The 63,561-nt window shown below is 44.2% G+C and overlaps 3 long non-coding RNA genes and 1 other non-coding gene across 5 annotated transcripts; 1 reads left to right on the top strand and 3 right to left on the bottom strand.

The window, feature by feature from the left end:
• Positions 1-15,297: 15,297 nt before the first annotated feature.
• On the bottom strand, positions 15,298-21,357 carry LOC120621669 (uncharacterized). 2 transcript variants are annotated; one of them, XR_005658233.1, is made up of 4 exons: positions 21,271-21,357; positions 21,086-21,171; positions 19,682-19,829; positions 15,298-16,857 (listed from the first exon to the last, which is right to left on the bottom strand). It is a non-coding gene; the product is annotated as an uncharacterized LOC120621669 (long non-coding RNA). The 2 variants fall into 2 exon arrangements; XR_005658232.1 differs by having other exon boundaries at positions 19,682-21,171.
• Positions 21,358-30,658: 9,301 nt separating this feature from the next.
• LOC120622420 (5S ribosomal RNA) lies at positions 30,659-30,777 on the bottom strand. Its single transcript, XR_005658480.1, has one exon. It is a non-coding gene; the product is annotated as a 5S ribosomal RNA (ribosomal RNA).
• Positions 30,778-35,993: 5,216 nt separating this feature from the next.
• LOC120621670 (uncharacterized) lies at positions 35,994-55,956 on the top strand. Its single transcript, XR_005658234.1, has 3 exons — positions 35,994-36,521; positions 54,470-54,570; positions 55,699-55,956. It is a non-coding gene; the product is annotated as an uncharacterized LOC120621670 (long non-coding RNA).
• Positions 55,957-55,959: 3 nt separating this feature from the next.
• Positions 55,960-56,928, bottom strand: LOC120621672 (uncharacterized). Its single transcript, XR_005658236.1, has 2 exons — positions 56,561-56,928; positions 55,960-56,313 (listed from the first exon to the last, which is right to left on the bottom strand). It is a non-coding gene; the product is annotated as an uncharacterized LOC120621672 (long non-coding RNA).
• Positions 56,929-63,561: the final 6,633 nt, after the last annotated feature.

Below are 63,561 nucleotides of genomic sequence, written 5' to 3'. Positions count from 1 at the left end.
AGTCTCACCAGACACGATGGGACCCAAGGAATGATGGAATTGCATCTAATGGCCTTCACCCAAACAGTGCCCGGGATTGCCCTGGGGAGCTGCTCTATTGTTTTAGGAGAAAGCTAACTCACTTCTTGTGGCAGAGGGCAGCTTAGTCCCTTATCAAGGATCACCTGCTCTCAGGAGCTTGGAAACGGCACTTAGAAAATGCAGATTCCCAAATGGAGTGGCAGAGGGTCTGAATGTACAAGTGTGAAGATGTGCTTTTTTCCTCGGGATGAGGATCTCTTCTGACTGATTCTCAAAGGAGTCAGAGACCCTATAAATGGTTACTAGTTTGAGACAATAGGTAAAACAAGAAATTGAAATGTTCCTCCTCTCATTTTGCTCCCCAATAAGTTTGAGTTTTATGTAATTCTTCCTGGAGAAGGAAGCCTGAGCCCATGGAAATCAAGGTTGAACATCCTGAATGTGCAGTTCCTTGGAGAGGCACCAAGATCTGAAAAGGAGACGTTCTGTCACCTTTGGAGAAGAGACTCTTCAGTAGTCTGGCATGTAGGAGGCAAGAATGAGGAGGATCCGTCTGTGTCCTTGAACTACCAAGGAGAGGCTAGAGCACCTTTTTTGGGACATAGTCTAGTCTACCTTAAACATGCAGCTCCAAAAGAGATGCTGTGCAGATCCCAAGCTGCCAAATCCTAGAAGCCTAAGGAATAACCCAATCCTGACCAACCCAGATGGTATCTGGCCATCCTTACCTTCCCCAGCAGGATCAGGAGCCCAAAGCACAGAACCTGCTGCAGAGCCAGGTCTAAGACAGCTCGACACCAAGCCCCAGGCTTCTCTGACCTCCCACAGAAGAGGGAAAAGAATGGGGCCTCCACCCACCAGCCTCTGAGTCCCTTTAGCCCTCGGCATGGTAATTAACAGCAGAGAAGTCATGCATCAGCCCCAGCAAGCTAATGTGGCAGGAGCTCCCCCCTGACAACAGAGCTAATAAGAAATTTGCTAATGCAATTTATCACTTTAAAAAGCCATATGTCGGTGGAGATGAGCACATCTCTGCAGCAGCCAGTATAATTGTCAGAGCAGAGCAGCGAGCAGCTCTGCGAAGGGGGTGAGGATGATGTCTTTACTGAATCAGTGGTGCAATGCAGCAGGCGGGGGTGGGAGGAGGGGCACAATTCTGGACCAGAGGCCCCCAGTCCTTTTGGTTCCCAGGAAGTCCTCTCTACAGGCCTGTTCTGAGGACCTATTAAGAACCAGATGGGGCCAGAGCTTCGGCCCCTGCTGGGTCCTACACTGACATGCTGCAGTATTAAAATAAGAAGTGGCTCTGTCTGTAGTGACAGAGGATCTAAGTCTCAACCAGCAAGTGTCACCACACCAGACCCATCTCGGGCTCCTGCCAGGGCAGGGCTGATATCTTGGGCAAATTTGCTTTTTTCTCCCAGACCCTTGCAATGACTCTATCCAGGACAAGTTGGAGGTAAGTAAAAAAAGATTAGATACCTATCTCTGCTCCCAAATTAGACAAAAGGCAGCTTGCTTTGAATGTCCGGTGTTGAGCAAAAACAAAGAATGGATTCTGGAAGGGGGGAAAATTGCTCTTGTGGGATTTTACTTCAAACGCTGACTCCAACTGTTTCCCCCTAAAGAAAATTCATAGAGAAGCAAGTGAAGCAAGTGGCCTCTGTGGGAATGCAGCCCAGGGCTACTAGGAATGCCATGGGAGGGACTAAGAATGTCCACGTGTCTGGATCCCCACTGCTTTCTGAAATAGTCCTCACTCTTAGTTACTTGGTGAGAAGGGGGTGGGGGGGCGGCAAGTATGGCTGGGGAGAAGGATGAAGGAAGACAAGCTACCAGTACCCAGAAAAACATCATGCCCAGTTTCAATCAATTCAACTTTCTTCTAAACCAAATGTAGACCCTAATCATTCTCTGTCTTTTAATTAATGCTTTGAATTTTGGTGGAGACATTCAAGGAAGACAAAGCAAGAGGACCCAGGTAATGCCAGGATAGATAAAAAAGAAAAGCCATGTTAGGGTCCTGGACAGCCCAGTGTGTGTCTACTACACCCCATATTCAAGAAGAGCCTCGTTCAATCTGTCACTGAGAGCCTAGAGCAGCAGGCTTCCTACATGTTTAAGACTTTCCTTGGCCCGATGATTCCTTTAGCCTCAGAGGTGATGGGCAAGGCCATGCGCCAGGAACTGGTGCAAATTTCTTTATGAGTCTCATCCGCAGGAGTGAGATTTTGCAGCAAACCCTCCCCCCCACACACATACACACACACACACACACAAGACACACAATGCATTGAAGCCGCCTGCGTGTTTGTGTACAACCTGGAGGTAGTGGACAATGGGCAACTCCCCTGGCTTCCTGGAGTGGCCTGACCAGCACTCAGACAGAGAAGCCCAAGTGGCCCAGCGGGGAACACAATCTCCTCAGCTTGGCCCAAGGGCTCAGCAGCCAGGGCTATGCAGCAGAGAAGAGCATCTGCTGTACCTACTCAAGCTGAAGAGGGTCCCAGGGGCCCCTTTATGTACTCTTGAAAATGTACTTTCCTATCTAAGTTTCTATCCTCTTGTTTAAAAAATATTTTTTAAATTTTCCTGGTCTCCTCCCATGTTTATTTTTCCAACTCAACCTTAATACTGTTTTTGCCAAGTTCAAAATAAAGATAATCCCGTTGACAATTTGATTGGAATGACACTGAATTAATAGATTTGTTTAGGGAAAATTTTTCACTTTTCTAAAATCGAGTCTTTCTATTTAAGTTAGGGTATATTTTTCCAATTAAATAAAGACTTATTGCTATCTGTGTACTTTTAAAAACTCCACATTGGTTCTGAATTACCTCTCTTAAAAGCTCAGTTGTCAAAGATCCTATAGACTCTTACTTACTAAGGGGGTAACATGTTACTTCTTTCTTGGTTTTGAGGTGAATTACATTCTAAAGGGGGCCTCCTAAGTGCCTTAACTTAAGCCAAAAGGTGCTGGGACAAACAGCCGCCTCAAAGTGTCTTGGCCTTGTGACCTTCAACCTAAACTCTGGTCCTGGTGCCTCCTTCATTCTGGGTCCATACCACACACAGGGAGGTGGTCTCTACTCCAAAGCCCACTAGACAAAAACTCCCCTCACTTTTACCAGGTCAGTGAGTGCCTCCGCGTCCCAGGAAGGAGAACGAAGGAAGATAAACACCTGCCTTTAAGGCACATGGTTCGTGGTTAACTTGAGAGCAGCTGCTCATGCAGATTCTTCTAGTTACAGCCTCACTCGCACCTCACTCTCAAACAATCCCTCTGCAGGGCCAGCTGCATGGGAGGAACCCATGTAGTTTAATGCTCTCCTGTTCCTGTCTTGGAATTCTTAATACTTTTGAACAAGGGACCCCATAGTTTCCTTTTGTGCTGGACCCTATATGTTACAAAGATGGTCCTACTCCTTTGCAACACTTGGAGGCTCAGAGACATCTGAGAGAAAGGAACAGCTCAGATCACACTTGTGGTCAGCTGATATCCAAGCACAGGCATTTCCGGGTGCAAAGCTGGGCCCTTCAGCAAGTTCTGTATCCAGCAGCAGGGAAAGCCTCACTTCTGCCCGCAAGTAAGTCCAGCTGATAGACTTTTAAGGGAACACATCACAGGAGACTCAAGGAGGATCCTCGGATTCTCTTTCCTGCTTGCTTCCCGTGTCCAAGCTGTAATAGCCCACTTAGCAAATCCTCAGCAAACCTTGCTGTCATCTGGACTACCTCAGGCACAGGCCTGCTCAATGTTTCCCGAGTTTAGACCCCAGGAGTGAGCAAGTGGCCTGCGATATCTCTCCAGACCTCTGCCTCTCTCAAGACCTCCTAGGAGTCTGGGCCAGCAGAAGAGAGTACTTCCAGACTATTAACAGGAGCACATCTGGTCTCCTGGGCCAGAGGGAGCCATCGTGGTTGGAGAAGAGAAGGCCCCGAGCTCCTGTACCATAATCTATGAGAGTTACGTAGCCACCAAGCAGGGCAGTTGGGGAGGAGGGAGTGGTAGGGCTCTAGCCAGGAAAGCTCAGGGCCACATGAGCCTAAGAAACCTCAGGATTTCCCTCCTCCTGTCCCCTCAACCAGGAGGATGAAGCCAGCTTGGACGAAAAAGGTTTCAGGACCCTGCTGAGAGGCTAGGGGCTCAAGGAATTCCCTAGGGACATTGACTTCTCTAGAAAGCTTTTTTTCCTGACACTTGCCCTCAAGGATTCTGGCAGCAAGAGGAGTCACTTGTAATTGCCTAACTAGAGGGGTAGAAGGAAAATTTTAACTACTTCTTTAACTCCACCCCTCCATTTATACATTCATCTCTTCATTAATTTAGCACTTATTGAATGTTTATTTAGGGATCAGCTGTGTTAAGTGCTATGAGGACTACTGAGAAATATAAGACTGCTGAAAAATGGTCTGACCTCTAGGAACTTAGAATCTGGATGTGGTCGAAATTTGTACACAGGAAACAATCAGTGGAATATAATACAGTCAAATGGAATATAGAATCAGTGCTTAGATTATGTTCTAAGACAGTCAGTGCCAAAGTGCAGTTTAACAAATGTCTGAGGACGCACTGTGTACCAGGCTGTGCTAAGTTCTAAGAGGTACAAAGATAGATGAGATCTGGTCCCTATACCGGAAACTCTCAGTTGTAGTTGGGAAAACACATGTCACCGGACAATTTGGACATGCATACGGCTCTGTGGAAGCACACAGGAGGGCTACTGAGCCCAATCCAGATGATGCAATATCTGAGCTGAGTCAGGGCAATCACGCAAAGGGAGACTGGAAGGATGTTCTGGGCACAGAGAACAGTATAGAAAGATCCAATAATCTGGTTTGGTCGAAAACTACAAGTAGGGAGTTCTTAGAAGCAGGGAAAGGCAGAAAATGAGGTTAGAGGGGCAAATAGAGATGAGATCATGCAGAGCCTTGTTAAGGAAATCGACCTTGTCTTGGCAGATAGTGGAGACCACTAAAGGGTTTTTAATAGATAACTGTCATGGCTGAAAGGAGAATGGACGTAAGAGAAAAAGACTACAAGCAAGGAGACCAGTTAGGAAGAAACAAAAATGGTCCACGTGAAAAGTGACGGGAGCTTGCATCAGAGCAGTGGTAGTCGGGACCGAGAAGAGAGGATAGATCTTACTGTTCTCACAGCCTGGAATGCATTTTTGCATTTTTTTCCTTAGTCCCATGCATCTTTCAGATCTCAGTTTTTCTGAGCTGCCTTTCCTACCCCCAGACTAGGGCAGGTCCGCCTACTCTACTATAGCATAGCTCTGGATACTTCCATTCATTACTCTTCCTGGTCGTCATTGTAGGCTTATTCCTGGGGTTATTTGATTAAGGTCCAAGTTCCTCGTTAAGGCTGGATGCTATAACAAAAATATCATAGAATAGTTGGCATAAATGACAAATATTTATTTCTTGCAGTCCTGGGAGCCAGAAAGTCTAAGATCAAGGCGCTGGCATATTTCGTGTCTGATGAGGACCTGCTTCCTGATCCATAGATAGCCGTCTTCTTGTTGTGTCCTCACTCGATGGAAAGAAGGCAAGAAAGCCCTTTAGGGTATCTTTTATAAGGGCACCAATCCTATTCTTGAGGGCTCCCCCTCATGGCCTAATTACCTATCAGAGTCCTCACCTCCTAATGCCATCATATTGGGGGGTCAAGCTTTCAACATGTGAATTTTAGGGAGACACAAACATTCAGTCCATGACAGACTATAAGCTCCATAGGGACAGAAACCATATCTGATTGGTTCACTACTGTATTCTCAGCCCTTACACAGAGTTTGGCACATAATAGAAACTCAATAAGTATTTCTGGAATGAATGGATGACAGATTTGACTGCTATTTGGAAGCTCTATAAGAATTCAAAGAACATCTATGTGGGCTAAAAGAGCTGGTGTATACTTTACAGACAAGATATAAACACAGAAAAAGTTAAGTAACAATGCAAGACAACAATACAATAGAGTGACAAAGCAATATGTGATACTTGTCAGGTAATCAGTACAAATACCGTGCTAAAGGAGGAAGAGTATATCAGCTATGATATTTTTGTCAGCAAATAACAAAAATCTCAACTCAAACTGGCATTAACTATAAGGGAATTTATTATCTCTCATAGCAGAGGTTTGGAAGATGGGCAGACGCAGAGTGTTTGATACAGTAAGTAACTCCAGAAGTCCTTTCCCTCTGCCCTGCCATCCCTGAGCAGGCTTCACCCCAGGTGGAGTGGCACGATGCCCAAAGAAATTCCAGACATGGAAATATCCTACTGAATAAGGGGAGACTGTCTTCTCCTGTGTCTCCTTCCCGGGAGCTCCCCGGCAACTTCTCCCATCATCTCACTGGCCAGAACTAGGTCATGTGCCTGTTCCTGGGCTGACCGGTAGGAATGAGAGTAGGATTTCTGTGACTTAGACCAACCACGATCCACTCTGGAGCTTGGATGGAGTCACTGTCTACTGAGTTAAAAAGGAAGGGTAAGTATTCCGTAGAAATCAGGATCTGTTACACATTAATAAATGGAAAAATGAATGTTGGCTAAAACTCAAGTATCCACTGCAGCCCACCTCTTTGTTTACCTAACGTCTGCTCACATCTCTCATCTCATACAAAGAGGCACCGTGCTGAAATTGCCTAGAAAAGTCTTGAGTGAAGAGGTAAGACTTAAGTTAGATCTTTAAAGAAGGGTAGGACTTGTACACTTGGAGAACAGGCAGTGAGAAATGGGATGTTGGAGGTGGGAATTAGCCAGATTTGCACCTAGAAAATGCCCCTCCAAGAGCTACTGTTTAAGCCCAGGCAACTCTGTGTAAGGGGAAGAGTTGGACTCTGATAGCAAAAAGGTTTAGATTCACATCTTGGCTCTGCTACTCAAGTTTCTTAAACTCTTAGAGTCTTATTTTCCTCCTGGGTGTAGTGGGATGGAAGGTCTGCCTCCCTGGAATGTGATCAGGATCATAGCAGACTGTTTGGGACAGAACCTCACACAGAGAAAGTACCCAGCACATGTTTTTCTCCCTTCCTCCCTTGGAAAGGAAGGCTGTTCTAGAGCACACTTTGAGTTGCCAACACAAATTTTAGTCCTACTGTGAAATAGGGGCAGCAGCCTGTGTTTGAATGTCAAGTCTTGAAGCAAGAGTTTTCATTCTCACTTGAGTCTTAGGTGAATGTGGGCCTCTTCTTGCCTCCTTTATTTCTAGCCCTTGATCCTTTTTGACAGAAACTTTGCATAGGGACTTATCTAGAGCCACAGATGCAGAGATGGAAAGAAGCATTTATCCAAGTGCCTCAGTTATCTAAAGGGGCCCCTCTAATGGCCTGACAGCCCAAGAAAGTTAGAGCTGTGCTTCAGGATGGGTGGGGCCACCACAGACCCATGAGAGAATTGGAGAACACCGAGTACACTCTTATCAGAAAAATGCACATATGTACAAAGATTATTGCATACCTAGTATATATTATTGCGTATAATGCCCATGGGTTCTGGGACCCCAGAATGAGAAGCCTTGAATTAAGAGGTTTGTTTGAGGTGGTCCAGGTCTGCTTTCTGTAGAAAAGTGAGAAAAGAACTGGCTTTGCTCCCGTGTAAAACCCCATAGGGACCTGCAGACTCAGGACAGGGATGCCTGCTCCTGGCTCCACACGCTGTCCCAGGCCTGAGGGGACGGACTTGGAGGGTTTCTGTGATGCTGATGCTGATGCTGATGCTGAGGTGAGAGAAACTAGCTCAACATGACAGGTTCTTTGTCCTGAGGGGATTCCCTACCCCACCCAAAAGCTCTTAAGAATCCGGGGACAGAGAGACAAAAAGACAAAGATGCAGCTAGAGAGAGAAAGAATGGGACAGAGATTTAAAAACAAACAAACAAACAAAATGTCAGGAGAGCTGCCCCAAGAACTTCAGTCTTTGGTGTGGTGGGAGAGGAGCTGCTAGTCTGGGCGGGGTCCGAGAAGTGGAGGTTGAGGGAATTTAGGGAAGCATCCTTGAAACCGTGCACAGCACTTACATAAAATTGGAAAGCATCAATTGTCCAGATGAAAGAATGGGGAAGGACTGCTTTCCAGAGTTTATGAGAAGCCCCAAACTGTCCCTAGCCTCCAGTCCATTGACGCCGCCTCTGCGACCCCAGCTCCGCAGCCCAGCGGTCTGCGGAGGCCCAAGGACGCTGGCGGCCCAGCCCGGAGCGTTAGCTGGTGCGAGAACTGCACAGCGGCTTCTTGATGGAGGTCCCCAGGAGCCCAACTCGATCGCCTGCCTGCATTATTAATGCATTATGTCATCTTTCCTTGCACTTGCTCTCAGCTGCTGAAATTTTATAGAGCAGTATTATTAATTGAAGCAATTAGTGCTGGGAGTATCAGCATAGCCACGTCAGAGGCCTGGGGATGTGCAGGGCAAGGATCTCTCCCTCTCTCTCTTTGTGCCCCCTTTCTCTCTCTGGCCTACCCTCTTCCCTACACCTCCCGCCCCCACCTCTCTTGTTTCTACTCCACCCCTACTTTTCTCTTTCTCTTCCAGTACTTTCTCATTATCCCTCAGGAGAGACTCTGAGTCCCCACTACCCTTCGCAAGCTGAAATCATTCGTAGTCTCCCACTGCTCTCCTAGCACAGGCAGACAGGCAGACAGAATGACAGTGTCACTGCGGCTGACTCCAGCCTGGAGTCCCTGCCTGGTTGAATGAGATGGAAGACCATCCTCATGTGCTTATCTTGGTTTGGATCCCCTGATGGACATAGAGGATAGTAGGTAGAAAAAGGAGGGGCTCAGTCTTATCAGATTCGTTCATTCATTCATTCATTTTTCCTCTGTGTGTACCCAGCCTTATGATAGGTGTTGTGGAAACGGGAGATAACAGAGCTCAGCCCCTTAGACTAGCATTGTAGCCAGAGAGACCAGACTGGCCTATGAAACAATTAGAGCAAAACAGGGCACTGCAGAGGGTCCCAAAGCAGTGATCCACAGGGATTGCCCAGCTCCTCAGAGCACCCCTGTGGCCCAGGTAGTAAGAAGAAAGGGCTAGGGAAACAAAGGGGCCTTGAGGGGTGAGAAAAGAGAGGTGTTCACAGGCTACAGGAGGGTGGGAGCGGGGGCAGCGTAGAGTGAGAAAGGAAGGGAGGTGAATGCTGGACAGGTAGAGAAGGTGGAGTGGGGACTAGATGGCTCCCCGTTTTGAGATGGAAACCCCGAACCCAGCCCAGCCGAAGCTGAGACCTAGAAGCAACTGGAAAACCTGGCCAGGGGCCAGGACACCAGGGCCCATGCCTCAGATCCTTTCATCAGGAATCAGAACTGACACCTGAGAGGCCAGAGGCTCAGGTTCCCTGTAAAATAAACGGATACCAGGTTGGAAACATCCAAGATGAACAATCACCTGCTGTCCTTCCTCATACTCCCTGCTCCCCTCCCAGCTCATTGGAACAGGTGCACCTTGTGTTACAGAAAAAGACCTCCCTGGAAGTCTGGGGCAAGTGGTCGGCTTAGATACAGTAACTTCTAGTGTGAGTACACTGTTAGTTTTTAAACATTTTTATTATGAAAATTTTCCAGTACACAAGAGAGAGAATAGAACAATGAACCCTCATAATTCTATAGCCCAGCTTCAAAACTGATCACCCCATAGTCGATCTTCTTTTATCCATTAAAAGATGGGAGCATGCCCTTTAATCATTTGTTAAATTATCCAATGTGCCCAGGAAGGGGTAGGGTGTTAATTGTTGACTTCTCCCCACAAGTGGAGAAGGTGGGATAAACAGATGAGAGAAAGGTCACAGGCAGTAAATGACAGAGGCCCACAAAATCCAAGCCCCCGATCTTCTTACCTTCTGACAGCACCCCTAGAAAGTTAAGACCAAAACGGGGAAAAAAGGTGAAAAGTGTTTTGGGGTGGGGTTACCAACTACCCTTATGGTCTGACCTCAGTTCCCTGAGCTCTGTTTACTCATCTCCCAGGCCTGGTGGTGCCCTACTCCCCTCCTTCTGACCATCCTTGCTGACCACCCTTACTCCATACCCCCATTGAAACCTGGTCTAAGGAAAGAAGCTCAGGTTAGTGAATAAGCTATAGTATCACCTATAACTGCCCAATAAACTTTCTGCAACAATGGAAATGTTTTATTCTGTGCCGTCCAGTATGGCAGCCACAAGCCACATGTGGTGATTAAGCACTAGAAATGTGGCCCTAGTAAAGGCCTTGAGTGCCAGGTTAACAAGGCAGGACTTTGTCCTGTGGGGTGGCAGGGAATTATGGGAGGTGTCTAAGCAAAGGAAAGTTTGATGGGAGCAGGGAGGCTTTATGGTTTTATGTGCTTATTGGATTGATTGTTACCATTGACTGATCATGACCTTCTGGGTGGTGGACACTGGTCTAAGCTCATGTACAGTCTCATTTAATTCTCATGTACAGCTCTATGAGCTTGATGTTTTACAGAGAGAAAAACTGAAGCTCAGTAATAGTAAGAGTCATGTAGTTAGTGAGTGGCAGAGAAATTTAAACCCAAATCCATCTTACTCAAAAGCCTTGAAACACTATGCAGTGCTGACTTTAAGAAAATTCAGCTGCTATCAGGATATTTAAAAAGGATCAGAGTAGGAGGAGGGTGATGAAGTCTCCTACACTGGTCTTCAGAAACAGTTCTGGCACTCAGAGAAGCTAAGTAAATCCTCACTCATTTAAATTAAATGGAGTGAAGGTTCTGGAAAGTCCTTAATCCCAGTTTGTCAGAAACTAAGCCTGGTACAGGACTTTAAGAAACTTCTTTGCATCACACAGGCTGGGGAGCTAAAGCTTTTACAGGCCCGTGCACAGTTTACTGTCCATTAGAGCTGCTAACAAGCTGAGCCACTTGGACTTTTCCCAGAGACTGTGCCCAGGCCTAGGACTGTCACAGGGACAGGTGTGAACCCTTGCTGTGTGAAGGTGGCATTTCTGCTGGCCCTATCCTAGATTCTCTCCAGAGGTATCTGAGCTAACCACCCCTGCTGGGAAGAGGACCCTGGACCCGGACCTGTAGGGCTCAAAGACAAAGTTAAACCCAGAGATACAAAGTTCAAGGAAGCAGGATCAAGAGGCTCTGATCTCTGGAAAATTATGTTAAGTGGCATTTGTCTTCACACCCTGCTGTGCCAGGTTTAGCCTTACAACCTCTCCCAGCCTACCCTCAGTCAGAACTTTAGTTTCTCATTCTCTCCTGGTCCTCTCGTCAAAAAAACTTTTGGAAAAACTCATTTATTCTGAGATGTTAGGACATTAAATCAAATTCATTATAATCTTCTATCCCCCTCCTAGGAACATTGCATTCAGTGGTGGAAATCCAGACCCTCCAAGTATAGGAGAATGGGGGTTGAGTTAAGATCTAACCTGTCTGTGGACAAGGCCAGCCTGGCAGATATCAAAGCAACCTGGAGAGAGTGTACGGGAAAACAACTCCAAGTAGGCATATCAAATCAGATGAGGTAAGTCCTTCAGTCCGCAAGTATTTCCTGAACACCTCCTGTGTGCCCGGTCATACGCCAAGAGCTAAGAGGCAAACAGAGCAGCGAAAGAGTATAGGGAGCAGGCGAAAGAGCTTTGCACTTGGTGACAGAAGACTTACGTGGGTGCGAATTCAAGATCTACCGGTGATGAGCCGTGTGACAAATTAGACAAATTGTTGGCTTCCCTGAGCCGCTTTCCAGCTTTCTTTGATTTGGGAGATGAGCTGAGTGGTTCAAAGCTTAAACTTTGTCAATAGACAGACTTATGTTTAAATTCTAGTTTTGTCACTCATTGGTGGTAAACCTTGGGAAAATTCCTTGATCTCACTATGCCTCAGTTTTCTCATCTGGAAAATGGGAACAGCAGCTCTTCCTTTCATGGTGGTTTAAAAATTAAATATAGCGGGGTGGGGGGAGAGGGAAAATAAAATAATAAAATGTAATAAATCAACGAATAAAAAAGAATGAAATGTAATTAATAATACATGTACAATGCTTAGTACACCACGTCAGAATTTCAATATATTAAGTATTATATTAATCACTTATTTCCCCAGGATTAGGTATCAGACGAAGAGGAAGAGGAAGAGGAAGTGCTGGGAGACCGGGGCATGGCATCAGAAAAGCAGCTAGGTCAGTGGGAGGATGAGGTCAAACAAGCATGGCTGGGACCAGGACCCAGGGGAACCTATTCGGAATCATTATGCAGTTGTGCACAGAGGTGCCTAGCTGAGGGGGAAAGTGGGGGTTGAAATTCCACCTAAACTTTACTCCCTGAACAAGCTTTGCCTGTGCTGGCAGCATCCTGCACAGGGTTGGGCAAGCAATAGGATGAGGCCTGTCCGAAGGGGTCACGGCAGGTCAGCCTCTGAGATAGCTTAGGTAGGAGGAGGAAGTCCTGCATCTTACGGAGACTGGCAGCTGCAGCAGCTGGTTATCCAGGGATGGGACTCAGCCGCAAAGACCTTGCACTGGAGGGTAGCTCAGTTTCTAGACCATTTGTGGCTGGTAGAAACCAAGGCAGCTATTCAGAAAAAACAGAGGGCATAAAGCAAAGAGTCCTAATAATGGAATGGTCTGCAAGGTCAAGCCAGGCCCACATACAAAGTTGACTCTAACCTGCGTCACAAAGGATGAGCAAGTAGAGACTGAACTCAGTGGAGATAATGATGAAATGGGCAGCTGATGATACCGGAGCGGGCATGCTGTGGGGGCAGGGAGCTGGGAAGATCTTTACAAACTTTCTTCCATATCCTTTAGCAGTCTAATGCCCTCTACAGTCTGTGAGGCCGTGTGGTAGGACTCACTTCTTTCTGGAGGAGTGGCCTCTCAAATAGAATGGTCCTAGGAGCAAGGAGATATTCCTCTGTCCAGAAATATTGCCTTCATGGTTCTCTGTACTGCTACTATTACTGGGTAATTTTTTTCAATGAAGCTCAGATGCTACAGGAGCTAGGCAGTGGCATAAATGAGGAAGGAGGCCAGGTCTAAAGATAGGGAGCAATAGGGAGTGGCAGGGACTGTGGCAAACCAGGGAGTGAATGCTTCCTTTAAGGAGGGCAGCAGCTGCTCAGCTTAACCAGTTCTTGGGAACATGCGACCCACACTTCTAGTTCTTCCAATTTTCCAAAATAAGACAGAAATCAAAATTTTTATGTAAAATCTATTTTTAAATACCAGCACTAATTTTTTTTTTTTTTTAACAAAACTCTTGAGGTTGTCATGATGTTGACCAAATCTACAAACATCTGTGTGCCATGCATGGCCTCTAGCTTGGGAATTCCTCTCTCCAAAATCACTGAGATGCAACCCCCTCCTTACTCCCCAGGAGGTAGTGCTGCTCTAATCTACTCTTTCTTTCTTGTCCTAGGGGTTCTTCTTTCTTGTTCCAGAGGCTCTGGGCATCTGAAGAAGATGGGAAAGATGGAAGAGAGCACAGGAAGAAGAGACATAATGCTGAGGACAAACCTCTCCCTGACTTCATTATTTTGTCCCTCGGTACTTGCTGTTTGCCTGGCCGCCACCAGTCACAATCTGTAGACACAGGTTCCAGGATGTGAAGACAGATCTGAGACCAAGAGGCTTTGTTCCATGTGCTGTGGGCTGGTCACAGACTAGAAGGTCCCTGGCTTCCCTCTGTGAACCATCTCTTTCCTTTCTCTTCCTTCCTGAACCAGCTCTTCTGGCCTGCCACTCTGGTGGTTCTTATAAGACCCATCCTGACTGTGTGGGCTTTGTTAGCAAGCTATTGTGTCTGTTGGAATGGAAAAATGATCCTCTACCCTTCAAGGTTCTTTTGGCTCACTAATAATTAAATTAACACTAGATAAATTAGTAGAAAAAACAAATTAAAGTTTAACATGTATACCTCCTATATACATGGGAGACACCCAGGAACATTGAGTAACTCAACAAAATGGTGGAAGCCATCACTTTAAATATCACCTTCAGCTAAAGATGGAAGATGTTGGGGGTGGAGAGTCAGATGTGGGGTTACCAGGAAAAGCACAGAAAACAAGGTTAAGATTGTTAGATTCAAAGATTCGAGCCCCTGCCTTTTCCACTGATAGTGAAGGGAGGTCTAGTACAGGGAGGGAAACATTCTAATAAAAGGATATTTCCCTACAAACGGAAATGTCCTTTACGAAGGGTAATTCTATTTGCTTTTGAGAGCTTCTTCCAGGTCGGCGATTTCTTAAAATTAACTAGCCTAAAATAGTCAGTACCCTAAAGAAGCATGTTGGGGTGGCCAGCTCTGTTCCCCACCACTTCTCATGGCTCAGTTATGACCCTTTCAGTTATGGTTTTCACTCTGGGCCATGCAGACTCTGAAGAAACAATGAACAGATTCGTCCGCTCTCCCACACTGGGGAGAGCACACCTCAGGGCAAGAGGGAGGGGTCTAGGTACTAGGTTTGGCTTCAAAATAATAAATAAATTTTAAGCATTATTACCTAGCTAAGAAACGGAGATCCGGAGAGACTCAGGCCCCTGTCAGAGATCATGTGGCAGTAATAAAGGAGGCAGACTCACCCAGGGCCTCGGCATTTGTTTTATTATACTTTAGTTGGGTTTACAGAATGCCTCCCAGAGGTTCTTACCCCGCACCCTGCCCCCTGGATCTTTCATTTACGAAAAGGGTTTAAAGCAAGACTACAGGCCTTATGCTAGGAGGTCTCTGGAGAATGCGCAAGACGTACAAGAATGAGAATTTTTAGTGTGGCTGGTGAGAGAAGATACACATGGAACATCACAGAAGAGAATAAGAACATGTTTATTGTTCTTCCCTTCATTCCACAAGCATTGATTGGACTCCTATGGTGTGGCCTGCACACAAACTGCCCCCAAGGGGCCTATAACCCACTGGGGAGAAAAGACTTTGACTGCACCATGTTAGAGCTGTTAAGAGTCTCTTTGGATTACTTAATTATAAATAATCTAGAGTTTAGAGTGTCAGCACATCTTGTACTCGCTCTCACAACTCCTCTCTCTCTCCCCTCCCCCTCCCCCCGTCCCCACACCCGTCTCTCTCTCTCTCTCTCTCTCCTCTCTCTCTCTCTCTCTCCTCTATACTCTCTCTCTCTCTCTCTCCTGCTCTACTCTCTCTCTCTCCTACTCTCTCCTGACATGACATTTGGCTTGTTTGACTGTCAGATCCAAAAGTGGGTTCTCTGGTCCCGAGGTGAGGGAGGAAATCCTGAAACCTCCTCCCACTTGGTTCTCCTGTTTTCTCCCTTTCCTCCATCAGAGCAGTCTCTGAGGAACCCTCTAAAGGAAAACAGCTCAAAAAAAAAAAAAAAGCTCAAAATATCCTTAATCTGGTGCAACTCTAAAAAATCTCGGTTTTGGAAACTGAGACCCCCAAGAGGTCAAATTACTTTCCCGAGGTCATACAACCTGCACTTCCTGATGATAGTGTGAACCAAAAGGGGGCTCTGTAATAAACCTGACAAATTACCGGGGCTGGGATGGAGGGGCACATGGCAGACCTGACAAGCTCAATGACTAAAAGTAACCACACAGAACGGTCTTAACATAAATTCCTAACTGGGCAGACCACGTCCCAGGCCTATAGATTCCTTAGCGAAGGTCAATCTTTACATTAAGTGAGCCCTGTCCACTATTTGTATGCATCTAGGCTAATATACCTTTGAAATGTCAGAGTAATTTTCCTTTCTAGAAGGCACAACTACAGGCATCAGAGAACGAGACTACAGAGCCTCTCATTGGTACCTTGTTCCCTGCTTATCATCTCTACGTACTTTAAGTGTTAATTATTAACTATCCTGTATCCACCGATGTATAAAAAGTATGAGTTCCTCCATTTTGCTTTTTATCCAATTTTAGAAATTGCTTTGCTTTGCTTTCTCTAGTCTCCTTAATCTACCACCAGTGGATTCCAAGTAACCCTCCTTAAGTCTTCTCCTTTGATTCCAATGTATAAAATAAGCTGCAAAGCTGCCATTCTTTGGAGCGTTTTCTCAATCCATTGCTCTTGGGCATGTCCCCAAAATTTGGCTCAAATAAAGTCTTACAAAACTTTTCTATAGGCTTCTTGTTCTTTATGGCAGGTCTATCTTTCCTCAGCCACTGTTATACAGTAGTGTAAACACAAAGTCATGAAAAAGGGAAGGTGAGCAGTGGGCGATGGCGGGTGAGGAAGGGGGCTGACAAGTTCAGTACAGGCTGCAAGGGGTCGGGGATGCAAGAAACCTGAGTGGGTCCGATGGGTGAGAGGGGCAGAGTCCATCCTTCAGGAAGGGGGCATGGGTCAAGCAGGTGTTAAATTCAAGAAGCTAGTAGATAAGCAGTATGATGCCAGTGGAAAAGTGGGATGGGGTTCGGATCAGGTTTGACGTGGAGAGAAGGCCTGCGGCACAAGCTTCGGTTGGCAGTAGAGTTGGAGGGTAGATTTTTTTTTCCCCTCCATTTCACCTCATTGAATCTGCTGATACTGTGGTTGGACTTTGGAAGCACAACAGAAGGCTGGTAGCCCGGGCAGGCAGGCAGACAGGCAGGCAGGCAGACACACGGGCAAGTGGAAGTGGTGTATTAAATAAGTCTTAGGACAGAAGCTGGGCTGCATTAAAAATGAATCAAGATGATGTTTGAATGAGAAAAAGAATGAAGTGCTGGGGAAGAGGCACTCTGAGGTCTGCTGGAACAGGACAGGGCCACATCAGCGCCAGATGCAAGCCGGTGGCTTCGTGTCTATTTAAATGAGACAGAAAAGCAGCGCTGACATTGGAAAATGGTCCTTCTTGGGGGTTTCTGTGAACCTTCATTCTCTTACCCATAAAATGAGCCCAACAATCTCAACTCTATCTCCACCTTGGGGATTCTGTAAGGAACAAATGAAACAAGGTTAAGAACCATTGACAGGCTTTACCGAGGCTGGAGTCACAACTAAACATGGCTTTAGAGATGGCAAATTGTGCATATATTGGCCCTGGAATAAAATGAGGGGGAAGGCATTTGGATTAAAGATTCCAAAGCCAAATGCAATGTATGTGCCTGACACCCTTGTCCCTAGCTTGCACTCCCTGAACTAAGGTTTTGGCAGATAACTGCATATGGTGTAAGCCTCCCAGCAATTCACATAGTCTAAAAGAGGCCTCAAAAACTGCCCACTGTGATAGCCACTAGCCACATGTGACAATTTAGATTTAAATTTAAAATTTAGTTCTTTAGTCACATTAGCTAAATTTCAAATGCTTAATAGCCACATGTGGTTAGGGTCTGCCAGAGAACATTTTCATCATCACAGCAAGGTCTGTGGGTCAGCACTGCTCTGGAAGTATAATAGGGTGGAGGGTTTGTTCCCTGAGACTTCTCAATATAATACAACATGGATTGGCTTCTTTCTCTGCCTAAGTTCAAGGTTAATTCTGAATCCCTTCACTGCTTCTGCCACGTCCTTTAATACCAGACTTTGATAACTCACTACCTGGTAAGAGTGAAACCATCAAGCTCATTTTGCATCTGCTTAGGACCAGAGGTCTAACAGGGGAAGACAAAAGGCTCTTCAGAGGTTACTATGTCTTCTGCTATTTTAGTGACTGAGAGCAGGAATTCCTGAACCCTAAGAGAGATGGCAAGTATAATAGAACTGTGGGAGACATTCTGGGACAGCGAGGACCAAATGATATCCCTCAAACAGCATGGTGGAGGGGGCCGCTCGCTTCTATCAGGGAGGCTGTATAGCAAAGTCATTAAGAGGACATGCTTCCTGGGTTGGAATCCCAGTTCCTCCACTGTTAGCTCTGTGACCTCGGCTTTATATAATCTCTCAGTTTCTTCACAGTCTCAGTTTCTTCATAGGCAAAATGGGAATGGTACTTAACTTCAGTGGGCATTGTGAAGATTAACGGATGTAAGACAGAACAGTGTCTGGCGTGGCGTAAGTGTTAGCTAGTAGTTGTAGTAGCAGCTGCAGTAGTATTTGATCATTTGTATCATGGTCTTCCTTGCTGGAGACTGTGAATAAGGCAAGTTCACCACAGGCACCAATCTTGTTTCATACTCGGTATACTTGCTCCTCTCCAACCCTCCCCCACACACCAAGATTTTTCCGTCATGGTGCATGCTGAACACTTAATTATTTGTTTCTTCAGTTTTAGGAGCCACTGTTGAGACCCAACACCTCGTCCTGCCTTTGCTCTGCCATAGAGCTCTCTTGGTGTTTCCAGTGCTGCATCTCTAGCACAGTGCATGCTGCTCAGGCCAAGCCGGGGGCCCAGGCCCCGAGCTCCACTGGAGAAGCAGCACAGGCTTGTCCTTGTGTGAGGCAGACAAAGGTTGGCCCTGAAAGTCCACCTGACCCAAGACCACCTGACATTCAGACTCTGGCACCCCAAAGGGAGAGCACCCAGAGGCAAAAGTGAGTGGAGTCAATGAGATCCTATCTCTCTAGAATCTGAAAAAAGGAAGATCCAAACTCTGGGCAGTTATTTAGCCACAGAGGCTGAAACCGAAAGGTGAAGGGACCAGAGAAGTCCACGATGGGCAAGCGCAGATCTGAAGGGAAGAGGCAACGAAAATTATGTGTGCAGTGAAAGAACTGTACCAGGCCTGGTGTCCCCAGGACTCTGGGCTAGGAGATAAGGATAATGGCTAAGGGAGCAGAGCTTTCACCTTTCACGCCACATCCAATGGCACTTGTCCAGAACTGCTTCTTATTCCGTCTTCACTAGAAGCATGGAAGGGACATGGAGGAAGTACATACAGAAAAGGCTCCATAAGCACCTTTAAGATTTGCTTGAAATGCTAATGAAAAAAAAGCAGCTACCATTAAAATAAACAATTTGTGGTTGAAAATATCCATGCAAACATAGCAGGGCACCCCTCAGCTGCCCAACAGCTACTTTCTGATGGGCATAGGAGTGTCTGGGCCCAGGGACCATCAGCTGATCTGGTCAGGCAGAAGGATGACCCCATTCTCCTGCCTGCTCCACAGCGTCCCTCTGTCAAAGAGAACTGGCTTCCTAGATAAAGAGGCCATGCTTCAATCAATGTAATTTGATGAACCAATAACAGAGCGGCTCTCACCAAAACAAACTCTTTGGCTGAAAACAAGAGAGCCAACCCAGGCAGCAGTGCTAACACCTTGAACAAGTCTATTTACCTTTCCAAGCCTCAGGAACTTGTCTAGAGAAAAGAAAGAATTTGGACTAGATCATTTCTTGGGCTCCTTGTACTTTTCTCATCAAACCCAGAGACCCTCAAGACACATTTCCTTCTTTAGCCTATCAGCCCTTGGCTTTCCTACAAGCAAATCCATTAAACAAACCACAGAAATCCTGCTCTTTCTTGTTTTCCCCCCGCTTTCCTTCCTCTGACATGACAACGGTCTGGGTTGGGATTCCTGGGCCAGGGTATGGGGTAAGAATAGTTACGGGTAGAAGCAGGAACAGGGCCCAGCACTGAGCAGGAAGGGCTGGCGTCAGAGGGCTTGCTGTGCTCTTGGTTGATATTTTCAACACCCTGCTTACATGGAAAGCTGTGTGAGGTGGCCTTGCACATTGAACGGACCTCTGTGAAAACTGAAAATGGAAAATCGAAAAAAACACACACATATAACAACAGCCACTTCCTAGTAATCCAATACCTCCTCTGCTTATGAAAAGGAGCCTGGCCCTGTTTGGGGAGCATGAAGCCCTACCTACCTGGGCCTTGAGGCTCTGGGAACGCAGAGGCCATTTTCATCCAGCCTTCAGAAGTTTCCTTTTGTGGCATCACAGTGTTAAAAATATTTCTCCCCGAAGGTGCAACCGCGGCAGAGCAGATGTCCCTGACTGAGCACTTGGGAAGGAGCTATTAAAAGGCACATAATTAGGTTGTCATCCTGGGGCCTCTGAGCCAGGCTTCTGAATGCCATCTTTGTTGAAAGTTTTCCAGACGTCAAATATTTGCAGAATCTGTTTTACCAAAAGGCTTTTAATACCCAGCAGGACTAGGCTGCGTGCAGCAAAGGCAAAATGACGCTGTAGGCCAAGGTTGGCCGCAGGCCCCAAAACTCCTTCTTCCGTGTCCTTTCCTCATTTTGGGTCCTAGCCTTGCTCCTAATTTCCTCTTCTCCTCCACACACAGCCTCGCATCACAATTTGTTCTTAGAAAAGACTTGGTCAGTCATTTACCCCTTGGCATGAATGTAAGTAAGTCACTGAGCACTCATCCTCTCTCCCGGAATGTGGGATTCATGCCTGAGTTCTGTACACTTTAGGGAACAAAAGGCTTTGTCTCCTTTTGTAAAAGAAAAGATTAGACATTAGAGCAGAGGTGGGGGAGGGCCTTCCTACTGACCCTGAAATTGCACTAAGGGCAGTCATTTATTCATCGATGTATAGAGCCAGCCCTGATTCCCAGCTCCATTCTGCCTTGAAGGCATATCTGTTGTAATCACTCCCCTCCCTCCTACTTATTATATCCTGCAGGCTCATCTGACCAACCATCTCACTGGTGATTCATCTAGCTATGCATCGGACTTTTACTGAGAGTCTCTGTGGCAAGAAACATGCTGAGCACTAGCAGCCATGATCCTTGTCATCATGGATGGAGACAGCATAGCTGGAGAAAGACATTCATCAGATACTTACAAAAATAAATGTATACAAAGGAAAATGAAGTACATGGTGTTGAAACCCTCTGCAGTAGACAAACTTATAGGTAGTGAAGAGATGGCTCTACAAACAAATATCAGGCCAGGTTTTCTTTGGTGGCAAAGAGAGCGGGCCCTGGCCTCCTCCTCCTGGAGGCTTTCCCTGATATTTTGGCCTGCTTTTTACCCTTTAGCAACATATCATGGTTATTTCCCCAGGTCAAGAAATATTATTGTATAGACTTGTTCATGGCTACTTAATATTTCGTAGTAGAAAAAGCCACAGTTTCATTCAATGAATCCCCTGTTGTCAGACAATTAGCTTGTTTCCAATGTTTTGCAATCCTAGATAACAATTTCATAGATGAACAAGCTTGTATGTGGTCTTTGCCCACTCCTCTGACTTTTGCTCAGGATAAAATTTGCTACGTATGAATAAATGTGAGGGCCAGTTTTATTAAAGTTCTCTTACCTGCTGACCCTGTACACCCAATCAGATCCTAGTGTTCTTCTCACTCTGTACAGGGCTCCTGCTGGGTCCTCATCCATCAACTAAGTCTGGAAGAAAGGACAGGAGGAGTGTCAGCAGGAAAGAACCTAAGTAGGCAGTGGCTAGGTGATGGCGGTAGGGGTTAGTGGGGCTCAGTCACCACTTACCTCTTTCTCCACCTGTTCTTCCTCATCATAATGAACTGAGTCTGCTTCTGCTGGTGCATGGCCCTGCCCTGACTCTCAGCACTCTGCTTCACCTGCGAGACAGAGCTTGAGAGTGGAAGGAGCTTGGACCTCCAGCAGTGAGCTCCTGCAGAAACTTTCTCTGGAAAGCTCACAGCCCTCAGAAGATATATGGGGCTGCCTGGAATATATGTCAAAAGAGAGAGCCCCTGGAGGAGACAAGGCTGGGAAATAGGAGACCAGTCTGTGGTTTAGAGTTTGTTACAGATGTGTTGTGTAAATCATCTAATCTCTCTAGGCCTCTGTTTCTCCAACCATCATGTGGAGTTAATCCTCTTTTATCCCTATTTGACCAGGACAATGCAAAGATGAAGTAAATAAATATGTCAACTTAAAATGAGCTAATCGACATGAACGTGTATGGGAATATGCAGGTGGAAAAGAAATCAAGATTGAATAAGCCATAGAGCATAAGTGGGCTTTGTGTTTTGTTCACTGTTGTATCACCAGTGACTCGCACTGAGCCTGGCACATAATAGGCACTCAGTATGTATTTGTAAAACGAACAAACAAACACATAAACTCCTACTCTTTCCCAAACACGATGCTAAGTGCTTCATAGGCATGTCCCACTTAGCTCTCACAAACAGCTCTTTACCACAGGGGTAGAAAATACTCCCATTTTGCAGATATGGAAGCAGAAGCTCAGACCGGTTAAGTAACTTCCAAGCATCATACAGTGTTCAACAGGATTTGAATAGAATGTAAATTCTTCTGATGCCATTCCCCCAGCTCTTCCTACTCTGTTTTATGTTGGAGGAGAAAAGTTGCTGTAATGTGTGCTGTTACTACTCATTAAATAAGATAATCCTTGAAAGCTGCAGCATTTGGCATGCAGTTAGTGCTCTACGAATGTGATCTATTATTATAATACTCTAATTAGTTCGTATATTTTTATAACCACGTTGAACCTCAAGGGCAGGGGTCACTCCTCTCCATAAGGCTTGGCAGAGTAGTTTCATGACCTACCGATTAACTAAATAGCATTATTTTATTACAGTCATAAAGTGGAAGTAGAATTGCTTCCCTTAAGGCAGGGCTTTGTGCTTTGTGCACAAAACTAGTCTGTCCGCGATTTTAATGGGGAGCTAGAGTAAATCATGACTTTCCAGTGGCTTGGAACCCTGGTAGTCGACAAGGGGTAGATCCGACACCAAGGAAAAAGAGCAGCAACCAGTAAACCAAAACTTGGGCTCTGACCCTCCGCTGACATCAGGCGACCGTTCTAGCAGTCTCTGGCCACGCCCTTAAGGCCTGCAATCTGATAGGCTCGGCATACCAAGTGGGCTGGACCTTAGAGAGAATCTGGCCCAATCTTCCGGTTCCACACTTGCTGCCCGGGACTAGCTGTTGCCAAAGGCGAGTTGACTCAGGATCAGAAGTCCGGGTTACTGGAAAATGTCCCTCCCCTGCCGCACCCAGAGGCAATGCAGGAAAAGGGACTTAACCTTTCACTGTGTCGTTTTCCCCTTCACCTACAAAATGGAATAATAGTGCCTTTTACATAGAATTGTAGAAATTAAATAAAATATAACATAGAAAAGTGCTTATCACAGGTATCTAACTCATTGCAAGTGCTCAAAAAAATTAGTTGCCTCTAGATAGCAATGTGTCTAAGGGCAGGACCTATATCTGAATTACAGCTGGCCTGAATGCCCTTGTCTCTTTGAACAGTTCATATGATTGTGGAATGAAGGCCTGAAAAGGTAGAATCACTCTATTAATGTTTCATCTCTTCTGATAAACTTCACCTGTTTTAAGTCTCTCAAAAATCTCTAGAAGGTTTAATTTCCTTTTTCTTTCCTCCCTTCCAGGAGAGCCTGGGGACAATATGAAGCCCTCTAGGGACCCAAGAAGGAAAAGGGCCACCTTCATAATATGAATGAATGCATGAATATGAAGCCCTAGGAACCGAAGGAAAAATATGAATGAATGCATGAATATGAAGCCCTAGGGACCCAAAATATGAATGAATGCATGAATATGAAGCCCTAGGGACCCGAGAAGGAAAAAGGGCCACCTCCTGGCTACGTGCACCCTCATTTTGGACCTTCTTGCTCCAGGATGCTAGGACAGCCAGCTTTGACCTGCTGTGGGCTGTATGAAGGACACTAAAGAGAGCAGCAGGCCACCAGTAAGGATTTGAGATGGGCTGAATTGCCCTTAGGAATGAAGTGATATATTCTCATTAGAATTAGGGAATGAGTGATTTAGAGTAATGGTTAGAATCTGGGCATAAAGATTTGAATTGAGAAGTCGAGTGGAGTTAGGACTAGGTATTTAGTTACCACTGAATTTCTGAATGAGAAATGGAAAGCTGCTAGTGGCTGATATAGTGGAGGCTATCACTTTGCTCTAAAATGTAAAATGTCTGTTTCGGGGACCTGCCTTCTTCCTTATAGGGAGCCAGAGAATTCTCTCCACTGACTGGCTCCTTAACAGACCTGGGTGAGGTGGAGCATCTACTATACACTAGGCATAGAGTCTAATATATAGGGTCCCATAGCTGTTGAGGACAGAGCCCCTTACAATGACGCTGAGGAGACCAGGATGTGAATAACCTGGTCTAGGCCCATCCCAGCCATAGCCCAGTGACTTCGGGGAAACCTTAAATCTCTTGGCCTCAGCTATTCTATCTGGCAAATGGACCTAACCTCAGAGGGCTGTTTGGGAAACCTTGAATGATCATGGGAAGAAAGGACTTTGAAGCTGTTCCAATGTGAAATATAAGGCAGAGTCTGGGCACTTTACCCTCAGGAGAGGCTGAGGGTTTTCCTTCTCTCTATGGAATCCCAAGTTGTCTTGCTCTTGCCACACCCACCCAGTCTTTCCCAAGACCATTCCCAGCAGGGACTTATGCCTCCAAACAGGAACTGACAAAGAAGCAACTCATACCAAAAGCTTTCCAGGTACCCGGTACTCCCCATCACACACGCGCGTGGGCGCGCACACACACACACATGCGTGCGTGCGCACACACCAACCAGCCCTGGGGCTGCTGTATGACCAACCCTATGAGTCACCTGGATAAAGTAGACTCAACAAATATTTATCAAATGAATGAATGAATGAATGAATGAGGGAATAGGTGAGTGAGTGGCTCCATGGATGGTGAGACACTCCCTTAGAGAATGAGACTGCTTCCTAATTCAGGATGCAGAGTACTCCCAAAGAAAATCATCTGGGACTTTCCTAGTGAGTGCTCCATGACAGTCACGTCCTCTACTTTTCCTCAAGCCCCATGTGTCTTTTCTCCCCAATTTCATTGTGGGGGGTTGTGTTCTAGACTCCATTGGGATCATATATGCTAGACTCTACATCTGGTATGCAGTAGATGCTCAATAAATGTGAGATGAACTAAAGCAGGAGAAAGATTAATAAGACTTGGACCCTATCTTCCAAATGTTTACAATTTAATGAGAGAATACATAAGAATTATGTGACAAAGCACCATAGGTGACAAAAACAAAAACAAATAAACAAAAAAAAACTGCCAAAGAGTGTATGTTATAGATCAGAGCTGAAAAAACTTACTATGGACTGAAAAAGTCTGGAAATGCTTCCTGAAGGAAGGGAATGGGATATGAGGCTGGACTTTGAAGGAAGAGAAAGATGTGGTGGCAAGGGAAGTGTTGCTGATAGAGAAAAAGGGGATGGGCAGCTCCTAGAAAGAAGGCCATTTCAAGTTGTGTTCAGAAGATTAAGATGGTAGCTGGAGAGCAGATTCAAGCAAGAGGAGTGTGCCATGTGTGTGAGGTTCCAACAAGACTGTACAGAGCTTTGAATGCTAGGATAGGGATTTGGATCAGGGGGCTAGTGAGGGTTTTTGAGCAGTAGCAGGAAATGAAAGGAATGCTGGGAGGTGTGGGAAGATGGTCTGGGGGAGAGAGACAGCTAAGGAGCAAGGTGAGTGTGGCAAACCCTCCTGGGAAGTAATGTGTCAACACAGGGCTGACCAGAACCTAGTCTTAGGCAAACCGACCATTTCCATTCATTCGTCCATTCATGCATTCATTCATTCATTCAGATATTGATTGGCCCCCACCATGTGCCAGGCCCTGTAGAAGTAAATATTGCATAAGCCTTCCCTCCTTCCCTCGGACCCTAGCATCCAAGCGTCCAGCCCCAAGGCTTGAGGCCACACCGCCAAGGGCAAGAGCCTGGGGGGAAATCAGCTCAATCCTCTCTCTTGCCTGCGGCTTCTTTCTACAAAACCTCTAATTTGCACAGTTCAGGGTCCCAGACCCAAGTTCTTCCGACCCTGCCGCACCCTGACCACCACCCTCCCCCACTAGCCACACCTGGAAGGGAAGGAACTGCGGGAGGAGAGGGTTGGCCTATGGAGGGTGTGGCGCATCCGGGTAGGCCTGGGGGCCGGGGACTATGTTGACCGGAAAGGGCTGAGGCTGCGGCCGGAAAGGGGTCATGATGATGGCTGAGAAGCGGCCTAGGAAAGCGCTTCCTGACCGCACCCACATGCGCCCAGAGGCTAGGCAAGACATTCGGCGGCCGGGCGCGGGGCTGACCAGCCGGGAGGAGGGCACGCCCGGGGCCGAAGCGGGGCTCAGGGCGAACCAAGTGGGCCCTCTGCGCCCTCTGCCGAGCGCCAGCCTCCACGACACGCGGCGCCGCCGCCGCCCCTGCTCCCACGGTCGGACCCCGGCGGCCCGCTCACCCCCGGAACCCCGCCGCCCGCTCGGGCGCCTCTACTTGCCGGTGGTCTCCGCGTGCCTCCTTGGGGGACGGGGGTGGGAATAGAAGCTTTTTTTGTAATGAGAATAGAGGCGCTCCCGGAAGTCCCCTCCCCTAGGGCACGTTAGGGGCGGGCTCCCCTGGTGCCTGAAATTCCACTGTTCCAGATATTCTTTGGAAGGGTAGCGTGGAGGGGTAGGGAGGTGCCGTCTTAAACTTTTATTGGATATTTTAACAGCGAGGATGCTGTTAAAATAGTCAGTGCTCAATAAATTTGTTAAATGGCTGACTGAAACGTGCCTGGGAAGGGACCTGAAAGGAGTAGGCAGTCTTTCATTCCCTCTCTCAGACAGGCTTTTCGTAGTGCTCATTTGCCAGGGCCAACCTGAAGGTGACTCAGAGCCAACAGTCATACAGCCAGGGCGGGAGTTGTGAAAGGCTAGTTTTTCCTGCCATGCTTTGCCTTTTATTAATCACTGGACAGCTGAGCCTCCTTTCTCCAGGATGTCTGCCTTGACTTTTTGGGTGAACTGTTACAGGCAAGGTCAGTAGTATCTCTCTCAGTTTAGCAGGCCAGGGTCTATGTTTATTTCCCATGAGTTTTGTCTGATCTTTCCAGGCTCATTCAGTGCCCAGGGCAGAAAATCCTCATCAGCTGGGTTCCTTCTCTAAGGGAGAAGAAAGAGGAGAACCTAGATTAAAGAGAGCAAACGCCCCCATTTTGTGTTCAATCAAGGACCAGCTCACATTGTCCTCCAAGGCCACTTGCATCTGGCCCCACATTACTGATGCCCTTCGTGAGCGCCTACCATGCACAGTCTGTTTTCCAAAGCGTAGCCAGGAGGTCATGTAAGATCATGAATACTCTAGAATTCAAGTTAGATGGTCTCTCCTCTCCTCAATCCCTGCAATGGCTCCCATCTCACTTGGAGTAAAAGCTAAAGCTTCTACCTTGGCCTAAAAGTTCTAAGTTCCGCAGCACCAGCTGCTTATTACTTGGAGCACCTCTCCTACAGCTCTTCTCATCACTCACCAGTCCGGTCACATCGGCCCCAGCTGCAGTCCTTTGAATGCACCAGACATACTCCCATCTCTGGACTTTTGCACTTGCTCCTGCTGCCTGGAATGCTATTTCCCCAGATACCCACATGACCCACTCCCTCACCTCCTGTGGGTCTCTACTTAAATGCCTCCTTATCAGAAGAGGCTTTCCCTGACCATCCTGTCTCAAATAGCACCGTCCATCGTTCTCTGTGGCTTTAGTCCCCTTGATTTTCTTCTGGCACTTATCACTACCTGACATATATTTATTTATTTGTATGTTGTCTGCCTCCTCAACAAGAATGTAAACTCCAAGAGCACCGAAAACTTTATCAGTTTTATTCACTGTCCAGCACCTAGAAAACAGCCTGGCACATAGTCAGTGCTCAATAAATTTGTTAAATGACTGAATGAAAGTGCCAGGCACTATGCCAAGTACCAGTTCAGGCCATGAATAAACCTGGGCTCTTGTCCTTGAAGAACAGACTGGCAGACAGGCAAATAATTACAAACCAGATTGATAAGCATTGTGTCCAAGTACAGATGTATATAAAGTTCACATGAAGGCTCAAGGGAGGAAATAATTCACTCTACCTGGAAATAAGAGAAAAGTATGAGCATCATGTCACCAGGGAGAACAAAAAGGGAAAAGGCATTTTAAGCAGAGAGAACAGCAAGAGCAAAGGCACAGAGGCCTGGACATATTTGGCAAGTTAGGCTGGCCTGACCAGAACGCAAGATGTGTGGCATGTGTAACAGGAAACAAGTTTGAAAAGATGGATTGAGGACATTATGAAGGGGCTTCTTAGACTGAAGATGATTGACTCTCTAAATTTCAGCTGTGTGTCAGGCCAATGGAGACATTTCAGGGCAAAGAGCCTCCTTCTAACCCCAGACACGTCACCATGGGAGTAGCCATGTCCTGCTGCCTGGGGAAGATCTGGGAACATCGTGTGGTCTTCCCAAGAGATCAAGGTAGGGTCTGAACACCCATGGAAGCAAGCTAGTGGCTCTGCTTGTTTTCCTGTTGCTCATCTCAGCCGGACCCTCAATAAGGACCCTGCCCAACTCCATGGGGCCTGAGAGTCCTTGGCCACATCTCTGCAGCCTGATCTCGAAGAGTCCAACTTTCAAAATGTCCTTATTTTGCAATCTGACTCAAAGGGTGGGGAGTGGAAAAATTATAGACAGCAGCCACCAAGGGATCTTGGCTTAATATAACTGGTGACCTGGGAGATGACAAAGGCAAAAAATAATTTCCCTCTCGGACTGAGGGACTGAGAGGGCCTCCCACAGCTGACTCAAAATAAAGACTTTTCCTTCAAGCAGAGGGAGAGCATTCGTATGTTTGTGAGACAAGAAGATTCTTTCCTTTCACTTTGTGGTTACATTGCTGTTCCCTCTCCTCCCCGACTTCTCCCGCCTGTCTCTGCCTTCGATCCTTCCCTCTTGGCTTTTCCTTTCTTTTCTTTTTCTCTTTTCCCACTTTTTCACCCTGCTCACTTCCCTGCTCTCCAATCCTCCCCTCTGTCTCTCTCTTTCTTCAGCTTAGGCATAAGACAGATATTTAAAACTGTTAAAGGACAAGTTTTTTAAAGGTAAAATTATGATTTTCATGCAAACATAAAATGAACGCATGTCTTTGACTTCATTTAACTCATTTATGAGGGAACAAGTTAAGATGTCACCCCGGTTTGCAGGAGAATTCAAAACACAGACACATATATAGGCAATTGAGAAAGTGGGAGGGAATTTACTAGTAGATGCAGAACTGGCATTTTCATCTGTGTTCCTATGAGCAGGAATCTTGTGTCTCAGTATCAGCTCTCCAGAGGTTAACTTCTGTCTCTACAGAGATGCAACATCATCAATGACAATAAAAGGCCACAGATCCCTGTAGAATCAGACAACTCAGGAAGGGTCCTCTAGTCTAGACAACCCCTGATGTTCCATTGAAAGGGCCCAAGAATCTTGGCCCATTTCAGCTTTTCACAGTTTTGCTTGACAAGACCTCAGAGAGTATGGGAAAGACTGGTGGGAGCAGCTAATTTTTACAAGTCTACAAACAGGTCTCTGTTTTAAGGTGGAAATTGATCGTGGCCCAGAAGCAGTCCTGGGGCCAGAGCAGAGATGAGAAGAAGATCTCCTGGCTCTGATCGAAGCTGTAGGGCAGGTGACTGTTGGCCAATGCTCCATAAAGCCTCATTCTCCTCCCCCTACCGTCATCCTTCGGCCATGAAGACACAGGGAAGGTCAAGGCGAGGCTGAGAGAAACACCCCTGCATATGTCCAGACCAATAGAGGCCCTGGGTGTGAAGGTGCCATGGGCCACCTGTCCTGTCATTTGGCTCTTTCCCTAGATGAGAGCTTTCAAGACCACCTCACCAGGCTTTCAGGCCCATCTTCTGGGTCTGTGGCAGCCACTTACTACCCACTGCTTGGACCCTGTACTGACCCTACTGCCCACTCCCAGGCTCCATCCAACTTCTTGTTGTCTCTCGCCAGCTTTGGCCTTCCTCGACCTCTGCAGTTACCCAGAGAACAACCAAGAGAATTTCCAAGGTGCTCCTTCTGACAAGGTATGTGAGCTTGGGAGCATGAAGCAGCCAGAGACAAGTTCCCTAAAGGCTACTGAGTGATGGGCCCTGGGGGAGATGCTTGTCAGATGCTGGAGTGAGGGTTAGGGAAGAGGTGAGGAAGAGTAGCATTTGCAAAGAAGAATGTGATCCCTGTTCTCAGAGAATTTCTAACCTAGTTTGGGAGACCAAATACCAAATACCCATGAGGCTCCAGCAGCCAGGGGCAATGTGCGAGGTAAGAGGAATGTTGGGGTTGGGGAGGCAGATGGCAAATTCCTACATAATCCTTCATTCCCTTGAGCGAAAAGGCAGCTTACCTTCCTCCCCTGGACTTAGAACGAGTGTCCTGAACTTCATTTCCCTATAGAGAGGGCCTGAGATGGGACCTCAGCCCCAGCCCCTACCCCTACTTCTATATTGCCACCCCCGCAGAACTGTTCACCCTCAAGGTAGAAACCGTAGGTAGGTAAAGGATTAAAATGGTTTCTATATTGCAGAGATAGGGTAGGTAATTGAACAAAACCTGGATGTCCATCCTTGGGTCCTAAGCCCTGCCCAAGGCGCACCAAGAAAAGGGCCTTGGGCAGGACTTAGGACCCAAGGATGGACATCCAGGTTTTGTTTTTTTGACTACTCCAGTAGCTGTGCAATTCTGAGCAAATACTTTTTCAGCTCATCTGTCAACAAGAGAGTTGTATTACCTGACTGATTGATGATTGATTGATTTATAATATTTTTATTGTGGTAAAATACACATAGTATAAAATTTACCATTTTCAAGTGTACAGTTCAGTGATATTGAATACTTTTACATTGTTGTGCAACTATCCATCTCCAGAATTTTTTTCGTCATCCCAAACTGAAACGTTGTTGTTATTTATTTATTTATTTTTATTTTATTTTATGTTATTATATTTTTTAGGCGAGGCACCCTTGGTTAACCTCACAGATTGCAAGGACCTTGTCAGTTTACAATTCCTTATTTTTTTTATTTTTTACGCCTACAGCACCTGGTCTTCCTAGGTGGTCTCCCATCCAAGTACTAACCAGACCCGACCCTACTTAGCTTCCGAGATCAGACGAGATCGGGTTTGTTCAGGGTGGCATGGCTGTAGACTGAAACTCTGTAGTCATTTAAACTAAACAGTAATTTTTTTACTCTCCTCTCTCACCTCCCTGATAACCAACATTATACTCTGTCTCTACAAGTTTGACTACTCTAGATACATCTTATAAGTGGGATCATACAATGTTTGTCCTTTTATGTCTAGCTGATTTCACTTACCATAATGTCTTCAAAGTTCATCTATGTTGTAGCATGTTCTGAATTTCATTGCTTTGTGGCTGAATAATATTTAATTGTATGGAGATACCAAATTTTGTTGATCCATTTATCTATTAACAGACATTTGTGTTGTTTCCACTTTTGAGTTATTGTGAATAATGCTGCTGTGAACACAGGTGTACAACTCTCTCTTCCAGTCCCTGCTTTCAGTTCTTTTGTATATATACCCGGAAGAGGAATGGCTGAATCAAATGGTAATTCTTTGATTTTTGTTTTTTGTTTTTTTTGAGTAGCCACCATACTGTTTTCCAAAGTGGCTTCTCCATTGCTGCTTCCCACCAGTAATTCACAAAGGTTTCGATTTCTTCATATTCTTAACAACACTTGTTCTCTGTTCTTCTGATGGTAGTCATCCCAAAGGATGTGAAGTGATATCTCATTGTGACTTTGATTTGTATTTCTCTCACAATTAGCCATGTTGAACATGCTTTCATGTGCTTATTGGTCATTTGCATATCTTCTTGGGAGAAATGTCTATTCAGGTCCTTTGCCCATTTTTGAATTAGGTTGATTAGTTTTTGTTATTGAGTTTTAGGAGTTCTCTATATATTCTGGATATTGATTCCTTGTCAGATATGTGATTTGCAAATATTTTCTCCCATTCTGCAGATTGCTTTTTACTTTGTTGACAGTTTTCTTTGATCCACAAAAGTTTTTAATTTTGGTGGTCCAATTTGTTTTATTTTTTCTTTTGTTTCCTGTGCATTTGGTGTCATAGCCAAGAAATCATTGCCAAATCCAGTGTCATGAAGCTTTTCTCTTCTAAGAGCTTTATAGTTTTAACTCTTATGTTTATGTATAATTGTCTTGCATTAATTTTTGTGTATGGTGTTAGATAAGGGTCCAATTCATTCTTTTGCATGTGGATATCCAGTTTTCTGGGCACCATTTGTTGAAGCACTGATTTCTAAGATCTTGAATCAGTTAGAATATTTGTTCACCTTCAAGAAAATGGAACTGACTGCAGAAGCTAGAATACACGAGTTGTTATTATTTCACATAAAAGAAGCCATTAAAATGGGTAGGCTGTTTTCAGCAGCTATGAAGGCTCCAAGGGGATCAGGACTCTTTCTGTCTTCCTCTTCTGCCATTCATGGCTTCCATTATAGGTCGTCTATGGCTGCTGGAACTCCAGCCATAACCTGTGAATTACAGGCAGCAGGAAGGAGAAAGGGGGAGGGGTAAAAGGATGCCACTCTCTTTGAGAAGCCTAAATGCTGAAGACTTCCATTTAAATCTCATTGGCCATATCTTAGTCATGTAGAGGAGTAAAATTTGCCACCCAAATATGTCTCTTAGGCATAAGGATTATTTTAGGCTGCTTAGTTTCAAGAAATGGAAGGCTCGGGACGTTTTTCTTTTTACCTCCCCTTTTACAGGCTAAAAGAATTTAGATAGAGGTTCTGTAACAGGGAGAAAGCTATTATCAGAGAGAACTACAAAGAATATGGATGAGATGTGGTGGGCTGGGGAGAGTTCAGCAGGGCCTGGAGATCAGAGTCCTCTGTGTCTCATTGTCTCTGCAAGGCAAGGCAAATGTTTGTTTACCAAAAATTTGCTCTTCCCACCTCCCTGTGAATTGTCTTCCTCTCCCTTCTCCTTACTCAGGAAGACCTATAAGTGTCAACTGCCTGCCTTTGACCCTCTCTGTCTATGTGAGGCCCCTGTATGTATGAAATAAAATTTGTTTTCTCTTGTTATCTGTCTTAAATTAGCTTAATTATTAGACCAGTCAGAAGAGCCTAAAAAACTATGAGAAATTTTTTTCCTTCTCTATAATCACAAAGCTGTAAAGGAGTTTGGTGAATCTGGACTTTCCTCTGGGTACACTGCCATCCCAAATGAAATCAGGAAACTCCTACCAAGGAGGAAAGAGGAAAAGAATGTTGGCCTGGAAAGCTAGCAGCCTCTGCCTTGGGTATGCTATACACCTGAAATTCTGTGGCATCTGTCTCTTGGAGAAGAAAATAGTTGTAAAGTGCTTAGCTAACTGCCTTGCTCAGATCATGTTCTCAAAAATATGTTAGCTATTTTTTTTATTACACCCTGATCTCAGATAGCCTTGTTCCTCCACCTGTGCAGAACAGACAGTTCTTTGTATGATGTGATTAACAGACTTCAGAGGTATAAACTGCCCCCCAAGCATCTTCCATACCAATGCCTCAAATACACGTTAGGGCTGCAAGTCTGTTTATCTCTTCAGGCCTTATTTTCAATTCAAAGGGGAAGAGGCAGGAGGGGAATGGGAAAACTTAAGAACACATTCAGCCACCCTCAGCCTTGGTCTGTCTGGTGCTTTTTGCCTGGCTGCTGGCTGGGATCTGAGCCCCAGGGGAATTAGGGTGAGGAGGAAAGGGTCATGTGCAGCCCATAGAGTACAAGCTGAATGTACACCTCTCAGTGAAGGTGAAAACTAGAGGAAGGGACTGTCTGGCTGCCTTCGTGTATGTACAGCAGTGAGGGCATTTAAAAGTGGTAGAAGGTATGCTTTGCCTTTCCCTGGACACACAGTCCGGCACAACCCAGTTAACTGCAGTGAAACAGGGCAGGCTAGTAAGGCCTAGGATCTGAACCAGAACAACCTATCAGTGTGCAGAGTACCAGAAGATGTAGCCAAGCCTGGGCAGGGGTTTGCAGAAACCTGGGGTCACTCATCAGGATGTTTCAGTGATCCGTCAGAGATAGCAAGGCCTCAGACAGCACCAGGCTGGGCTGTGAAAGTCCTTCCTGGACAGGAGACTGTCCAGACTCCTGTCCTTAGGGCAAAGTATTAGCAGGTGCACATTGGGAAAGGCGTGGAGCTGGAGCTGGAGCTGAGACCTCATGTCAGAAACCAGGCCACAGGGGGACGACCTAGTAGCAGAGAAGGGAGCCCAAATGGATGTGATATTCAGAATATTGAATCATCAGCACGGCCAGGCTCCCTCCAGTCAGGGCAGACACAGGCCTTAGAAATGGGTCAAGGTCTTCCTACTAGGCCAAGGTCCAATCAACCCTTTATTTAACCGATCATGGGAAGGTCCTGGGGGGTGTGGCAGAGATTCAAGGGGTCTGGGTTGGCAGAGAACACTGAGGAAACATGAGGCTATAGCTATTTACCCACTGATATAGACACGCTTGGGTATTTTAACCACTAGTAAAACTGAAGCCATTCGTTAATGTCTGAGTATCAGACCTGGGCCCAGGAGGATAACAAGTGTGGCTTGAGGCTCCTGACTTTCCTACAGTCTAAGGTCATTGGGATGGACTGGGTCAGAGCTGAGCCCGCCCAGGAGACGACACAGACACAGGCACGCACTCGCTCCACTTGATTAAACCCCTTAGTGTAGGGGTCCCGAGTAGACCTTTAGGATTTCTATCTTGGTTGAATCAGCACTCTGGCTGGGGCACAGAGGCAGGTGTAGGGATACTTGGGGCTGGCACGCTGGAGATATGTGAGCCAGAAGGGTCCAAAGGTCAACTCCTGAGGCAAGGTCAGCCTGAAGGGTCAGTTTCTAAGGAGAAGGAAGAGAGCACAAACAGGATCTGTGGGACAAAGCCAACACCAGGGGACAGGCACCAGAGCCTGGGGACCTCCTGGTGGCATGTGAGGTACTAAGTCTTTGGCCAAGTCCGGGGCGAGGAAGCTGCTTAGGCCTGACCTCGTGTCAGTGCTGCCAGACCCCATCTCTGGACATTTTTTCCACCTTAAACTAAGGGCTTTGGCTTGAGGTTTTGCAAGGACCCCTGGGGTAGAGATCATTATCAGAGGAAGAGCCAGCCCTAGATGAGTCAAGGATTATTCAGGCAGGGGCTGCTCAGAGTATATTACAGTGGGATGAAGCTTCAGTATCTGGGAAAGCTTCTGAAAATTCCCAATCCAGAAGATGCAGTGGGAAAAAGGTAGTCTGAATCTTGGTCTGCTCCCAGAGATATTCAGATGCCAGACATGCATCAAATCTGGAAGTCACAGGCAAAATTACCTTGAAGCTAAAGAAGCTTCAGGGTCTCCCATTAGCATGGGCCCCTTCCAAGACCTTGGAGAGGCCCAAGCGATGTGTTCACATTCTTTTCCTTAAGGAGGGTGTCCCTAAATTATATAAGCGTGTAAAACCTGGCCCTAGCCCTGCCAGACGCCCTATGATTTGGAACCATTATTATGGCAGGTGGAAGACACCGACAAGTACCCATTCTAATCAGATAGGTAAGACTCAGCAACAAACAGCAGGTGGCTGCACCCTTGGTGGCTTGGTGACTTGACATGTACTTATTCATTTATATCTGATTTAAAAAATACCACACACACCTATTGTACTTTCAACTTCATTTTCCAGTCAATCCTCTCCACCAGCCTGTGAAATAGGCAGGACAGGTCTTATCACCTGTGATTTAGATGACAAAACTGAGGCTCAGAGAATCTAAGATGCCTGCTCAAGTTTGTAAGACTGGCTAGAGACAAAAGTAGGACTTAAATTCCAGACTTCCTTATAACCAGCCCAGGGCTCTTCAGTTTCCTGATTCAGAACCAGACACAGTCATCCCAAAGCACAGAATACAGATGTCCACCCCTCTCCCCCGGAGAGACGCCAAGTGGCTGCTTGTGACATAAGCATCTTGGTTCTGGGGACAAAGGAGGCACATGGAGACATAAAGCTCAAAATGTAACTTGGGTTTATAGAGTCAAAAAAGTCCAAGAACTTAGAGAAAAGGAAAGTTTTTCCATTTTTTTCCTTATTTTCTTTCTGAACTTTGCATTTCTGCTAATAACATAAGTCATTTGGAGCAGTTATATTTATACTAAATATAAACGCAAATGCTCAACCACGATATAGTTCAGTGGGCAATAATTTCTCTGCAGTATCCAGACTGGAAACAACAACTGGAGTTTTAGCCCTCTCCCCCTTACACACACACTCCACTCGTAACACACACACACACACACACACACACACACACACACACACACACACACACACACACACCCTGTGGCAATTCGAGTCTCTCAAAGCCACAACTATGTGGAAGAGGAAGATCCAGCCCCTACCCCAAATCTGAGCCCAATCCTTAGACATGGTTTGGCCTCGTGAGACAGCCCCACCCAGAAAACCTCAGGACCAATCCTTCCAAACTAAACAATGGAAGAAGAAAATAGCTACAGAGCGAGCTGCCCAGATCTCTTTATCCTAACGAGACCATGTGGGACCTCAGAATAGATAGGACCAGGTCTCATGGGCCCTTGAGAAACTGTGCATGTGGCACCTCCAGGGCAGGGCTGCAAACCTAGGGAGACTGCCGAGGAGCAGTTTGAAGGAACCATGAACTTTCTGGCCTCCCCTCAGAAGGTGTTGTCTACATTCTCATTCTGGATCACTCAGGGGTCTGAGATTCATTGGACAGCAGCTTTGTGTGTTCTTACAACTTTATGGCTTTAAAACTAGAGCCCCACTCTATTCTCCTGTAATTTGGCAAAACGAGCTCTCTTCCAGACCTTCCCATGGTATAGACTCCAACCAAGTCTTTTCCTTTTTCTCTGATGGGTGAGTCTGAACCTTTCCACTACCCTCAGGGGTTTTTCCTGCCTCTGCCCAATCCCTGCTGGTTCTCTGGATATCCTGAAAACAGGTCCAGTGTGCTTCTTTTGAAGTGTCACAACCAGGATTTAAGATTTGTGTTGTGGGATGTACAGAATTCCAACTCAATTCACTTGAAACTGCCCTTTATCTTATGGTTTATATGTCAGGCAGCCTCCAAGATGGCCCCATGATGATTCTACTCCTAATAGACACACACCGTGTAGTAGTTCCTTCCCACACTGTGGGCTGACCTGCATGACCAATAGGATATTGTGGAGATGAAGAAATGTGACTTCTGGGTCTGGGTCATAACAGACATTACAGTTTCTGCCTTGTGCTGTCTTGGGTCACTTGCTCTGGCAGAAGCCAGCTGCCATGTTGGGAGGACACTCAAGCAGCTCTATGGAGAGGTCTATGTGGGAAGGAATTGAGTCTCTCTGCTAACATTTAGCATGAACTTGCCATCCATGTGAGAGTCCTGAGATAAGAGGATCTCACACACAGACACAGAGAAGGTCAGCAAAAAGTAGAACGTTGAGGAGAAAGTTAAAGTATGTACATCAGCCCAACCAAGGAATATAAAAGTGAGAAGTTCCTAGTAACTGGACTCTGCACTTCCTTCCTTAACTATGTTTGACATTAATTCCTGTGCCCTGGTCTTTTGAAGGGAGATGGAAACACCATTTGCTTCTCTCTATTTAAAAATAATTAAGTGGATCAAAGTCAGTATTGAATTTTATGAGTTGTATTCCCCATAATTAGGGAAAGAGGGAAGAAGTTTGTGGAAATGTTCTACATATGGAACACAGATAGATGAGGGGGACACAGAGATGGAGACGATATGGTCCTTCTCTTTCGGTAACTTAACGTCTAAATAGATAATCACCACTGCTGGGGTAAAAATATCACAACTGCTAAGGGACAGTGAATAAACTGTCACTGCTTCTGAAGTCATCTGGCTAGATTTTCCAATTTGAGTCTGAAATAAATTGTGCCTATAAACTTCAATGTAAGGAACTCTGTAAAACCCACATTTGCTGTCAACTCCTTAAATCTATTTCCATTGCCATGTTATATGAAATGCTGAATTATTGAATGTCGTGGTAGCATTTAGTCATTTAGAAAACTGCAATGAGAAACTCAGGGTGATAATGAATGGTTTTGCTTTTTTTTATAGTATCATTATTTTCCTTTTTAAAAAACTGACATATAATTCACATACTATAAAATTTTAGTACAACTAAAAAACACTGTGCAGCCATCACCACTGTCTAATTCCAGGACATTTTCATCACTCGAAAAAGAACCCCTGTACTTGTTAGCAGTCACATCCCATTCTTCCCTTTCCTCGACCCCTGGGAACCACTAATCTACTTTCTGTCTCTATAGATGTGCCTATTCCAGACATTGTATATAGATGTAATCATGTACTATGTGGTCTTTTGTGACTGGCTTCTTTCATATAGCATAATGTTTTCAAGGTTCATCCATGTTATAGTAGGGATCAATACTTCATTCCTGTTTATTGCTGAGTAATATTCCATTCTGTGGATAGACTACATTTTGTTTATCCATTCACCAATTGATAGTCACTTGTGTTGTTTCCAGTGAGTAGATTTTAAGAAAGCTTGATCTAAGTTATAAATGATGTTTCCTGTCCCCTCTATTCTTGCCATAGAATGCCCCAGAAAGTGGTGTTCTCTGTTCTCACAGTGAATACTGTGTTCTGTAAGAGTAAAATCAGCTACACAGCTCTGGATCAGTCACAGGAAATCCCACGTCATGAAATTGCCCCCTGGGCATTTTTCTTGGTATGCAGGCAATGTAACCATTTTCGCAAGCCTACCCAAGTAGGCTTGCTAGAATTCCTTCCAGCCCTGGCTCCTGCAGAGAAAGCCTATTGTAGCCCTCATGTTTCCGATCTTATTGATAGCAGATGTGTTTTTACCCAGTCATTTGAAATAAATGATTACCCTGTCCTAGCCTGGAAATGAAGTAGATGACCATTCTTGACTGGCCACATGTGGAGCATTGTGTGGGAGCCAAGATGATGACTGGGAAGGAGTCCTTTTAAATGAAACCACATTATTCATTCGGCCAGCCAGTCATTCTGTAAGTATTCAGTCCTTCTGTAGCCTTGGCCTTGTACCAGGCACTGCTGGGGACAACACATCTCACTTCCTCTTTAAAGACCTGGTCTGGGCAGGAAGGCTATGAAATATCATAGTAGCTGATAATCAAAAAAAAACCAGCTTAAAGACAGGGAAGTTGCCTTGCACACATAAGATAATCAGATATTATGCCAACAAGACCAAAAGTCTGAACCCTTGAAAGGGAAAATAACTGCAAATAAGACACATCGTTTCTTTACAAAATTACATCTCCAGTTCATTAACTAAGAAATTAATTTAAAAAAACTAGGAAAATCTGGGTGTGCCAGTTAAGCTTTTACCTCTTGGCTCCCAATCCACCCTTAATACTCCCCTTTGTGATGCTGGCTGAGAATGTATACAAATGCATTTCTCCTTTGCCAGCAGCTCTCAGATAAACTGTACGAGTAGTGAGTGATCATAAGAGCCTGCAAGTCTAGAGTAGGGACATAAGGTTTGTTACTTCCTGTTGGCTACCTGTTCCTGACAGTGTCACCTCAGCAATGCATCTTCCCCTGGCAGTGGCAGTTCCTTCCAGGGAGCAGCAGAATCACCTTTATTGCAGCCCCATCCCAGAGACACCATCAGGATTCAGAGAGCAGCCCCTTCTCCAAGGCTAAGTTCCAGCTCCACGGAACGCTTCGTCTCATTCTAAGTTTTAGTAATTCTAGTAATTCCAACCTCTTTCCTTTGTTCCTTCAGCCCTAGGAGTGGCAGGAGCTTCCCACAGTTGCTACATCCATAATAAATTAGTATTCTCTTTTTGCCTTGTCAGTTACCTTATTACAACAAGTTAACAATTGTTTATTTTGAACTATCTATTAAAATAAATGGGTGATTTCCATTTCCTGATGACCTCTGAACCCTGACTGATAGAATGCATCCAGATAAGCTGAGACTGAGGATGCTGTCCAGGGGTGACCACTTCTACTCTGACCAGAAGATGGCCTGGAGTGAGTGCAGGGAAGTCCACACCCTGCAGGAGAGGGCTCCAACCACGCCGTGTGAGCCAGAGTTAGAAAGACTTTTCATTCAACAGATACATTCAATTTTATAGATATAAATCCCAGGAAGGAATACGAGTTGAATAAATGCTGTGTGGATGGTATACAGTGCATGGCAGCATCTTTGCGTATACATCCTGTTCATATGTGGATAATACGGAGTCCCTGAAGTCATACTATTCCTTGTGGTGTCAATAGTGAAGAGACTTGGTAGAGTCTCTTATTCTTTTAACGTTTCTTTCAAAAGATTCAATTTCTGAACTATAACTTATAGCCAAAGTCTTTAGACAATGGGAAAGGAAAGGAGAAACCACTTGCTGATGACAAAACAGAATGGCTGGTGAATTTATCACAGTTACAACAATTCCAGAAAGAAGAATGGACTCCTCTATTAGGTATAATACATAACCGTTTCATAGCGATCCCAGGGTAAGACTGTATCATGCTCTTCGAAGGCAGAGACAAATCTCAAAGTCCTTCTAATCCATCCAGTAACATTATAATTGCTACCGGTTGGTGAGGGTATTTTAAACATAGGAAAACCTTTTAAAAATAAGTTTGTTGAGAATTGTCGTGTCAGTCATGTTTACCTGAACACAAATATGCTTCTATTCATCTTGAAGGGTGAACGACCGCTGAAGCAACACTTTACCTGTTCACAATTGACTCGGGAGAGCTGAGCTTCTTTTTTATTGACAGTTTTTTCCATATTGTGAGCTTGAGAAACACAACAGTTCTCACTATCAGCTGAGCAATAAAAGCATGGAGATTACCAAACATACCTAGTTATTTCTAGCATCTTTCTTTTTATAAAGGAGGGGAGTAGACTTTTGAGGGCTACCAAACAGCTTGTAGGAAGTACCAAATAAGATTCATGTGCAAAAAATAACTTGCCAGTTTTTTTCTGAATTTTAGGGGAAGGAAACATCAAAAACAGTTTAGAAGGAGATTGAGCACTCACTTCAGATAGAAGCATAGGTATTAAGAACAAGGAATAGTTGGGCCTTGGCTAGCTGGCTAACAAGAGTCACAATGAATATTTTTAAACAAATAGACCAGAAGGTATCATCATCATCATCATCATCATCATCTGGCAATGTGGCTCTTTCAGAAGTGAGGAACTTTGTGTGCCTGTTTCGATAGCACCAAAAATTAAACAGTCTCTCAAGGAAGATATTCAGTTGAAATAAAGTATCTCTATTATCTAGGTAGATTACATAACAGATAAATAACTTTTTACTACCTTTGGTGAAAAGCAAACTAGAATCTCCAAGATCAGTATTGAACCATGCATCTTTACTTCATCACACACAATTAATTTTGTTTATTCATGTTATGTATATATATTTAAACATATACACTTATGTGTAAAGTTAGATGACAATATTATTTAAAGCTGTCAATCTTAGCTTTAAAATATAATTAATATTACATTATAAGAAAATATATACCATATTGAATTGACCTCTTTATTATACTACATAAGTTTTTAAAAACATAAAAGCTATGCTTGGTGACTCAGTACTTTTTTCTTTGTGAATTTTAATTTTCTTAAAAATTACAGGTAGCCAAAGATTTCTCATTAACTGAATAATCTATAATATTAGCCTAAGGTCTTAAAGTTGCCTGAAGATCTTGGAAATTATGTTTAAATTGCAATTACAAAATAACATAATTACTAGTGATATTAAAAGTTTGTCAGAGAGATGATGAATGGAAATTTCCATGGACAAAGAAAGTGAAGTAATGAAATCCAAAGGATTTGCAGCATTGTCTAAAATCCACAAGAATCGACCCATTTCTTTTCTTGTTATTAACACATTTATTGTTATAATTCAATTTAGCTGAACACATATGTTTGCATTCTCATAACCTTAAATATTTTGTGGGAAAATGATAATTTATTTAACCTATAAAACTAGTATCAAAAAATTAGAAAGTTCAAATTAATTTAGGCTTTCCCAATAAAACAAAAAATACCCCAAATCTTAGCTAAAATGAGATATACATTTGTATTATACTACGCACTGATAATATCAAGATGTTTTTATTACAATCATAGAGCAGTTTTTGAACCAAAATTATTAAGTCAATCTTATCCGTTCAATGATTTGCCTCTATTAACAGTATTGGTGAGCACAGATCCAGATATGATTCTGAATTTATCAAATATTAAAAATACTTCATAAAAGTTTTCCTTACTACTTTTTAATGACCGTGTATTGACTTTAATATTTTCTTATTTTCTGAATTCATGTGAAAAGTGCTTTGGCATTTGAAGCCTTGATCAGGCAGGGACAGACTGCCTCTCTTCAGGGCCAGCCAGTTCCTAGATAGCAAACTCTCCCCTGCAAGCACACCTTTGATATGCAAACCAAAGAATCAAGAGTCCACACTGTGACCATCTCTTTTATCAAAATCTCCCACACCATGCCAATATTTCCGCTGACCTAAATCACTCCAGGACCAGGTACCAAACACCTAGGAAATACTTCTGTAGCCCAGAGCTCACCGAAATTATTCAAACCATCTGATCCTAAACTCACTCAACATACTATTCTGCATACTATTCAACATACTATTCACCCATGATTTCTTGCAAAAACCCCCAATAAAGGTTCTGGGCCATGCTCCCCCTTGTCTCCTAACTGACCCTGGTGCTTTCCCAAATGGCCCTGAAGGGCATGCCCTGCCTCCTGTTTCTAGGGATCTATGAGTGTAAACTTCTTTGCATGATAATCATTTCCATGTCTGGATTTCTTACCATACCGTATTAAAACAAATCCCAGGTACGTTTTTAGAACAGACTGCTAATTGTTAGTTTGATAGATCCCTATAATAAGTACAAATAACAGAGTCCAATGATCTGTTAACCGAGCTTCCCCCAACGAAGCCAACCACAGATATAAAGGGCTACAATTACACACAAATCATCATAAATGGCCAATTACTTCCTCTCTGTGGGGAGGGGCAAAGGTTTTTCTTATTTACAGATGCACAAACAAGAACCACAAGCTTCAGTGCTATAACTTCCACCACGAGTCAAGCGCAAATACTGACACAAGTGCCTGCAGGAAAAACAAAAACAAAAATAAACTTCCGCAGGTAAACAACTCTGAGAGTCAAGAGCTGGACAGACAGAAAACTGTAGGCCCTCACTTTCTCTCATCCACTCTGGATCTTTCATGGTTTCATCCCACGCTATTCCTTAAACAAAAAAATGTTGACAGAAGACTGCAAGCCCAGGTCTCTATTTCACCTTTAGAAGTTCTCAGGGACTTCCCAGCACAAGCAGTGGTCCCACAGACCCCGACCCACGCTTCTAGCCTCTAAACTTGAAGGGAGGCATTCAACGATCCACTTCGTCCACCAGGCCTTTTCTCTGGTCAGCTTTTCTGGGGCCCAGACCAGGCTTTTCAAACTCTCCTTGGAAAGACAATAACTAGGTCCTCCCAGTTCCCAACAGGTAGACGCTCATGACTTAGAGAACCACATTTCTGTTTCTAATATTTGAAACCGACATCTTAACCACAACAGACAGATAGGTGTGACCATCAGATTTTGACACATGAGAGCTCTGAAAACGAGCCAGAAATTTCCTGGTTGGTTGAAGCAGCCCAGAAACATAAAGGCCGGGAGGCACAAAACATCTGAAGATTACGTTTTCTGTGAGGTTCTTGATCTAGGGGCTGCTCTCTGCTTTAGAGAGTCCTTGTGAGGGAGTAGGAGCTCTCAAAAGTGCAAAATTATTAAAATAACAATAACAATCAATTGTTAGTCAAATGAAGTATATTCCTTCAGAGTTAGCTGACCCTCAGCTGGGTCTATTAGGGCATGTTCTCCTATGATAATTAAAAGGTCACACAAACATCTTTCTTTGTTTCCAAGTTTGTATCATTTTCCCAGAACAAATCTTCCTTTCTGAAAAGTAGAAGCAGCAACCAGAAGTAAAAGCAACTTCAAGTTTCTGGTTCCTGAAAATAATGAGATATTATTACCAGATCATTTTAAAACAGCCAGATGCTAAAAGTGTTCATAGGCTTTGAGTTCAAAATTCTACTCCTAAAACCCTATTCTACAGAAGTATTTGTAGTTGCACGAACTCAAAGCTTTATGCTCAGAGATGCTTATCTCAGTGCCCTTAGTCACCGCGAAGAGCAGGAAACAGTCCAATGGGTTCACTAATGTGCAGCAAGAGGCTTCAACTCCTTTGACAGCGACTTTATCCTCATTCCACTTCTTACCAACTATGTGCCCTCAACGCCTTTATTCTTGGTAAAATTCGAACTAACTATATCCAGGGCTGGATTACCCAATAGGCAGGTGTGTTTAGGCACTAGCAAATCAGAAGCACCAGAGAAAATGCTTTTGAAAGAATTTATGTTTGATAGAAAGAAAAAAAAAAGGCACCAAATAGTCACAATAGAAACCTTACGTACACTTTTTTATATTTATTGTATGTTGCTAAAAAGAAACTACTAGCCCAAAATGGAGTCACTTGTGGTAAGCTCTGCCAAGACTTAATACTTAACCTGACTGCAGTTTCAGCCTTACCCAAGAGTGGAATTTTAAACCAATCAATCTAGAATTTCCTGGTGAGTATTAGTGAGGTAGGTAACCTCCAGGATAAAACCTCCTACCTCCCCCTAAGGGAAGGTGACCTTGCCTTAACTTTCTTGTCCTATAAAAGCCTTCCATTTAGTGCAGCTCTTCAGAGCACCTTTGTATTTACTAGATGGGATGCTGCCTGATTCGTGAATTGTTCAATAAAGCCAATTAGATCTTTAAATTTACTCAGTTGAATAGTTTTTTAACAATGTGTTTTGTTTTTTTAGTTTATGAACGGCTTGGTGGTACCAAGATCTTGTCGGGGAGAAAAATTTTCCTTCTATCCTCTTAGGTTTGAGGTTTCAAGGCCTGTGAATTAAACCGACAAGATAGACTATCAAGAGAAAAGATGGATTTTAATCACATGCGTGTGGGAGTTTACAAAAAAAATATGATTCAAAGGTGCGGTTAGAATATTTAGCTTATTTACCATTTTAAGAGATGAAGGAGGGGGTAGGGCACAGTATGGGAAAGATAAATGAGCTCTTTAGAGAGTGAATGGGGGACATGATAGTTTTGTGGCAGTGTCCGAGAGTGGTGCTAATTTCTCTCCAAAGATTAGAGTTGCCCCTGGGAAGGAGATTTGTAACTATTGAGGAGGTTCTGCTTTTAGGCAGCTAAGGGATTTCAGGAACTCAAAATATTTCTATTCTAACTCAAAATATTTTTATGCCATAGTCACAGAGGCTTAAAAGAGGACCCCTTTCATCTTCTCATACTCAGGGGCTCCAAAGTTCTTAATAACCACAAGTACTCTTTGTCAGTGACTGGGTGTTACAGGGATAAATTACTCAAGAATTTGGGAATGAGGGAATTAAGACTGCTCCAGATGTTGAACTATAAACCCTATGACTAATGGATCAGAAAACAGATATGCAAAGTCACTGAAAGAGGCTCAGCTGACCAGCAAGACTTGACTGATTAAATATATTAGCATACCTAAAAAAAATATATGTCCTTTGGAATGAGGCTGTTTTCCACTCCCAAGTAATTACTCTGCTCCCGACTGCTCGCCTTTAATGTGGACATCTCACAAATGTTTATGAGTTTGAATTGGAATGGAAATGAATAATACCCTCCCACCCCGTTTATTGACCACCAGGTGCCAGATGTGCTAAAGTTCTTGAGCATATTATCTTATTTGAGTCTCATAATAGCCCAAAGCCAGTATTGTTAACCCATTTAACAAAAACGTTTAGAGACAAGCCTGTTGCCCTAGTTCTAGTGATAGCCCCAGCAATCTGATGGCAGAGCTAAGGCCACGCCTCAGAATCCAGACTCCTGTCCTGCACGCTGCCAGAGTCCAGTCTCCATTCCAGGTATCCGTCACCTGGATCTTGAGAGGCTTTACTCAGATCCCCCCGGCCCGAATTTATGACAGTGAACCACACGGGTGAGAAATAAACTCAGCATTCCTGCCTCTCATTAAGGTAACACACAAGAACATTAATCTTGCAGGGTCTTCAGCCTCCAAGATGCCTAAAACCTAGAAGGTGTCAGACCCAAGCATCACTGGACAAAAAAAGCAGAAAATCCCTTCCTGAGCCCTGATTCTGCAAGTGACTACCTGCATGATACGGGAGAAGTGGCTAAGCCTCTCTGGTCCAGTTTTCTCATTGTAAAATGAGAGCAGGAGACCAGATCTCATCTCAGCACTACCATCCTGGCATTCCGTAGGTTCAGTAAAAAAGGTAAAAGAATCCATAAGGGTAGAGGTTGCAAGGAGAGAGGCCGAAGTGTTTCCAATCCTACGGATGGAGATATTTTTAGATTTGATCTGGTTCTCTCATGCATGTTGCATGTTGTAGGATGGTTTTCTGGGTCAACCTTTCTCAAATAAACTGTCATTTAATCCATGATCAGGACAGTTGCCAGGATAGAGTAACCACTTTTCTCATACTAGTATTGGCTGTTTTGAGATTGCTTTGCCCATTATATGACTAACCTTTGACAACTTGTGATGTAGGGGCTACACGTGTCCTTAGTTTGAAAGAATTATCCTAGAGGGAGTGGTTCTAGTCCATCAGATGTGCAGTTTCTCCTCTACCTTTTTATTCAGGCATTCAGTCAGTCATGTGTTCTTGAGTGTGGGGGGAGAGGAACACACTTTCCTCTACCCCCAAGGTTCTTTTTGCTGGTCTAATAATCAAACAGACATGAAACAGATTAGCAAGAGAAAATAACCAAATTTAACACATACATGTGCATGGGAAGCCCACATACATGAGAGAGTCAGAGACCCCACATGCAGGAGAGGTTCAGAAACAGAAAGGATAATTGAAGTATATAAGACATTCTGAGCTAGGGATGAGATCATGCACCTTGGAAGCTTGGAAGGGTCATTGCAGGATGATAAGGAGAGCAGATGTTTAGTGAGTAAAAGCCTGCCTTGCCATATAGGTGGGTCAAAAAGAGATTATGGCTAATAATCTCTTATTATGGGTAAGTCCTTAATTCAAGTTCTTCTAAGTAAAGAGAAGGGCAGGAGTTTCTCTTGAACCTGAAGCTAAAATTGCTCTTAGCTCAAAATAATCTACATGCCACTGAGGCACATCTTTGAGTGGCTTGTTCTGAACCCCCATTGTGCCTACTTCATATTAGAACATGTCGACGTAAGAAAAGTCCTAACCTGTAGAGAATTTGAATGACTTTTTTGAGCCAAACCAATGACAATTGCCAGGAAGCAAAATCTCAACGGATTAAGAAAATGCTCCAGAGAATTTTTCAGAGTTTTGCAGCATATTTTATACATTAGAACGAAAGGAGGAGACGTGAGAAGGGTTCACTGATGATAGATGAAGAGGGCGAGAGAAAGCAAAGTGGGGAAATCTCTGAGATTGGATACAAAGTAAAATGAAGGGACACTTCTTTTACATTAGTGGGTACAGGAGAGTTAATAATTAACATTTACAGCACACAGCAATGATATGCTGGTATGCAAGAGAGAAGATAATTATAAAAGGTTCTGAGGTCTCTGGGCTGTGCCCTGAGGGGTCTGGAAAAAAGGGATCACTCTGACATTCCAAAGGTGTGTTATCTTAGATGCCAAAAGACAATAAACAGGCTTACTTAAGGTAGATTGACCTTTGTCAACAAAGATGTAGGCCCAGGATGTAACTATCTGCCATAACCTGCTTTTAGTTAGAAATTTTTATGCTCAGACCATCCATCCTCTGTGGTTTCTTTTGGTCTCTGAGTTTGTACGGACTGCCATGCTGGCCTCCCCTAAGCTTGTCAGGTTTAGTATGTAGCCTTTTTTTTCGTCCACAAATACAATGGTGAAAATAGAACCCCTACCACCAAGAAGCTTACACTAGGGAAGGACATTAATCTAATAACCATACAAATTTCCATTGCAACTGTAACAAGTGCTTCAAAGGAAAAGCACAGATGCCCTGAGAACTTAAAATTAGGAGGTCAGAGAAGCCTTCCTTTGGGAGGTGCTGTTTGAACTGAATTCTGAAAGATGAAGAGTAGTTGATAGGTGTCAAGAGAAGGAAAAAGTATTCCTGGAAAAGGAAAGAGCATGCGCAGAGGTCTATCGTAGGAGGAATCATGAGACTAAAATGAAGCCAGTGTAGTGGAGCATAAAGATCAAGAGGGTGTCAGGGAGGTAAAACTTTTCCTCTACCCTCTTAGGTTCAGAACTAGAGGCCTGTGAATTAAACTTACAAAAGACAGTTTAACAGGAGAAAGAAATATATTCATACGCAAAAATACATATCGAGCTACAAAAGAAGTAGTTCAATAAATAGTTAAAGTTAGAGGTTTCTATACTTAATTTAGTAGAGAGAAGGGATGATATAGAAAAGGCCACTATGGGAAGAACAAATGACTTTCTTTAGAGAGGACAAATAGGTTGCTAGGACAAAGGGGAGATAAGAAAGTTTGTGATAATGCTCCTTGATGCACTTACAAGTGGTGGTCTTCCCAACTTCTTCATGGGCATAAAACTCCCCCGGACGGGGGTTTATGGTAGGTTTACTCTTGGTCTCTCCTTCTCATGAATAAACGCCACCTCGAAGAGAGAATTTGTGGCAGCCTCATTTTCCAGAACTTTTTCTTTTAGTCATATAAGCTCCAAGAAGGCCTTTTTCTGCATCTGTTGAATCCCAAATGTCTTCAGCTTAAAATAATCTTTATACCAATTCTGGGATTCTAAGTGGGTCCCCACAGGGGGCTGATGCAAGGCGATGCCTGAGAGGTAGCAGTAATGTAGGCAGAAGGCAAGAGAATTAAAAATATTAATCAAGCCATTCAGAGACTACAATATGTTGATCAGCCCTGCATCCAGGCCAGGAGGACATCTTCAGAACAAAGGAAGATTTCTGCTGAGATTGCTAACTGCCCATTCTTCACACTTGTGAAGGGGAAACAGGAACCAACAGTCATTCCCAATGGCTAAAACCATGGGGAACTTATGGATTAAAGACTGAGAATTGCCAGCAGGCCTTTCACACTACATATTCTTACCTTTTCACAGCTATATACCCTTCCTTTTCCAAACTGTATGTCCATATCAAAGGAAATGGGTTAACAAAGTCTTTTAAACAATAACTCACAGGAACTAAAGAATGATATATAAACTGAATTCCCTGAACACTCGGCCCCCCTCTACTCACTATCTTTCTTGATCCATCCCTCTCATGCTCTGTCTGAGAGGAGACCACACTCTGTCTGTGGAGTGTTACCATTTTTCTAATAAACTTTCCTTTTGACTCTAACTTTGGCATGTTGTGCTGAATCATTTCTTCACTCTCCCCCAAAGAACTCTCTTCTTCTCTCAGTACAGGGCTTGGTCTCCCCGTCACTTAGAGGAATTTGCCCTGTCCTGCATCGGCAGGAGCTAGATGACAGCACATTACAGTAGGCTGTGTTAGTGTCATCTATTTCCTTAGAACAATGGGAAGAATTAAAGGTTTTTAAGAAGGAGAACTACAGGATTAGGTTTGCATTTTTTGAACTTGGGGTGCATTTGAGAATTCCAAGAGTTGATGAATAGGCAGCTAGCTGGATGTACGGTTTGGAACTCAAAGGAGAGCTCTAAAGATTTTTGTATGAGTCATCTACATATAGATGGTAATTATAGACCCGTGTGAGGATGAGATTGCCTAAAGAGGGAATGTATAGGAACATAATGTTCCTTCCCACCCACCTGTAAATTAGAAAGAAAGAGAGATGAGGGGTGGGGTGAGCACAGGCAAAAGAAAAGAAAAGAGTTATAGAGAACAGGAAAGAACCCATTTCTAAGTTTGCAGATAGTACCTGTATGAAATTGTAACTATACTGTTTCTATTACTTCATTGCAACTCCAACCTTGGAGTCATCTCCTCATCTAACATGAGATTAAAAATCCCTACTTCAGCTACCTTCTAGGGACCGAAGAAACTCGAATAAATATGAAAAATACAAAGTATTATATTGTTATTGTTGCTATTATTACTATTGTTGTTATATCACTGTTGACTGACAAGGGAAGTGAAGCAGAGAAAAATAACATTTATTGTGAGTTCGCTAATATGCCACGCTATGCCAGATAATTTGCATTATTAATCCTCACTACAACCATAACAAGGTTAGCCCTGTTTTACTCCCACCATACATACACACACACACACAGAGGAGAGAGAGATAGATGTTTTCCAGCACAAACAGTGCAATACAATCAAAGAGAATATCAAATATCACAGGGTCTTACAGGTGGGGCTTGGGCTGCTCCTCCAGACCAATAAAGCTATTGGTCCCACACTGGGAAAGGAAAGATGGTCCCACACTGGGAAAGGAAAGAAGAATGTTGGCCTGGGTCCCTGCTGCTCTGCTGCTGCATGCTCGAAGTTTGGCAAGTGGTGTTTATTTACTCGTGTATGTCATCACAGGCTTTTTAGATGAAAGTTTGGTAGCTGTTTATCTCATCTAAAGAGATAGAAATTTACAAAATTCCCATCTCTGGGCCATGCAGATCAAATCCTATTATATCAAAGGTTTTCCCAAGCCTCAGGCAATGAAGTTTTCAACCTTTCAACTATTTTTCTCTTGGTATAGGAACAACTCCCAATAGAACAGCAAGGAAAAGCCAGACAATGTAGGTGCATAGTTACTCACCTATGAACAGAGAACCTTAAACACTACAGAGGATATATAGATATATACATTAATCTCCAGTTCCTGCTCTCAATGAGTTGACACTCCAGATACTATATAATAACCACCCTACCAGACATTGCAAGTGAGAAATAGCTGCTCTTGTTTAAGAGGAAGGTCAGAGAGGTTGCTGTGACTAGGATAGTTGAAGACAAATCTATAGAAGTGCTGCTCGAGTTTTGAAAAAATGGCAGAGTTCCGATAGGTGCATAGGAGAGCATTCCAGGCAGAGGGAACCACATAAACAAAGGCACAGAGGTCAGAACTAAGAAAGGCAGGTTTAGGAATAAGGACAGGACTTGCCTGACAGGAGCAGGAGTGCATGTTGGGGAGCAATGATTTAAATAGTGGATTAGGAGTATATAATAGAGGGCAGTGATTGCTGAGTCAACAACCAGATTCTCAACCTGGGAACTATTGACATTTTGGACAAGGTTGTTCTGTGTGCGGAGTCGGGGTGGGGCGGGGATGTGAGTCTCCTATGTCTTAGAGGGTGGTTAACAGCCTCCATGCTTTCTACCCACTGGATGCCAGGAGTACCCTCATTCCCAGTTGTCCCCTCCACTCAGTTGTGATACAAAAAGAGTCTTCACACCCAACATCACTCATTGGGTTGAGCACGACTGGGTTAAGTCATCGTGATAGTGTTACCGGAGAGTGGTCATCCTCTCCCGGCACGTTGTCCAGGTTCTTGATGTCTCGAACAAAGAATTGAGCAAGACTCCGAAATACAGTAGAAAAGAAAAGATTTATTAGAAGGGAAAGTACACTTCCAGACATGGAAGTGGGCCTGAGCAAGAGAAGCGTGGCTCAAAAGGCCTGGTAACAAAGCCTACAGGAGTTTTTATCCCTTTTTGCTGTGGGTGGTTACTTAGAGTGGGCTTCCTTGATTGACAACTAAGATTGACAGGACCTAGTGATTCATCATTTTACTTTCTGCACATGTTTGTTCCCAGAATTCAGTCTGTTATAATGATATCGATGAACTTCTGTGCATATGCATCATATTATAATGATGGTATAATGAGGCTCAGGTGAGTTGAGGGTTGTTGAGGTCTTCATTGGGCAGGTGCGAGTGACTGACTTAAACTGGTACCTAATTCTCCGCCTACTGGTTTCTTCGTATGAGTTAAAAAATGCCTTCTGGCTTTCTTAATTGTGGGCAGATTAGGGTGGACCCCTTCTAGGATAGGATGACCTCAATGTCTTTGCTGGCAGACCTGAAACCTTCTAACTAACTTTATTGCCTAGCTCTTTTCTAAGAGCCATGAACCTCTTTATTATTGGTATGGAAGGTGAGGGTCTCTTCTTCTGTATCTGCTTCCTGCTGAGAATGGCCTTAGGCCCTGCCTACAGGAGTTTCATGGAGCTCATTCCCTTTCTGCCTCAGTCAGTGTGGGGTCTTGGGTTTCCTGTTGAAGTACCACCTCAGTCCCTAGACAAGGAAAAGATGATACAAAATTATTTAAATCTTATATCTATTAATTTCTATTATTGATTTGCCTATTAAGTGAGTAAAGAGAAACAGGTTTGGTTAATTGTTTCTTAAAGGGTAAAATCCACTTTCCTCTCAGACTCTAAAGGGCCTGTCAGGCTTAACATCATTTCTGCTACCAATAAGCTGATGACCCTTATCAATAGCCAGAGGATCTGAGTCCCAGGGCAATTATCAGAATTTGAGGGAGAGAGCCTTTTTCCAAAGAAAGGAGGGAAGAAAACTTAACTAGGTTTACTAAAAAGATTAACTCTGCAAGAGATATCCCATTTCATTTCCTGCCAAAAGATTAAGAATTTTGCAAGTGATGTCCCGTCTAAATAGTGTACATTATCTGTGTATGATTTTTCTAAGGTTCAACAGGTTCTCCATATACCATCAGGGCTCCCATGCTCATGACCCCATGACTGTTACCTACAGCCCATAGAGAATTCATCCTGTTGGTCTCCAGCGTCCAGTTTGGGTGGTATCCTTATTCACCAGCCCCTACCTCAACATACCTGGACAATGCCACTAGGGGAAGAAGAATAGTGAAATGCGGCAAGCCAAGAGATAACAAGGGTGGCCTGACATCTGAGGGAAGATGAAAAACCTAAAACAAAGATATGCAACAAAACCCATGGAAAGTTCTGAAGCAATTTAATATTCACATCAAACCTCACAGTCATTAGAGTGGGTACTATAAAAGAAAAACAGAAAACAACAAGTGTTTGCAGGAGTATATAGAAATTGGAACCTTTGTGGACTGTTGGGAATGTGAAATGGTACAGCCTCTGAGGAAAACAGTATGGTAGCTCCTTAGAATATTAAAACTCAAACTATCATATGACCCAGCAATACCACCGCTGGGTATATATACCCCTAAAAATTGAAAGCAGTGTTTCGAAGAGATATTTGTATACCCATGTTCATAGCAGCACTATTCACAATAGCTAAAACATGGAAGCGATCCAAGTATCCATTGATCGATGAATAGATAGGCAAAATATGGCATATCCATACAATAAAATATTATTCAACCTTAAAAAGGAAGGAAATTCTGCAATATGCTACAACATAGATGAAACTTGAAGACATTTATGCTAAGTGAAATAAGCAAGTCACAAAAAGACAAATACTGCATGATTCCACTTATACGAGATACTTAGAGTAGTCAAATTCGTAGAGACAGAAAATAGAATGATAGTTGCCAGGGGCTGAGGGAAGGGAGGGGTGGGGAATTATTTTTTAATGGATATAGAGTTTCAGTTCTACAAGATGAAAAGTGTTATGGGATGCATGGTGGTGATGGTTGCACAACAACGTGAATGTATTTAATATCACGGAACTGTGCACTTATAAATGGTGAGGATGGTAATTTTTATGTTATGTGTATTTTACCACAATAAAAAAAAGTGAAAAAAAATTAACGACAAGAATGATGGAAAAATGTTCTATTTCTCTCTGAACATTGAGTCCATTAGCAATAAAACAACACATTGTGATTGTCCCAGAGTTAGGCAGTGAAATACTGGCCAATGAGACCTGGCATCAAGCCAAATGGAGCCCCTGATTAATGCCAGCTGGATGTTTAGAGGTTGACGTAATGTTTTCTTGCCCTCTGTAACAGGCAGTTTGTTGATATTAAGATTTCCGTGAAAATGTTTACCATTATTCTGGCTTTTCCTAATTAGTTTCTAGAACCAAAGACTTTCCTCAGGGACTCTGACATGGGGAGTGGGGTGTCAAGGGCAGTGTTGGAACAGAGTTCCCAGTGGAACAGTGTGCAGCTGAGTGACCTTGTGCAGCTCAGCTTTCTCCATGTCTTCACAGGCCCTTCTGAGACGTGTTCCCTTCCAGTTTGGTCTGGAAAGAAAGACTGGTGAAATACTTATGGTGGAGCCTAGGAAGTGTTTTAAAATGTTATTCTATTACTATTAGAATGCATATTTGAAATTTCCATTATAATGATAGCTCACATTTATCGAATACTTATTATCCTTAAAGGTATCACCAACCCAGCATGAGAAGGCTGAGGCTTGGAGACGGTAGAAGATCTGCCAAGGACACGCAGACAGTAAACTTGTACACGGAGAATGTGAACCTAGTTCCATATGTCTCCTCTTAACTTTCACACTGCATCAGTATTCAGCAGTCAGGCCTGCCTACATTGGCTGCAAAGGAGCCTCTCTGGCCTTCACAGAAAAGAACCTCCCTCCACCAATATTTGCTTTATATTAAGCCTGGGGACGTGCAGCATCTTGTCTGAGTTTCCTCCCTGACCAGCTTCCACCTAACAGCAACTGAGAACTTACGACTGCTCCCTTCTTTATCTTAAAAAGAAAAAAAAAGTTTCTTTTATTTATTCAATGTAGAAAATTAGAAAAGCCCTGAAAAGCACAGGAGGGAAAAAAAATCACGCATAAGTACAAAACTTTGAGCTAATCTTTTAGAACAGCTTCGCGTACAACACATTTTTCAGAGGCCTTTTGATCCCAGCCTCTCCACCAGCTCCTGACTCACCGGCATTGGTAGTGTTCACAGGTGGCCCCCCGAAGGAGTTAATGACGGAAGGCCCAGGAAACCATGACCTAGCACCCCCAAAGTCCTAGGAGCTTCTGCCTTTACTCCTGTGGGTGAGTAATTTCCCAGAGTGGCCCCTGCAACACTGTCTGGTCATCCTCTAGCCTCAACTGAAAGTTGGAATTTTGGAATCAACTTTTGGAGAAACTTGAAGACTTGATACACAAAAAATGACACACCCCTTTCTCCCCAAACTTTTTATCCTGAAACTATTTGATTCAAATCTGAGCTGTTTTAGAAGCCAGGCAACCTACCCAGGCTAATATGAGATATACAGTTATAGCCCTAGTAATTATTCAGGTCATAAGTCTCCCAAACCCTATTTCCCTAGACTGCCCAATAGAAATGTAATATAAACTGCATGTGTAATTTTTAATTTTCTAGTAGCCACATAAAAAAGTAAAAAGAAACAAGTGAAATTAACTTTAATAACATTTTATTTAACCCAATATATTTAAAATATTATTGTATCAGTATGTAACAATATTAAAAATATTATTAATTTTTTTAAGTCTTTGACATCTGGTATATATTTTACCCTTACAGCACATCTCAGTTTTGAAAAGCCACATTTTAAGTGCTCAGTAGCCACAAGTGGCCAGTGGCTGCCATATCAAACAGCATAATTCCATACCGATTTTAGCTCCATTTGCTGACCGGCAGCAGCCACCCTGACCATATCACCATTCTCAGGTCATTTGCGGGGTAGTTCTGAATGCTCCAAGAGTGGTACGGACAAAAAGGAGATCTATAATAAATCTGACAAGTCCAGTGACCAAAAGAAACCTCACAGGGTGATCGGACCATAAATTCTTAACTGGGCAGGTAGTCACACCCCAGGCATATAACCTCCCTAGTAAAAAGTTAACTTTGCCTTAAGCAAGCCCCATCCACTGTTTTTGTGCATCTAGGTTAACACACCTTTGAAATGCCTTTTTTCAGATCCCCTCAGAAGTATAATCACCCTCAAAGAAAGCACATAATCTTGTAAACTATCCTGTAATCCAATCCTGCCTGGTTTTCTCCCACCTCCCTGTAATCTTCCTTACATTCCCTCCTTAAATCCAAATATATATGTGAAAAAAAGGCTGAAAAACTGTCATTCTCAGGAGCATTTGCAATCTTGCTTCCCGACAATGTCATCAGCTTGACTCAAGTAAACTCATAAAAATTCTCTACAGGTTTGGCTGTTACGTCGACAGTGGAAGAGATGGAGAGAGGGCCTTTCTGCACACTGGGTGGACCCTGCCCTCCAGCATACCCGTTGGCCGGAAACTGAAGCTGATGAGAGTCTCTGCAGATCTGGTGATGGTTCAGTTCAGCATGGTCTCAATATTTAAGCGCAGATCACCATCGGGAAGGCAGAAGAAGCAGATCCCAATCCCTTATCAGTCTTCCCAACGGGTTTCTATTGCATGCACAATAAAGTTCAAACTCCGCAGTCTGCCGCCTGGCACTAATTCACCTAATCTCCAACTTTATTTCTCACAAATCCCTTATGGAACTTTAGCTAAAGCCAAGGTGAAGAAACGTGGCTCCCCACAAACATGCCTGGCATTTTCCTGCCTCCATATCCTTGAATATGCTACTTATTCTCGGCTAGAATGTCCTCACTAAATTCTGACCCAGTTTTGAAGGCCCCATCCTTCATCTCTTCCCTGAAGCCTTCTTTAATTGAATGGCTCTTGCTTGAAGGGTCCTCTGACATCTATGGCACACTTATCAGCAATAACCAAGTTCACTTGTGTCATATTTCAGGCCGTGTTTATTTATTTTTTACTTTAAGTTGTAAACACCTGAAGGACAAGGGTCAGAGTGTCAGATAACAATAATAAATGGTGGTTAATGTCTCTTGAGCACTCGCTGTGCTAAGCACTTTACATTAAATCCTTACAACAATGCTGAAAAATTATTCCCGTTTTACCGGTGAGAAAACAGAGGCAAAGAGAGGTACATTAACCAGTCACACAGCCCAGTGCGGCTTCGAATCCAGACAGTTCGAATGCAAAGCCCACCCACTTCCCCCCAACCCACACAAGGTACCTGTCTCTCCTGTGGCTGTGGCTGTCCCTTCTCAAACACAATACTGTGACCTTGGTAGACAGGGGACACACATTTAATTATATGTCAACTTCTTGGAATTTTCCCCCCAGAGCATTTAACAGTGTTAGTCACATAGTAGAGATTTAATAGAGATTTTAAAAATTAGTGCCCTGCCCCCACCCAGCCCACATAGAACGAGACATCCTTCGCCATACGGGCTTCGTTGCTTCACGTCCCACTCCCTCCTCGGCACCTACAGCACAGGGCTGTGCCATCGAATGTTGCCTTATAACTAGATGTCAGCTTTGCTCTCAGTCTTGGCGCACACCTTATGCAATAGAAGACGCGGGTCCAGATAGAGGGAAGCAAAGAACATCTCCATGAGGCACAAACGAATTCCTTCCCCTCCATTTCTATTGCTGGGGCCCAAGAGATCCCACAATGGCGTATTGATTATTTTGAATTAAAGTTACTTAAGAAACTGCTCGTGGACAAGAAGAAAACCCTGACCTACCTCTCTCTGTCCCACTGAAAGCAGGAGATAAATCTCCCATGTGATAGGTGCCCACCCTGCTGAGGGAGGAGAGACAACCTTATCACAAGAGTTAAAAGAATCCAGAGTCGAAACTCCTGTAAACAAGCCTTGTACCGCCTTTACTAATTTACTACCCCAGCCTAAACTTTGCTTCTATTCCTCACTAAGAGATAACCAAGCTTGCTTAGATTCCTTTCTGATAAGCACTAACTTTCTTTGTCCAATTTCTCACAAATGTATTGTTTCTTTGTCTAAAAGGTATAAAAAGCTTTCTGGTTCGATCGTTTCTTTGAGCCTTATTTTATGATCTGAGCATCATATTGTGATTCTCCCGTGTGCATGCATTGGTTTTTCTCCTATTAATCTAGTCTGCGTCAATTTTATCATGTAGTTATTAGTCTAGCTGTAAAAACTAAAGAAGAATAGAGGAGAAATCCTCCCCCTCTCCCACACTATTACCCTTATCTGCTTATTTGGGGCTCTTATTGCTAAGAGGCAATTTAATCCCGCCTCCTGGAACCCAAAAGTCACATACCCATTCCCCAGGGAGCTGAGATAATAAGAAAGACCAACGTTTAGGATTACTCTTTGATAAGAGTCTTGTTTAAACAAGATCGCATATAAAAGCTAGTCTGATCGCCACACCCTTATCCCCTCTGCTCCCCCCATCTCCTTTCTTCCTCTCTTGCTTGGAAGATCCTGGAGTCTACCCTAGAGACTCTGGCTCTGACACACCTAATGCGGATTGCTTTCAAACATGAATCTCTTCCCCAGCCCTCTTCGGGAGTCCCCAGCCCTCTTTGGGAGTCCCCTACCCTTCCTAGGAGCTGACACCGGGGCCTCCCCCGGGGGCTGATTGTTCAGACCTGTTCCTGGGCATTTCCGCTGCCACTTGTTCGTTTATATTTTGAAACTAGAGCAAAGTTCAGCACTGGTTGGCTGCAGCACACTTTGAAGTGCCCCATCCTGGTTAGAAAAATGCAGACAATAGCAGCCTGGGAAAATCACCCTCCTGAAATAGCACAGCCCCACAGCATTTTGGCAACAGGTTCCTCTGCGGTGAGTCTTCTGGCTCTGCGAGGGTGGACACACCCAGGGATGTCAATAGCAATGAGAAAAGGCTTCCTGTGCCACTATTAGGTTTTGTGGTGGCAGGTTCTTTTTTATCCCCCACTAAAGTGTTGGTTGTATTTGTTTTGTTTTTGTTTTGTTTTGTTTACACTTGAGATAAAAGTGTAAACACCACAGGTTGAGGTCCTGTTGTCTTGCTCTTGAGCTGGAGAGGTCCTTCTGCTGCCTTTCAGCGCCCTTGCTCCTTGGTCTCAGTCCAGTCCTCCCCTATCGTACCCTCTTCTGAAGACCAGTCACCTCGGCTGAGAAGTGGGGGTAACACCTCTGTAGCCTCAAGATTTGGAAGGGTTGAATGAGGCAGCAAAGCACCCCCTCCCCCTGGCACCATGCCCACCTGTGACAGGCCCACTGTGTCTCGGCCACAATTAGGATGGGTTCCTGCAGGTCACTGCAGGAGCATGCAGTGCAGAGGGCAGGCAGTGGGGGACCCTCTTTACACCTGCTGTCCAGATACCTGGCAGGCTGTCCCTGGGGCTGGGCAGGGCCCCAGGAGCTTCAGCCGGCTCCCCTGACTGATCCCCATTTGCAGGATTCCAGGCCAGGGCCGGCCGCCCTTTGGCACAGAACTTTTTGTACATTCCACAGCAACGGAAAGAAAGGGCTTTAGTCCCCACACGGGAAAGACAAACAAAAAAGGCAACTGTGTGTCTCCTCACAGGCCCGCACAGCAGGCTTGGAAAGAGACACTTCTTTCCCTAAGAGGCCAGCTTTGCCTGAGCAGCTGCAGCCACAGATGTGGTCACCCAGCCACAACTCGAGAGCAGTGTAGTGTCTGAGTTCCCACGTGTGTGGCAGTGTGCTCATCACACTCACATGCACACACAAACCCCAACAAACTTCTCCTGCCCAGGTGAGCAGGCTTGTGAGTCACAGATGCCACAGCTGCAAGGGAGCTTAGGGGAGGCATCCAGCCCACCCCCTTAGGGGCTTACAGCTTTATTATTCCTCTTTTCCAGGTGGGACCACAAAGGCCCAGAGGGTCCAACGACTTGTCACAGGTCACACTTGTTCTTTTCAGGCCTCGCGTCTCGTTCCCCACAAAGAACATTAGGCAGCATCAGAAAAGATCTGTTTGCAAGAAGTCTATCCTGGGATCCCTTCAAACTCATAGTTATTCATGGTCTATTGAGAGAGTTGAAACTCCAGACAGCCCACATGAGATCTGTTACAGGGAAGAAATCATTCTGAGAGAGGGTGGATGTCTCATTTTGTTGTTTTCTCCTCGCTTACTGTCCCCTTTCTCCTGTAATTGCTGTAATAGGAAACTGAAACTTTGGAGGATTTTAAATTTTGTTTGTTAAAGGAAAAAGTTTTCCTTATCAAATGAAATTATTATACATTATTTTATTGCACCCGTGAATAGAATAACACGACCCACTTACCTGGCAGACTTGGCTGCCAGAATGCTCAGTGCTGAGTTTGGGGATCAGTAATGGTAACCATTTCATCCCAGGTACATCTTGTGCTTCTAGAAAGTGTCTGCCCTGGTGTTCATTTTTATGTTTTGTGTCTTGTTGGATCTCGAGTTTAAATACCATAAGCAACTTTTGTGCTGTGTGAAAAACTTTCATCCACCAAGAGTTGTGAAATCTAAGTATTATTTCTGGCTCTACCTGACTGACCAGTTCTATCTTGAGCAAGGCACCCCTCTCTCTAGGCCTTGATTTCCTCATTTGTGAAAGGTGAGGATCGACCTGTCCCTGTCTCTGAAGCTTGGCCTGTTCCAGCATCACCTGGGGCTCTCGTTACTCATACAGAGTCCCTAGAATGGGGGAGGGGGCTGGAATCTGTATCTTTAAACCCCAGTAGATTCTTATCTTCTGGCAAATTTGGAAAATGCTAACACCAGATGGTTGCTAAGGTTCTATGCTATGATCTATAATTTATAGAAATAATCCTTTAGAAAGAAGGTACAGTATGATGATGATTTTGTAATTATATATCTTGTATTTATTGAATATTGTTTATTCTGATCCTTGATTTTCATATATAAACAGACAAGGGCACAGTTTGTATTTCCCTTTGCAAAATAAACCTCCACCCAGTGCCTGCTCCTCGTGCTACTCTCCGTTGGATTCTCACAGGCCCAGGCTCTCCCCATACCTGCCTGCCGTGGCTGTGCTTCTTTGGAAACTCAACAAATGTTTCCCCAGACACCCTCCCTGGGCTGTTTACTCAAATGTCACTTATCTTCGAGGCCTTCCATTGGCTAATACCATAGCTCTCTCTCCATTTCCTATCTTCCTTCCCCTACTTCTCCTCAACACTCATCACTATCTAACCTACTGAATATTTTACTTATTTATCTATTTGCCGACTTCCTCTATCTTCACATGGCCTTCCCCTGTGTCTCTCTCATCTTCTTCATTTCTGTCTCTTACAAGGACACGTGTCATTGGATTTAGGGCCCACCAGGATAATCCAGAATGATCTAGTCTCAAAGACCCTTTTTCCAAATAATGTGACATTCACAGGTTCTAGGGGTGAGGACATGGACATATCTTTTGGGGGAAGCACCATTCCACCCACTCGGATAGCCTTGGTAATTTTGCGTGTTTGTTGTTTGTTTACTTAAATGCTACTCTTAGGTTTTGGTTTTTGCAGAGCCATTCCTGAAGTCTTTGCACTCTTTGCAAGTAAACTTTTTCGTTTCCTTTTCTAAAGCTTCTATTCCAGAGTTTTCCTTTGATAAACTATGATGCACGTTTGCCCCACTATTGTCCATGTTTTAGAAGTGAGGAGAGGCGGCACAGAGAAGTTGAATGGCATGTGAATTACATGAATTCACACAGGCAGCCTGCTCTGAAAACACCCTCACCCATAACTTAGCCACTCGAGAGATAACCAACATTAACCCTTTGATGTTTAAACTTCCGGTCCTTTTCCCTTACATGTGTACTGATTTTCTTTTTAGGGACTAAGAACCAACCTGCTTCCATTTCAGTACATATTCTTCAGCCTAGTTCTTAGTGGCTGCAATCATCCCTCATATGGCTGTCCTTCACTTAGTGTTGTTAGCCTTACATCTTACAATTTAGCACACTTGCATGCAGCCTTTCTATGTACAATGTGCTGTGTTAGGGAAGAAAGATGAAAAGGCCAGGGCTTCCCTCCTTCAGGAGCTTGCTGGCTAGTGTATGATTTTCAACCCTGCCTGCATACTAGAATCTACTGAGGAGCTTATAAAATACACCCAGCCACCCCACCTCAGACAAAATACCTCTGATTCCCTGGAACAGGGGCCCAAGCATAGACATTTTTACAGTTCCCAGGTGAAGAGGGCGCATGTGAGGGTCTGTGTGAGGTGATTTCCGTGTCCATTCAGGGCTGAGATCTCAGGACCAGGGGACACAAGCTCCCGCCAAATGCACCTCTTTCTGAAGCTCCTTTCCTGCCTCCTGAGCCTAGCAGCCAGCTGTTTCCCAGGGTCTGCCAGTCCACAGAACTTCCTGAATGGCGAATTAACCCTTTGGGTTCTACACTTACAGACTGCTGACTTTAGGAGCAACAACCACAGCCTCAGGGGCCTCCTGCCCACAGGGGCGGCCCTGTTCTTCCAATACTTCTCTCTGTGTCTTTAGGTGGCAGAAAGGGGTAGAACATTAGTAAGTGGTTCAAGAGAGACCTCGCAGGTCTGGGAATCAGAAGGCCTGGGCTTTAGCCCTCTCTCAGAACCTATGTGACCCTGGCCTGGTCACCTGGCTTCTCTAGGAGATGGAAAAACAATGAACAACTAGCTTGCCGTATGTGTGATCAGATGGTCAGTTCTGAGTTTCAGGGAATTCATACATTTATGAAGTGACCACAGATGCCACTGGTCCATCCCATGCTTTTGTATAAATGCAGGTGAATGAATGCTGGGTTTCGGCAGTCTTCATTTTCTTATGGCATGAACAACACGAACAATTAATTATATGTGATCCAAAAGGACACACCTTAAATTGAATTTAACTCACAGGGAAAACACTGGACCTGTCCCTTCACCGGAAATGCAATGAAGGAACTGCAAATGGAAAAGGACAGAGGAGAGAGAGGGGACTCCGAGAGCTGCTGCAGAAGCTCACGGAACTGCAGATGACTCCTGCACAAGCCTGGGAGAGCCATGCATGGGTCCCTCAGCCTGCCCCCTCCAAGCGATCCACTGGGCCCGAGAGCTGGTCTGGAAAGCTAGCAAGGAAGCCTTACTTGCCCACATTCACAGCTTTGCAAAGAGAGGCAGTAATGCATAAAAAATGAAAACTAAACAGAATCACTGCAGCTTCTATCATTTTTCTCTATGGAAAAGTTTTGCGTTCCTTTATTTAAGTCTTACTATAAATTTGAATCATGTCTTCCTTTACCCATGTGTCTGGGTATGAACACTTTTTATTATTAAAAATAATCTCTTTTTTTTTTTAGTATAAAATCAGTGTATGTTAATTTGCTAAAAACCCAGAGAAGCAAAAATAAAACATAAAAAAACACCACAACCACACCATCTGATATTTACAACATCAACCGCTTGTTAAGCAGTATAAGTTAGGTAGGGTGCATTTCTAATTTAATTCTCACAACCCCATAAAATAGGTATTATTTAAATCTCCATCTCACAGGTGATTAAACAAGTCTCAGAGGAGCTAGGTATGCTGCCCAAGTTTACACAGCCGAGCAAAGCTGGGATTTGTACCCAGGTTTCTCAACTTGGACTTCAAGGCTTTATTCCTTTATTAAGGAATTTCAGACAAAAAAGAGTGTACTTGGCAGCTGGGGAGCTCTTTCCAGGGCCCAGAAATCCCAATCATTCAGCATCCTCCCACCCCTGAGGTTCCCTGCCTAGCTGGCCGTCCCTGGCCGTACCCACCTGCACGTAGGTGCAGGCTTCTACAATTGCTCCATATTTGCCAGCTGCAGCAGCAATATATTTGCATGTGGCCCCATGGGGGCTACTACAGAGAATAGACAGAACTCTTGCTGGCAGGGCTGCTGAGCCAGTGGTCCTGCCCTATTACTATCTTGTAGAATGACCTTGGACAAGTCCTTTGAGAGTTCCCCATCTCTCATAGGAATAATAGCAATCAGTTTTTCCTATGGTTCTAAAGGAGTGGTATATCAGACCACCCAGATAGTTTAAAGGCCATACAACAGACAGTTACTGCGATGACTAAAGGCAAGAATAATCTGTGTGGAATATGTTCGAAGGGCATTTGGTGACTTGAGATTATGAGAACACACGCAGGCAGACCAACCAGTACCAAAGTGCCTTAGTCTTGGAACAAGAATGGGTAAATTCATATTGATCAGAGAATTTACCTGACATGCAAACCCAGAGTAGGTAGGTTCGATGTGACATTGGATG

Source organism: Pteropus medius, unplaced genomic scaffold, assembly GCF_902729225.1.
Source record: "Pteropus medius unplaced genomic scaffold, Ma_sr-lr_union100, whole genome shotgun sequence".
NCBI classification, from domain to species: domain Eukaryota; kingdom Metazoa; phylum Chordata; class Mammalia; order Chiroptera; family Pteropodidae; genus Pteropus; species Pteropus medius.
Note: the sequence above shows the minus strand (reverse complement) of the source record. Positions and strands in the feature narration are given on the sequence as shown.